Source organism: Oryctolagus cuniculus, chromosome X (genome assembly GCF_051225735.1).
Source record: "Oryctolagus cuniculus isolate XC-2025 breed Fujian yellow rabbit chromosome X, ASM5122573v1, whole genome shotgun sequence".
Lineage (NCBI taxonomy): Eukaryota > Metazoa > Chordata > Mammalia > Lagomorpha > Leporidae > Oryctolagus > Oryctolagus cuniculus.
The window spans coordinates 120,683,526-120,755,614 of record NC_142888.1 but is presented as its reverse complement, the minus strand read 5'-3'; positions in this window follow the sequence as shown (position 1 = coordinate 120,755,614).

The window sequence follows — 72,089 nt, the reverse complement described above, 5'->3', positions numbered from 1 at the left end:
ATTTTATTTATTTGAAAGGTAGAGTTACAGAGAGAGAGAGAGAGACAGAGAGAAAGGTCTTCCTTCCATTAGTTCATTCCCCAAATGGCCGCAATGGCAGGAGCTGTGCTGATCCGAAGCCAGGAGCGAGGAGCTTCTTCCAGGTCTCCCACGTGGGTGCAGGGGCCCAAGGACTTGGGCCACCTTCTACTGCTTTCCCTGGCCACAGCAGTGAGCTGGATTGGAAAAAGAGCAACTGAGACTAGAACCAGTGCCCATATGTGATACCTGAGCTGCAGTTGGAGGATTAACTTACTGCGCCACTCATGTGCCAGAGCTGTCATAGTGGTCTCTGTAGTCAGCTTGGTCCCAATAAATACAGGACAAATCCTATCTTACCAGACTTGGGTGTCAACCCTACTAGCAATGCATGTTGGCTATCATAGACAAAAGGAGAAGCCTTACCTCCATTGACATAAAATACAGATCTGCCCCCACTGGTCCAATCACCAGACCCACCCTAGTGGACCAAAACACCAGGAGAGCTCTGTGATCCCAAATTCAGATGCATCATAGTGAACATAGAATCCAGAGTCACGCCATAGACCCAAGCTCCAGACCCACACTCACACACCCTGACAATAGGTCCCCTCACAGAGATCTAAACCTTCTTGGATCCAGAATCCAGGTCAGTCCCTATGTCCTCAGATCTGCCAGCAAACTAACTCAGGTATTAGATCAGTCCATCTGTAGACAATAGCAATTAGCCTTCCCAAAGAACTCAACACATGTCCTACTAAGAATCTCAGAACTGGCTGATTGATTATAAAAGGGCTTTCATACATAATCAAGTCTGTACAGATTGGAATTGATGCCTACATCTTCAAAGACACAGGAACCAATGCAAGGCCACAAGGATGATAATAATCAGGGAAATATTACATCATCAAAGAAAGTAAAATACCAATAATCAACATTAAAGAAATGAGTAACTATGAACTTCTTGACAAGAATTCAAAATAATTATCTTTAAGGGATCAATTAACTGTAAGGAAACACAGATAGATAAAAATACAGGAAGGAAAATAATGATCATAATTAAAAGTTTAACAAATATATAAAAATCATAAAAAAATTCTAGAGCTGAACACAAACATTGAACCGAAGTTTGAAATTTTTTTCTTTTTTTTAAGTTTTATTTATTTGAAAGTCAAACTTAGAGAGAGAGGGAGAGAAAGTTATCTTCCATACACTGGTTCACTCCCTAGATAGTCACAATGGCCAGGGCTGGGCTAGGCTGAAGCCAGGAGACAGGAACTTCATCCATATCTCCCATGTGCGTGGCAGGGACTCACACATTCGGGCCATCATATGCTGCCTTCCCATGTGCATTATCAGGGTGTTGGATCAGAAGTGGAGAGGTGGGGACAGGAACTGACATGTACATGGGATGCCAACATTGCAGGTGGTGGCTTTACCCTCTATGCCACAACACCAGCTCTGAATTGAAAATTACATAGGAGAGATAAAAAGACTTGTTCAAGAAGGATGAATCAGTGAGGGCAGAGAAAGGTAATTTCTTTTTTTCTTAAAGATGTATTTATTTATTTGAAAGTCAGAGTTACACAGAGAGGAGAGGCAGAGAGGGAAAGGGGGGAGAGAGAGAGAGAGAGAGAGAGAGTGAGAGGTCTTCATCCTCTGGTTCACTCCCCAGTTGGCTGCAATGGCCGGAGCTGTGCTGATCAGAAGCCAGGAGCCAGAAGCCTCTTCCAGGTCTCCCATGCAGGTGCAGGGGTTCAAGGACTTGGGCCATCTTCTACTGCTTTCCCAGGCCAGACTAGAGAGCTGGATCGAAAGTGGAGCAACTGAGTCTCAAACCGGCGCCCATATGGAATGCTGGCACTTCAGGTCAGGGCATTAACCTGCTGGGCCACAGCGCTGGCCCCAAAAGGTGATTTCAAATTACCTAATCAGAGGAAAAAAAGAGAAAAGAGTAAAAAAAAAGAGTAAACAAAATCTGTAGAGCCTTTGGGATAACATCTAGAGAATCAATATATGAATTATGGGAATCCCCAAAAAGGATTAGAGGAAGAGAAAAAGTGAACGTTTATTTTAAAAAATAAGAATTTTTTTTTTTTACTAATTTTGGGGAAGGAAATGAATACCAGATCCATGAAGCTCAAAGAACCCTAGATAGATATAAAACTTAAAAAGATCTTCATCAAGTTCTATTATAATCAAATTTTTAAAGTCTATACGTCTTTTAAAATAGGAAAAATGATAATTCAAGGGATAAGAGAAGGTCTTACTGTAATAATAACTTTATGAATGCCAAAGTTGATCAGATTTGGAACACAGGTAAAGTAATTGACTCAAAAATATCACAAATATTTTAATCAATATTAATATAAATGAACACCGAATATATGTCCAGAGAGGCAGCTTAGTGGATAGATGTGGTTTGGCAATATGGAAGTATTTTTTTAAGCGACTCAGTTTTCTCAGAGGAGAAACAAGCAAGGTTGAGAATAAAAATTAAAAAATTAAGTATAAAGGAATTGTCTGAGAGTGGAGAAATGAACGGATTAGTAAATGTGATGTGTGAAGTGTTTAAGTGTCCTTCGGAGGTAATATTTACAATGAAACAGGTCCACATAATTTTGTTTGTCCCCAGCCGCATTCTGTTGTACATATTTACATACATGAGTAGATAGTGATATTAGGTTACGGAGCTTGTAGTTTTGCCTTTAGAGTACAATGAGGCAAGAGAAAGTTAATAGATTTGCAAATCTGTATAAGGAAGTGATTATATTGATGAACTGCTGCAGTTTGTGCTGGGTAATGAGGAAAGTGAAGTCATCGAGGGGATGAAAGTAGTGCAAATGTATTAGTATCAGTGGATTGGAGATACTAGTGGGTCAAGGAATCAGTGAATTGAAGGGACTGGACTAAAGAGAGTAGTCTTGAAAGTTGGAGTACAGGGCACTTGACGCTGAATTATGCAAGTTTTTGTCGATTTATCCTGGAAATATATACAGTATAACTTTGGAAGTAAGTGACTCCAGCCAGTATTGATTAGATGAGGAAGGGAATTAAAAAAATTGAATACAGTTTATTGGGATGTGGATATTGAAATCACCAATAATTATGACAGTAACAGGATTTGAGAAAATGCCCATGAACTAAGAACCAAACTCTTCTAACCATAAACGATAGAGTCCTGGAATATTAATAGGTGTCAGTTACCAGGAAGAGAAGAGGTGAAATATTCTGAGAAGTTGATATTCAAAGTTCAGGGGTTTTAGGTAAGAAAAAAAATAATGGTCTAGAAAGGGCAAAAAGAACTCATTTCCTGACTAAGAATTATAAAGAATGCAAGAGATAAAAAAAAAAAATGAAAGAAAGCTGTAGAGACAATGATGCCTTCCGTGAATAGCCTGCTTTCACTTAGAGTCAAGAAAGCTAAGGAAACTTCCAGAGAATATGTTGGGTATAGGGGAGAATTTTGCTGATGATTCACCCGGAGGTCCAGTAGGCACAGTAGTATGTCTTCAGGAGCTCAAAGAAGTAAGAATGGGATCAGAAAAGGGAATGTGCTGAGGAACATGAGGATTGGAATCCAGGGGATGAGGAATGCTCTAGGATAGCTGACTACTAATTCTAACTGACATCGATACATCGAGGGCGTAATGAGATTAGTCCTGGCAGTCTCATAGCAGAATGGTGGAAATTAAGCAGTGGTAAGTGCCTAATTAGGAGCATGCCTGAGGAAGGCGCTTCTTTTTCGCTTCATTAATGGAAATGGGGGCTAGTGGGAGCGACAGTCTTCTCTGGATCACACAGAATTTCAGCGTTTCCTCTTAAATAAATGATATGAGGAATGCAGAGGAGAGATGGTTTGATCCTGAGATAAGTAGCTCTTGGGCTCCTTCTAGTTTCTTAGAAATAGTAGTGAGAATACACAGTGGGTATAATATTTGCCCTTGATTTTTAGATCAGAAAGATCCTTGGAAAAGTAGTTATAACTCAATGACCTGAAACTATAAAAGGGAATAAAGCTAAAGTAATGGAAGAAAGCTGGAGAAGTGCAGTTTGGGCTATTCAATAACAAATTATTCCGCTGAAGAAGCAAATGAGAAGGCATTGAACAAAACAAATGAAGCTTCACATAAAGGTCTCTAATTCTAAAAAGGGCTTAAGTATAAAATACAAGGAGAGGCACATGGGCAAGGACAAATATAGCATAAAACTGTAGAAAAGCTAACACGGAGAAATTCTCAATCCAGAATAGTACAAAGCATGAGTGTAAAGGTCTTTATACTGAGAGTGAAAATAAAAAGAATATGGTGTGTAGCGGGGTGTGAAATAATAAACTAATGGCTTAGGCACATGGTAATATTAATTTTTGTTTTATTTGAAGTTATTGAGTAATCTTAAGAGGGGTTATGGAGAAGAATAAAACCCAGAATGTATTTTCACTAACAATTCATACATCGAGTAACCAATGAGTCCCTAATATGTGTCAGATACTGTCAAATACTGTAAATTAACAAATGAAACATGCTTAGGGACTGCCAACATAAAGCTGACAGTCTAGCACAAATAATGAATATTTTTCAAACCGAAATAAATATTAACATGTAAACAACAAACTCTGATTCAAGCCATGAAGTGGATAATTTTTAGTGCATCTTGAATTGTGAACCCACCAACATCACATAATAGTTGAGAGGCCCACTAAGTTTACTTTGGAAATAGTGCACTGTAGAATTAATCAGCGATTGGACAGCATATGAGAATCTTCAAAGCAGACAGTTATAAACACCTACCCCTTTTAAGAACCTGTATAATTCTTTCGGTTGTGCACCCCTACTAATAATCTCCAAAGATGAGAATGGAGAGAAGGGAATCAGGGTCAAGAGGTGTGTACTTAGTAACCATAATAAAACATAGGCAGGCATGTGGATTTCAGGAAATGCTGTTGGGCCTAATTTAAATGAAATCTACTGTTTCAAGCAACTGAAATGTCCAGAGACATTGAAAAAAAATACTGATGCAAACAGAATATTACCTAGGTCTGCATCTAGATGTTCAGGTCATATCTTCAGAAATCTCTGTTTTCATCACTTGGCTCCATTTTCTTTTGTATTATCTTTACTCAAAGGCTACTCTATCCACATTGTGAGAAAGAAAAAATGACCATGAGAAGATTTGGTGTTACTGCTTAACTGCCTGACAAGTCCAGCAAAAAACATTATCATCTAAGTCCCAGTATTATCTTTGTCTTGGACCAGTTGGATTCCTGTGCCTATATCTGAAGTAATCACTTTCACCAGGGGATTAGATGCCAATTATCTAGGTCACATGCCTATGCTTTAGGTTCAACCGTAGCCTCTGTATCATAGGAAACTCTAAAGACTAATGGCAAGTGCAATTCTCCAAAGTGAAACCATTGTTCTGTTATCAGAAGAATGGGGAATAAATGATAAGTAGACAAAAACAAATTGATGTATTTAGAGAAGGTTTCCCTGAGATAATGCCATTTGATCTTGGCTTTGAAATATATTTAAGATATTAATAGACAGATGGAGGGAAAGAAGCATTACAGGCTCAGAAAAGAGCATTGAATAATGACAAGTGACCTTAAAGAGCATGAAGACGTCCAGTTCAATTTGTTTCTCTAAGCAATCGCATTGCTTTCTATTCCTTGAAGAGACGCTAACAATATAAAAGAAAGCAAAAAGGAAATATAGTGGACTGATTTCATTGATGTCCTTAATTCTTGACCCCTCCGTACCTCTTTCAGTGCAACTTTGTAGTTTCTACCTGTTTAGACTCTGTAATTAGCCATGCAATTTGTTTTGGCAAATGGTACCTTAGGAAACACAAAAAGGCTTCAAAAGTAATGACATAATTGTGTTTGCTGCCTCTGCTATAAGAATGTGTCTGGGCTAGCCTGCTGGAGGAAGTGAGAGACATACGGAGCACAGCAGAATTTCCCTGCTGACAAACAGCCTACTCCTAGACATATGAGGGAGTCTAGCCAAGATTAGTACTTAATGCACCTGAACCTGACTATAACTGTAAGAGTGAGCCAAGCTAAAACCAACCGAGCCCAGCTCAGATCAGCTGAATGCCAGAGAAAAATGAACTAAACAAATATGTATGTTCGCATACCACTGCTTTTTTTTGCTTGTTTGCTTTGTTTTGTTTTGTTATTATGCAATGTCATTTGAGTACATGGATAATTGATACAGGAATAAATCCTTATGATGGAGGATAAAGTGGGAGGGAGCTCATAAGTAGTTAAGGTATTTCAACAAATTTCTGGAAGGTTAAAAATAAAAACATATTCGCAAATTAAGTCAAATAGGGGAGGAAACCACCCAGGGGAAGATTGCAGCAACCGCCAAATGGTTTTCTGGTTCTGGTCTTAGAATTTGCATGTACTGGTAGCAGGTTTAGAAGTGCCGTTGAAAACAAGGGGATTATTTCAAATTGTTTATAGATAACTTTAAGAATTTTCCTTAGTGTCAACTCCCTTACCAATTCAGAGTGATAAATGACAGAATAATAGGCAATCTTGAATGCACTTTTAAACAAATGATAGGAATATTCTTCAGAGAGACTGGTTGTTGATACTGCAGCAGTGGGGAATGTTAGCTGACAGAAATGAAGCCATAAAAAGGAGAAAAGGTGGAAAGAAGACTAGAGGACAATAAAACTTCAGTTAAAGGCAAAGGAACAGGAAATGTAGGTTTATGCATTCAATATAAGGTTAAACAGGTAACAAATAAAACTACCAACATTTGGTAGGTGGATGGGATCAAGAGTTTTCAGGTGTATAAGTGAAAATAGTCTACTTTTCTCAAGGTGAGAAATAAGGAAATATTGGTATACAGACATTATTTCATATTATGGAGGTGAGAAGGAGAACTAAACACAATGCACACAAAAGATTGTCTCCTGAGTGGATATAAGAATAGAGAAGTTTGGAGTGAGAGAACTTAGTTACCATTATAAGCTGTTTGATTTGATTTTAGTTATTTTACACACACATACTCAATAGGTTACTTCAAATATTCACACACACAGAAATGGTATTAAGAGATAGGGGTGAGAGTTTAGCCTAGCAGTTAAGAAATTCACATCCCACATCAAAATAGCTTGGTTCAATTCCTTGCTCCAGATCCTGACTCCAGCTTCCTGATAATGCAGACCCAGGGAGGAAGCAGTGCTGGTTCAAGTAGTCGGATCTCTGATACCCACCTGGAGGCTGAAGGATGTGTATTGCGTTCCTGCCTGCCTGCTATGTCTCCAGTCTAGACCAGCCATTGCGGGAAGTGGAGAGTGAGCCAGAGGATTGGGAGAGCTCCGAGCTCATTTTCTCTCTGTCTGTCTGTCTCTCTATATGTGTGTGTGCACGTGTGTTTCTGCTTCTCAAATAAATAAATGCATGCTTTTTAAAAGAGATAAGTATATTTTGGTATAAAATATTTGAAATCCAGGTATAAGCAAGTTCTTGGAAAAGTTCATATGAAAAATAAGTATTATCAAAAAGCTCTGCATGTTTTAAAAAACTCTGCACCACAAATAAACTTATCTTTTTCAATGAACTTTTAAAAATTCCCTAGGGTTCATTCGTGTGTGTGTGTGTGTGTGTGTGTATTTATGTGTGTGTGTATTCATTTGTGAGTAAGCCACTAGTCAGCACAAGGCCAAGAAACAATTTCAGACATTTAAAATACGAATACAATTAAGGCACAGAACGGCATGCTTACAAGATTGTATTAAGAATTAAAAGAACAGACATTGAAGATTTATCACTGGAGTATTAATTTTAGGGATATACTACAATAGCTACACCAGAGGTCAAGGAGATATTGCTCTAGATCCTGTTCCCACTGCTGCTGCCATTGTACGATCACTTGTAACCACAAAAATTCTGCTTGAATAGAGTCCCATGGAAGCTTATGGTGAAGAGGAGTTAGTCTTTCGTGCTCAAAAACAAATGTTTCTGGTATTTACATGGAGAATGGATTAGAGAGTGTCAGAACACACTTAGGAATTGTTTTAACTAGCTCATGAAACCTGCGGCAGAGGGGATTGTTGATCCAGTCACCACATCTCCATTTTTGTTTACTAGTACTGACATTATGCAGGAAGCATATTTTATGTTATGCTTGGTTGGTTGATATTACCTCTGCCTCTTATCCTATGCGGCAATCAAAACAAAATAAGACGGATTGGAAGTTGGACTCAGGACGCACTAGAGGCCCTCACTGTTCATTCGCTGCTGTTTGCTGTCTGTGTGATTCCCCAGAGAGAGGAAGGTCCCTGGAAGAGCAGAATTCAGAGGAGCCTGGATCTCTGACTGTAAAACTATTTGGATACCATAGAAACGCATGCTTTCATTTGTCATGATTTTAAAATCATAATGTATCTCCACAGTACACAGATAGACAGAAATGGAGTTATTCCCCATAAACAATAAAGGCATATGGATACATAAACAAAAGGGGAGCAGGTCTGGTCATCTTCTGAGCTGTTTCTACATTAAAGGGAATAATCTTAAAGCAGGAAAGTGAATCAGTATGGTTAGGAGGGAACTGAATTGAAGGAATTTCTAGAGCAGAAATCAGACTCTGAAATTATTGATCAGAGTAAATAATCCATTTTACCTTTGAGAAAGTGTGGGAAATTAGAAAATAAGGAAAGAAGTGATGAACAATCACTGTCCCCTTTACAAAAAAGAGAAAAATGGAATAAAGAAAGCAGACATCAGACTTTATGAGAGCAATCTCTGGCAAGTTTCCAGACGAATTATGCAATATACAGTTAATTGTTAGTACTACAATATAACATTAAGTACGTGTATCCTATAGAGAAAGATTTTAATCCCTGCTCTGCAATGCACTAATTGTCTGATTTTGACTGTGTGACTTATCCTTTCCATTCCAAAGTTTCCTCATCTCTGAAATGATAATCATAATTCACTCAAACAGGGTATACTTCATTTTTTACAAGATTTTGAATTTCTAAACCTGGGAAATGTTATGTTAATGGAACATTTTGCCAAATACCTCATTCTATACTGAGGCCTGGATCAATGGTAAGGAAAATGGATATGGAGTTTACTGGGAGTTAGGTGTCATGGAATTAATATGGATGTTCAAAACAATATCGATGGGAGGGAAGTTATGGGGGGAAAAGTCGCTATAATCCAAAAGTTGTACTTTCCAAATTTATATGTATTAAATAAAATCTTTAAAAAATAGATTTTTATTTAAAGTCTTAATATTCAACTTTTCTTTTTTTAAAGATATTTTTATTTATTTATTTGAGAGGTAGAGTTACAGACAGTGAGAGGGAGAGACAGGAGAAAGGTCTTCCTTCCCTGGGTTCACTCCCCAAATGGTCGCAACGGCTGGAGCAGTGCCAATCCAATGCCAGGAGCCAGGTATTTCTTCCTGGTCTCTCACATTGGTGCAGGGGCCCAAAAACTTGGGCCGTCTTCTGCTTTCCCAGGCCACAGCAGAGAGCTGGATTGGAAGAGGAGCAGCAGGGCCTAGAACTGGCGCCCATATGGAATGCTGGCGCCACAGGTAGAGGATTAACTTATTGTACCACAGCGCTGGCCCCAGTATTCAACTTTTCAACTGTGGAATTTCAGTAAATTATTAAACTCCTTGGTACTCAGCTCTATAATATGTAGAATGGAAATGATAATATCATGGATGTTTTTGAGTGGGCGCTTGCTTATATGGAGTAATTGAAAAAGCACATTTCATCCCTTTATTTTTTGATTATAGGCTTTCATTACAAGCATCTATATTGACTGACATTACTTTGAGGTGTATGCCTCAAGATATATAGTTATTTCTGTAACTAAATTATTTAGAAACCTTTGTGATTTCATTGTCTCTTATCCTCATCTGGAATTTGCTGTATTGAATGAATATGAAAAAGACATGGACTATTCAACTTGTAATATCTCCCTATCTCTGAAACTACCAGGTCTGTCTCATTGTGATAGTAAGAAAAGATCATTTTACACAGAGAAAATCACTCCAAGCAAATAATATACAATAGTTGGAGGGTAGTTAAGTCAGAAGCAAATTGAAAATCAATTTTTATAATTAGTCTCTGATATGTTGAGGCTCAAAGACTTTTATGCAATGGAGAACTTTATATCTAGTAAGACTTATTAAGTTGTTATCCACTTAATCATCATACATTAGACTCTTTCAGATTAACATAAGTTTAAATAGTTCAAAGATGCTTTTCTGATTCATCTAACTAGCTTAACTGATGAATTTTTAAGTGCTGGTGCCTAGATTATAGGTTGGATTGGTATTAGGAATGAGTGAGACATTTTATCTGATATTCCTAAATTCCATGACCTCTGACATATGCCACTTAGTGCTGGTCATATACCATACACTTAAAAAGCCTGTAATATAACATAACCTTTTTTATTGTAGTTTCAGACTAGCTGCTTTTAATGGGAATGTATTAAGTATAACTTTGACCTGGTCAGTCGAAAACATGCAGCAAGGAGGAACTAATACAAAGTTCAGATTTCTTCAAACTAAACTGATATACTACTAAACTGGAAACACGTATTTTTTATCTCATTTTTGTCCTAAAATATCCAATGAACAGTCCCATTTTTTCTCTCTTAATTGTGCCAATAGATACCTTGATATAATGAGAGTAATGGCCAGAGATGAGATTTGTGGTCTAACTTCTGGATTCAGACATGTATAGATCAAGCCAACTTTTTGTATCCCTTTCCTTTTCAATTAATACCTACATTCAAGTATTATTAGCATCTGCTGTACATCTGCAAGAGTTCCCCTTCACACCAAAGTATCAGTTTCGTAAATAACCTATTTCTTGTATTGCTCTGCCAATTTAATTATGCCATCCACTCCACCTGCAAGTCCCCCTCCCTCTTCTTCTTGCCTCACTGATTGCTCCTCCTACAGGTAACTTCATGATTTGTTGCAAGCATCTTCTCATTCAGGGCAATTTCCTCGTGCTGCTTTGTCCAGCCTGAATTGCACTAGTGTGCTTTTCTCCTTCATAAAAATACGAGAGTCTGTCTATCATAACGATAATAATATCACACACTAATCTTTTAATTTACAAGTAGGTAATTCTAGGACTTGCAAAAATTCTTAAGGATCATGCAATTCTGCAACAAAGTATACATATATATTTGGCTATGAGGAAAATTCACCCATTGAGTCCCTTTATATAAGCCTTATAATACATTAAGTCAAACTGGCATCAACAAATTTACACACAGGATAGATAGAAGAAAGATGGGTAGTAAAACTTTTTGATTGATAGTTTATGTATTTTTGAGGCGCATTTAATTAATCCTCCAATCTGAATCAGGGCAAAAGGAGTAAACAGTGTAACAAAAGGTTTGGAGATGAAAAAAAAAATCTAAAGCAATCTTAAGAAAAGTAATTGAGTCTACAACTAGATGTTTAAGCAAGAAACACACATCCACATGTCTATTTTGCAAATGATTGTGCAAATAAAATGAAGGAAACCCATTTTGATATATCGTAAATCTGTTCTCACTTCACTCCCATCAGACAAAACACTACTGTGTGTATCTGGAAAGGCTGGAGTCCTCTCCAGAAACAATACTGAAGTGCTCGGATCGGATCGCCACAGGCTCAAATCCATTCAGGGACCACAGATATCTTTATTCTGCCTGCGGAACTTTGATGCTACTCATAATAAGGAGATTAAGGGAAGTGTTGGTTTTCTGAATTGCATCAATTGCTGGTCATGCCATAATCACATATGGTTCATCTCATAGCTGTGAAAAATCCAATCCTTTGGGAATTCCCTCTAATGTGAGAGATAGGCTTGTAAAGCAATAATATATACAAATTTGATTTAATTATAAACTAGATTTTTGCAGCTAGGTTTCTTAAAGTTCTTCAATCCTCTGGGGTTACCTTTCCCTTGAATATTTCATTTAAAAATTGTGCAACTTCACTTATAGATAGAAAACAAGACTGCATCCCAATCCAATACCTCAGACAACTGACCCTTTACTACATATATTGTCTTGTTTACATTGAATTCTGATTTACCTATATCTTTCTGTGTGTGTATGAGTGAATATGTCCTTTTCTCCATCTTATATTCATCTAGATATGTAACTGGAGTTGCAAGATTTGACAGATGAAAACAAAGCCATCTAGTTAGCTTTAAATTCTAGTTTGAAATTCAAATATAATTTAGTATCTTGCATTATTTCTGTTAACTCTAATGCTAACATCCTTCCCTGAATTTACCCTTACAGGCCTTTCTTTCAAGGCAGATATGTATAGCCAGGAAGTTACAAGAGAGTAAAGAAGTATCAAGTATGTTTATTTTGTAAGTTACATGGCCATTCTTATTTCTTTTTTTTTAAATTTATTTATTTATTTATTTTCTTTTTTTTTAACTTTTATTTAGTAAATATAAATTTCCAAAGTACACTTTATGGATTACAATGGCTTCCCCCCCATAATTCCCCTCCCACTCACACCCCTCCCATCTCCCGGTCCCTCTCCCATTCCATTCACATCAAGATTCATTTTCAATTCTCTTTATATACAGAAGATCGATTTAGTATATATTAAGTAAAAATTTCATCAGTTTCCACCCACACAGAAACACAAAGTGTAAAATACTGTTTCAGTACTAGTTACAGCATTACTTCACATTGGACAACACATTAATGACAGATCCCACATGAGGAGTAAGTACACAGTGACTCCTGCTGTTGACTTAACAATTTGACACTCTTGTTTATGGTGTCAGTAATCTCCCTAGTCTCTAGTCATGAGTTGCCAAGAATATGGGAGCCTTTTGAGTTCTCCGACTTCTATCTTATTCAGACAGGGTCATAGTCAAAGTGGAAGTTCTCTCCTCCCTTCAGAGAAAGGTACCTCCTTCTTTGATGGCCCATTCTTTCCACCGGGATCTCACTCCCAGAGATCTTTAATTTAGTTGTTTTTTTTTTTTTTTTTTTTTTTGTCAGAATGTTTTGGCTTTCCATGCCTAAAATACTCCCAAGGGCTCTTCAGCCAGATCCGAATGCCTTAAGGACTGATTCTGAGGCCAGAGTGCTATTTAGGACATCTGCCATTCTGTATAGTCTGCTGTGTATCCCGCTTCCCATGTTAGATCGTTCTCTCCCTTTTTGATTCTATCAGTTAGTATTAGCAGACACTAATCTTGCTTGTGTGATCCCTTTGACTCTTAGACCTATCAGTGTGATCAATTGTGAACTGAAATTGATCACTTGGACTGGTGAGATGGCATTGGTACATGTCACCTTGATGGGATTGTATTGGGATCCCCTGGCACATTTCTAACTCCACCATTTGGGGCAAGTCCGATTGAGCATGTCCCAAATTGTACATCTCCTCCCTCTCTTATTCGCTCTGTTATATTTAACAGGAATCACTTTTCAGTTAAATTTCAACACTTAAGAATAATTGTGTGTTAATTACAGAATTCAACCAATAGTATTAAATAGAACAAAAAATACTAAAAGGAATAAAGTATTACATTGTACATCAACAGTCAGGACAAGAGCTGATCAAGTCACTGTTTCTCATAGTGTCCATTTCACTTCAACAGATTTCCCCTTTGGTACTCAGTTAGTTGTCGCTGATCAGGGAGAACATATGATATTTGTCCCTTTGGGACTAGCTTACTTCACTCAGCATAATGTTTTCCAGATTCCTCTATCTTGTTGCAAATGACCAGATTTCGTTGTTTTTGACTGCTGTATAGTATTCTATAGAGTACATGACCCACAATTTCTTTATCCAGTCTACTGTTGATGGGCATTTGTGTTGTTTTTAAAGTCAAAGTTACAGAGAGAGATGGAGAGAGGAGAGAGAGAGAGATCTACCCATGGGTTCATTTTCCAGAAAGCCACCATGGCCAGTACTGTGCCAGGGCAAGCCAGGAGCTTCTTCAGGGTCTCCCACATGGATGCAGGGACTCAACTACTTGGACCATCTTCCACTGGTTTCCCTGGATGGGAACTGGAGCAGCAGGGACACAAACTGGCACCCCTTGGGATGCCGGTATCCCAAGTGACAGCTTTACTCACTATGCCCCGGAGGTACTTATTTCAATGAATTTTTCCCTGTTTCAGTTTGATTCTTGGAATCTCTCTACCTGTCATGTGGCAAAAGTTCTCTTTGTCCCTAAAGTACCTCTTAGTTATCAGCAGTTTCACCCTGAAATTTTTGTATTTTTCCTAATATCAAAAAGGCTTCTTATTTCATTAGATTATATATTTCAGCTCTTTTAATTTATTTTTCCCTGGCCCATTCACAAAATTCCCTGAAGTAGCTGGGAATGGAAAGCAGTATAGAGGTCAGGTGTGGCTTTCTCTTTCACATATTAAGTCATCATCACATTATATTCCAATACAAAAAAAGTGTGCTCCCAAGAAGAGGGTGACTAGTAACCTTTATCATTTTAAAGGTGAATGTTTGGCCTAGCAATTAAGCCAATGATTTGGAGGTCTGCATCTCACATTGAGATGCCTAGGTTCAAGACCTTGCTTTGCTCTCGACATCAGCTTCCTAGTTATGCTCACTCTGCGAAGTAACAGTTAATGGTTCAAGTTATTGAGTAACTGCTATCCATGTTGGAGACCTCAATTAAGTTCTGCAGGGCAACAAATATTTGGGGAGTAAACCAGTAGATGGAGGAGATCTCTATCTGTCTTGGCTTCTCTTTCTCTGTCTCTCTTAAATAAATAAGTAAGCAATTTTAAACTATGTATTTATATATAAATAATATGCTGCCTTATTGTTATATAATTAAGCAAAAAATTGAAAAAAGATGCAACATGTTATGTATAGAGAAAACATAGGATGCACAATGAAACTGAATGGGCCAACAGGAAAAAAAAAAGACAATCTTCACTAAGCGTTGAAAGACACATAGACCTTTCCCGCATACACAGTAAGAAGTGGTTTTCCAAATAGTTTTATTTTTGTGTAATAAGTTCTTACAATGGGAATGTTTCCAAGTTTCCATGTTGCATGTGGAATATGTATTTAAAATGTTCTGACTCAGAGAAAGGAAGGAATTCATGGAAATTAATAATCAACGCCCAAATCAAAAGTGTGGAGATTTTGTCTTTGCAACTGAAACCAGAGCCTGAGACAGTTATTCCAGCACAAGACAACTTAGTTCCAATTACTTGGGGCATGAAATATTTTCCCTTTGGATATGGATGTCCTCTTGATTGCACAAGCAGATGTAACAACACTGAACAGCCAAAGTTATTGGAGTTATTATTGCGAACATGGAGTCAATATTGTAGAAGCAAGTCAACCCAAAAGTTCTGCAAATCACATGAAAAATATCTCCTGCAGGATACTCCATGAAAAATTTGGATGCGCTGTGTACTTTACATGAGTCTTGAGAATTCTAGGCTTGGTAACCCAAAAACTTCCCTATCAGCCACCAAGCAATTTATGAGAACAGAATTCCCTAAATAATTTGCTGATTCTTGCACACAAGAATTGGTAATTAGTTTATTCTGTCTTGCCGTCTTTCATGCTTAAAATAAAATCAGCTCTAACAGAAAATCATAATCCCATAAGAACACAAGGATAGATAATTATGAAAATCACCAATAAACGAGTCTTATGTGAAAATCTTATTTACTAGATATATCTGATATAAACTCGGCTGTGAAGGTAAGTTGGAATTTCATTTACTATTTTTATTCCATTAGTGATATTATACAAACACACTTGCTACTGTTGTATATTAGACTTTAAAACTTGTACTTAGTGTAATGAAGTTACTTGAAGATGTAAATTTCACCAGTAAGTAATTAATATATATTAAACTAAATAATGCAACCCTAATTAAAGAAAATCAATAATATGCTAATTTTAAACTCTTTTTTTTTTGTGTGCCTTGAGAACACCAGGAATTAGATTTCACCCACAGAGGAGATGGGGAAAATGGCCAGCAACTAATCCCTCTGTGTTTCTAGTTCTGATTTCTCATGCCAGAAGATGGATTCCTTTGAGTCATGGAGTTTTATTTCAGCAGGCATTCTGAGCACCAACTCAGTGCTGGGTCTCTCCCTTTGCTTTGGAGTCACAAGGGTGAATATGCAGTCCCTTCCCTTGGCAACACACAATATATTGAAGGAAGTAGATATGTCAACAATTAAATGTAATATGATGGTAATGTAAAGACAGAAGTATACCTGAGATTGATAAACAAATTACATCGGATCAAATATATAGTATATGGAAAAATTTGGGGTTCATTTCCAAATTAGATTCTGAATGTGTACTGGTAAGGAACTTTTAGTTCTCTTCACTAACTGGCCTGGTCCACTAAAATGGACCAGCTCCCTGGCACAAAATTGGAAAATTGAACAGTACTTTTTTCCTGTTTGTTAATATGTACTGTCACATAGGACAGAAGGGAACTTGGGCTATACATAGGAGCTGCTCCTTACTCAATGCAGAAGTTAGGAAAACTTCACAAGGAAAATGAGAGTTGAGCTTAGATTTTATGGAAGGGAGACAAAAGAAATAGGGGCGGTGTTCTGGGAAGAAGACATGGTATATTGGCTAATGCAGAGAGGAAGTCTCTCGGGTGTTATGTTCAGAAATCAAAACGGGCTAGATATTGCTGGATCATGACATGGGAATATGAAGTTTGAAAGACAGGCAGAGGCCAGACTTTGGATTCCTTTTAATGGTACCCCCAAAGGACCTCATAAGGTATTAATCAAAGATTCACTATCTTGCATCGGGCCAGGCAATAAATACCACAATGTTGGATACCACTTTCCTGGACACCGCTTTTCTGTTACAGCTACTAATTTCTGCCTCACTTCTTCCTTTGTGGGAAAAAGCAGCAATGAGTAATATGTAAATTGATGGTCATGACTATGTTCCAATACAAGCTTATTGATAAAAAAGCTATGTGCTAGATTTGATTCAAAGGTCATACTTTGTCCACATTTGACATAAGTAATAAGGGAACATTGAGAGGCTTTAAACAGTAGAATGCCATGTTCACAATTACATATAAAATGGAAATTTGTATTTTTTAATTATTCATTTACTCTTTTGAAACTCAGAGTTACAGGAAGAGAGAGAGGGACAGAGAGACATCTTCCATCTGCTGATTCACTCCCCAAATGGCTGCAATGGCCAGAGCTGGGCCAGACCAAAGCCAGGGGCCTGGAACTCCATTCAGATCTCCAATGTAGGTAGAAAGTGTTAGGAAAAAGAGGTGCAGAATAGAGAGGAGATAATGTACGAGTTTACAGCCAGACCGAATTTATTCAGAGAAAATAAATTCACAGAGGTGGGTGACCAACTAGCAGCACGCACATTGATGAAACACGTGGCAGAAGGCCCTGACCCCCAGGGTCTGATGGGGATGGGGGTGGGGGTAGGGGCAGTAGGCAGAAGTAATTCCTGGAACTGGTCTTTCAAGTGTTCTAGCAACTGGTCTTTCAGGTGGGCATGAGGGTGGGGTATGAAGGCAATGGGGTGTGAGACCAAATTGAGATTCAAGGGCAAGGAATGCATTCCAGTTTTATCTATCTTTTGGGCAAGAAGCGAGAATGGCTGAGGCTTATGTCTTTGTTCCATCAGAAAGGGTCCAAGCACTTTGGCCATCTTCTGCTGCTTTCTCAGGCTCATTAGCAGGGAACTGGATTGGAAGTGGAGCAACTGAGACTTAAATTGGTGTACATATGGGATGTTGAAATTGCAGGCATTGGTTAAACTTACTGAGTAACAACCATGGACCAAGGAATTTATATTTTTAATCAACAACAGGAGTCACTGTGCACTTACTCCTCATGTAGGATCTTTGTCCTTAGTGTGCTGTACATTGAGATTTAATGCTAGAACCAGTACTCAAACAGTATTTTTCACTTTATGTTTCTGTGTGGGAGCAAACTGTTGAAATCTTTACTTAATGTATGCTAAACTGATCTTCTGTGTGTAAAGAGAATCAAAAATGAATCTTGATGTGAATGGAAGGGGAGAGGGAGTGGGAAATGGAAGGGTTGCGGATGAGAGGGACGTTATGGGGGGGAAGCCATTGTGATCCACAAGCTGTACTTTGGAAATTTATATTCATTAAATAAAAGTTAAAAAATTTATATTCATTAAATAAAAGTTAAAAAAAAACAAATTCCTCAAATGAAGCTGATAGGTATTCAGCTTTGGTAATCAACTTTCTTGTTTTTAAATATTTTATTTGTTTAATTAATTATTTGAAAAGCAGAGTGACAAATAAAGTAAGAGACAGAGAGACAAAGAGATCCCCCATCCTCTGGTTCACTTTCCAAATAGGTGCAACAGCTGGGTCTGGGTTTGGCCAAAGCCAGAATTAGGAGCTCCATCCTGGTCTCCACATTGAATGACATGGGCATAACTCCTTGGGCCATCTTCAGTTGCCTTCCCATGTGCATTAGCAGGGAGCTGGATCAGAAGTAGAGCAGCTGGAACTTGAACTAGCCCTTCAATATGGGATGTTGTTGTTATAAGCAGTGGCCTAACCCTCTGCTACACAGTGCCAACCTGAGTAACCAAGATTCTTGAGTCCAGGTTCTGTATTAGAGTTGGCCCACAGAACTTTCTGTGATGATGGAAATGTTGAATATCTGCATTATCCAATGGAGGAGCTCCTGGTCATGTGTAGCTATTAAGCATTTGAAATGGAGATTGTATTACTGAAGAAATGAATTTTAAATTTAATTAATTAAAATTTAAAATCATCGTTTATCTTCCTTTATTCATTCTGTTTCCATCTTGCCTGATGAAATCCTTTTCTTCTGGATTATTAAGCTTTATTTTATTTATTTACATAGTAAGTAAGTTATAAGCTTGATAGAGTTAAGAAAATGGTCATTTTATAATGTAAGTTGATTTTGATTATTTGTTTTATTAATTATTTGTATTTGACTGTTGTGTTTATTAAAATGGAATTTTTTCAAAATGTTGCCTTTTAATGATTTTTAAAAATGTTTTCTATGTATTGTGCCATGATTAAAGGCATCCTATCTAGTAAATACGCACACACACACACACACACACACACATATACACAAAATTCCATAGTTTCTTCTGGCAATTTTATGTTTGAATATTTACTTTTAAATATTTGTTCCATGAGAGTTTATTCAAAATATAAGACAAATTTCTTTCTTTTTTTTAGACATTTCTTTTTTTTAATTTATTTTTATTTTTATTATTTTTTTTTGACAGGCAGAGTGGACAGTGAGAGAGACAGAGAGAAAGGTCTTCCTTTGCCGTTGGTTCACCCTCCAATGGCTGCCGCAACCGGCTCACTGTGGCCGGCGCACCACGCTGATCCAAAGGCAGGAGCCAGGTGCTTCTCCTGGTCTCCCATGGGGTGCAGGGCCTAAGCACCTGGGCCATCCTCCACTGCCTTCCCAGGCCACAGCAGAGAGCTGGCCTGGAAGAGGGGCAACCGGGAAAGAATCCGGCGCCCCGACCAGGACTAGAACCCGGCGTGCTGGCGCTGCTAGGCAAAGGATTAGTCTAGTGAGCCACGGCGCCGGCCGACAGATTTCTAACAATTTTTACAGACGCCTATCCAAGAGATACAATTTGAAAAGTTGATTTGTACCAACAAACATGTTATTGCATCATAAAAATTCTGTGTATATTTGCATGTATAGCTCCAATTGTAATCTATACTAATGATCTATTTATGAGCTAGGACTCTGTTCTTTATTATTTTTAAAATTTATTTTTATTTACTTGAAAGGCAGAGAGACAGACAAATTGACAACTTCCATCTGTTGGTTCACTCTCCCAAATGCCTAAAACAGCCATGCTTAAGTCAAAGCCAGTAGCCCAAAACTCAATCTGAATCTCCCAAATAGGAGGCAAGAACCCAATTAATTGAACCATCACCTGTTGCCTCACAGAGTATACACTGGCAGGAAGCTGGAATTGGAAATACAGCTGGAAATTGAATCCAGTCTCTCCAATACTGAATGACAATGTCCCAAACAGCTTCTCAGTAGTTTGCTGCACCCAACTCTTGTCATTCACCAATTTTTGAAACTGTGATGTCAAAGTCTCTAACCATGATTGTGGAAGTTTTTATTCTTTTCATTTTTCTTCATGTATTTGAAGATCTTTTACTAGACACATTCACTTTTGTGACATATATCCTCTTGACAAATTGGCATTCCCATCCTTATGAAGTCTTACCTTCCGTAATTTGTAATAATCATTCTCTTGGAGTTTCTGTATCTGATATAAACATAGCCAATTAAGCCATACTGCACACATTTTGGCAAGTCATATGTTTTATATAATCAATTGCTTTCTATCTGTCTCTTAATATTTAAGGTTCAGCTCTTTTACTTTGCTTGTAGATAAGTATTTTTTTTAATCTGGTCAGCTAAACTGCCTGAATTGCCTTTTAGTGACATAATTAATGTTTAAAATTTTCTCTGATTTTTCATTGTAGACTTGTCTGTTATTATTTGAATTTTGAATTTTTATGTTTTTAAATATAGCACACTCTTTTAATCATCTCTTTCTTTATTTAGTATTTGACCAAGGATTTTACACATACATTCCAAATTTTTACATATTTATCAGTGTTCATATTTTTAGTATTTTTTATTTAAGTTATATAAGTTCAATACATTTCATATATATAGATTTAGTGCTGGACGCTCGCCTGTGAGAGTCCAGCATAGTAAAGACACGATCGCTGCTTACTCGGTTCTCATGGAACTTTATTCATCCAGATGCAAGGCGAAAGAAAAGAAGCCAAGCCCTCATCCTCCTACACAATACTATCCCCATTATATACCCAAGGTTCCCCTAGCAGGATGCTCCCAGCCAATGGCAAGTCTGTTCACATGCAGTCCATGCAGGCACAGTCCAATCAAGTTGAAGGGCACATAGTGCCTCAGGTTGAAAGTTCATCTTGCTCCCGTCGGGGTTGTTTGTGTCTTCAGGACATCCTGTGGTTAGCACTTCCTTGAATTGTTTTGCTCAGCAGCCAGCACTTCCTTAAATTTTTTTTGCACAAGTCGTTAAAACTGGCCATGCAAACAGCAAAGTGAGGAAGTTCCCACAGGTGGCCAGCCTGTGGTTCCCCACAATTTAGGAACATACTGGCACTTCCTCCCCCACTCTCCCTCCCTCCCATGCTCCAACCATCCCCCACCTTTGCATTCCCACTCTTAATTTTCACAAAGATCTATTTTCATTATACTTAATGACTGTGTAGTTAAATGTTCGTATCGTAACACATTACCTACAACGTGGACAGATAACGACCCTGCAGGACCATATTTACTCCCCTTATCCTTTATGCTATCATTGTCATATGTCTTACACATGCACACATTAGAAACCCTCTGAGAAAATATAATTTTGCCTTCTTTAAATTTATTTTTAAATGAATTTATAATACATTAGATGCTCAGGATCACAGTAAATGCATGATAATTAATAAACACAGTTCTCGTCTACTTTAATGTTAATGTGGTATTAATATAAATAGAACAGATTCCATGTGATTCATAGATACATTTCTAAGTATCCTTTTTTCTTTAAATAATATTATTTATTTTGAAGAAGAGAGGAAAAATAAGTAATTATTTTTCACACACTCAGATATTTACCTTTTCCAATGCTCATTCAAATTTCATATGTCTTTTTCTATTCTATATCTTATATGCTTACATTTCATATGCCTTTGATCAATGTACAAATGGTATAGTATGGAATAGTCTTTTTATTTTTTTAAGATTTTATTTTCGTTATTTGAAAGTCAGATTTAGAGACAGAGAGGGAGAGAGAGATATCTTTCATCTGCTGGTTCACTCCCCAACTGACCTCATTGACTGGGGCTGAGCCAGACAGAATCCAGGACCTTGGAATTCTATCCGAGTCTTCCCTTTGAGTGGCCAGGGCCCAAGTCCTTGGGCCATCTTCTTTCACTTTCTGAGACACATTTACAGGGAGCTGGATAGGAAGTGAAGCAAACAGGACTTGAACTGGTGCCCTCACGGCTTGCTGGCATTGCAGGCAGCAGCTTTACCCACTGCCCCACAATGCTAACCTTCTAAGATAACCTTCTTTTTGTGTGGGGAGCAACCTGGACTGGACTGAGTTACTGGAATTAAGACTTATTCTATGCATCTGCTCTCCCACAATATGGCGCTGGGAGAGGAGAAAACAGCTTCTACGCAGCTGCCTCCAGTTCAGCCAATAAACTGTAGGACTTGCTCCTGATTGGAGGAGAGCAGCGTACTCGGCGTGTGGGCAGCCGAGTTGGGATTGGCAGAGGAGGACTATAAAGGAGGAGAGAGACGGCATGCACCAGGAACATCTAGGGGGAACATCTGAGGGAACACCTGTGCAGCCCCCGAGAGAGCCGGCCGGCGGTGTGCTGCTCCCCTGCGGAAGTGGGGAAAGCGGCCAGGGGGAACCGCCCTTCCACGGAGGTGGAAGGGATAGTAGCCAACCCGGGAAGAACCAGCAGCAAACCCGGGGAGGGCCGAGCAGACAAAAGAACAGCGCAGGGTCCTGTGTCGTTCCTCCACGAAGAGGGGGAGCGACATTTTTGTCCTCAATTTAATTGAAAAACTTCCCATGCTTCCCCAAATTCCAGCTTTGGGCTTGTGTTATTTATCTATCATTGTGTGAATTATTAACTTAGTCACTTAAAATAACAAATATTAACTCACTTCCTCTGTAGATTGGAAATCTAAGTATGACATAACTAGGTCCCCTGTTTAGAGTCTCAGGAGGTTGAAATGAAGTTATTGGCTAAGTTGTATATTGATTTTGATACATAACTGGAAATCTATTTCCACGTTCACTCAGGCTGTCTAATAATTCATCTGTTGGGATTGTAGGTTTGAGAACTCTTACTTCATGTTGGCTGCTGGCTAGAGGTTACCTTTAACTCATAGATGCTTCCTACAGTTCTGTGAAACCAACCACACTTTCTTATCATATGGGCTTCAGAAATGTGGTGACCTACTTCAGCAAGCCAGGAGTCTCTAAACTTAGACTACTAACAAAGTAAAGTCCTATGCAATTCAACCAAATCACAAGAGTGACATCCCTACTTTGATCATATATGTTGTTTAAAAGCAGTGCTGGTAGGTAAATATCACCTTAGAATCTCAGTGTATATATGTATTTTGTTTTATTGACATATTTTAAATATAAGAATAGAAACTGAAATTTTAAAAATGTTTTTAAGAATTTTAAAAATGTACAAAATATATTCCTCTTGATCTGCTAATATAGTGAAATGATTTTGCAATTTTAGTAATAAAAAATACATATATGCTATTGGATTCAATTGCTGACATTTTAGCTATAATTTTTGCACTTATATTGATCGGGATTATTGACCTATGCTCTTCTTCTTGTTCAGGAGTTGTTGGGGTTTGTTTTATGTGAGTAAAAAGTTCATAATACTTATTTGGAAGACTTATTCTATTTTTTCTTTTAAATATCTGATTGACATAATGTACATACAAAGAAACGCTATAAGTCTACACATAAATTAATTTTTTGTCATCTGATCACACTCATAAAACCTAAACTGAGAAAAAAGCCAAATCCTCACAATTCCCTATTTCTTTTTTTCTAACTTGTGAAATAAAATAGTCATTTACACGGTATAATTGAGTGAAGCACTACTTCACTAAATGATACAACATGCACACAATTTTTTACTACCACAAATAAGAGAAAACATGATATTTGTCTTTTGGGTTTGATTTATTTCACTTAGCATATGATTCTCCAGTTGTATCCTTTTTGTTGAAATGTTAGGGTTTCATTCTTATTTATGGTTCATAGTCCATCATGTGCATACCACCACACATTCTTTATACAGTCATTGATGGATATCTATATTGATAGCATATCTTAACTATTGTGAATTTGTTTTGTATAACTGTGTAGCCTAACATTGGGTGCATATACATTTACTATAATCACATCCTGTTGAATTGATCCCTTAGTTATTTTTTATAAACTTTTATTTAGTAAATATAAATTTTCAAAGTACACTTTTTGGATTACAATGGCTTTCCCCCCCATAACTTCCCTCCCACTCGCACCCCTCCCATCTCCCGCTCCCTCTCCCATTCCATTCACATCAAGATTCATTTTCAATTATCTTTATATACAGAAGATCGATTTAGTATATATTAAGTAAAGATTTCATCAGTTTGCACCCACACAGAACATAAAGTGTAAAATACTGTTTCAGTACTAGTTATAGCATTAATTCACATTGGACAACATATTAAGGAAAGAGATCCTACATGAGGAGTAAGTGCACAGTGACTCCTGTTGTTGACTTAACAATTTGACACTCTTGTTTATGGTGTCAGTAATCACTCTAGGCTCTAGTCATGAGTTGCCAAGGCTATGGAAGCCTTTTGAGTTCGCCTACTTCAATCTTATTTAGACAAGTTCATAGCCAAAGTGGAAGTTCTCTCCTCCCTGAATTCAGAGAAAGGTACCTCCTTCTTTGAGGGCCCATTCGTTCAACTGAGATCTCACTCGCAGAGATCTTTCATTTAGCTTTTGCTTTTGTTTGTTTGTTTTGTTTTGTTTTGCCAGACTGACTTGGCTTTCCGTGCCTGAAATACACTCATGGGCATTTCAGCCGGATCCACATGCCTTAAGGGCTGATTATGAGGCCAGAGTGCTATTTAGGACATCTGCCATTCTATGAGTCTGCTGTGTATCCCGCTTCCCATGTTGGATCGTTCTCTCCCTTTTTGATTCTATCAGCTAGTATTAGCAGACATTAGTCTTGTTTGTGTGATCCCTTTGACTCTTAGACCTATCAGTATGATCAATTGTGAACAGAAATTGATCACTTGGGCTAGTGAGATGGCATTGGTACATACCACCTTGATGGGATTGTATTGATATCCCCTGGCACATTTCTAACTCCACCATTTGGGGCAAGTCCGATTGAGCATGTCCCAAATTGTACATCTCCTCCCTCTCTTATTCCCACTCTTATATTTAACAGGGATCACCTTTCAGTTAAATTTCAACACTTAAGAATAATTGTGTGTTAATTACAGAGTTCAACCAATAGTATTAACTAGAACAAAAAAAAATACTAAAAGGGATAAAGTATTAAATTGTACATCCCTTAGTTATTACATAATGACCTTGGTTGTCTATTTTAACTGTTTTTTGATAAAGTACATTTTGTCTGAAATGAGTATAGCTATTACATGGAATATCTTTCACCGTTATTTCACTTTTCAGTCTGTGTGTATCGTTATCACTGAAGTGTTTTTCTTGTAGGTAACAAGATGAGGCTTATTTAATCCATTTAGTCAGTCTGTATCTCTGTATCTTTTAATTGGAGAATTTAGCCCATTTACATTCAAGATTATTATTAATAAGTAATGATTTTGTCCTGCTATTTTTCCACAAATATTCCTATCATTTGTTTTCGTTTTCTTTGTTCTTTTACTAGGTTGTCTGGCTTCACATTCTTTCATGATGCCGATTAACTTTTTCTGTCTCTGTGTATAAGGCATCTTTAAGTTTCATTTGTAAGGCTGGACAGATTGAGATAAATTCTGATTTTTGATTCTCTCAGAGTGTGTTTATTTCACATTGATTTATGAATGAGAATTTCATGAGGTAGAGTATTATGGATTGACAGTTTTTTTTTTTTTTTCTTTTAGAATTTGGACTATATCTCTCCATTCTATCCTAGTATGTAGGGTTTCTGTTGAGAAATCTGTCATCCTGATAAGAGTTCCTTTAAAGGTGATCTGGCATTTCTCTTTCACAAATTTTAGGATATTCTTTTTATGTTTTACTTTTGAAAGTTTGGCTGCAATGTATCATAGAGAGGATTTTACCAATCATGACTATTTCAGGTTCTATGAGATTCCTGTATTGCAATGTCCATATCTTTCTCCAGCTATATTTCATCTCTCCAATTCATTCTATTTCTAGTCTCGTAAACAACGTACCTAGTACTTGTTCTTTAAGTTTTAGTTATATTTGCCCGTGAAACAATATGTACCTTATCTGGTTTTGGGAGATTTGTAATTTGACAATTTTATTTTGCTATGGCATTTGATATGTTTAGATTTTTTAACTCTTAGGGTATCTATTTTAAATCTGTGTTCACACTTATCTGTGGGGGAATGAAGAAAAATAGTTATGTTTCTTTCAGTTTTCAAAATGTTATAGTTTTCCCATTATTAATTCTGATTTTATTTTTGCTTTTACTGTTTATAAAATTTTATTCATTTGTCATTTTACTGATTTTTTTAGAACAGCAAATCTTGTATTAAATTATTTCTTCTATTTTTCTATTTTCTGTCATTCATATAATCCATTGTCTTTTGTTGTATTCTCACTACTTGCTTTAATTTTACCTCTTTTGTAAGTAGTCTACTTTGCGTGGGTATTCTCTTCCATCTCTCTCATTCTGTTATTTTTTGTTTGTTTTGTTTACACTCCAGTTTTAGAAGCTTCTATTGATATTTTTTCAAATTTACTAATTCCCTTGACCTTGTCCAGTATACTATTGAGCCCTTCAAGGACATTTCTTATTTTTCTCACAGTGTTTTTGATTTCTAGTGTTTCATTTTTATTCTTTCTCAGATTTTCTATATCTCTGCTTATATGACCCATCTGATATTAAGTATTTTACACATTTTCTATTGGGCTTAGCATATTCTTCACAATTGATTTTAACTCTTGTTCTGATAATTCTCATAAATCTGTCTTATCTGAGTCTGCTTCTGATGCTTGCTCTGTCTCTTCAAACTGTTTTTTTATGTTAGCAGATCTTATAATTTTTGTTGAAAGGCAAATATGATGTACTGTATAAAAAAAAGTGAGGTAAATGACTCTTTATAGTAAGGATGTATTTATCTGACAGGAGATTAGGCTCTGTCCACATGAATAAGAATAATGCCTTATACAACAGACTTTAGAGAGCTGCTTGGACCTTCTGTGTCTCCTGCCTTATGAGGACATGTTGATGGGAATCTCCCAATAGACACAAATCTGCTGAACCTTGTTCTTGGACTTTGTGGCCTCTAGAGTGGAAGAAATGCATCTCTGTTGCTTATAAATTATCCAGTTGGAAGTGTGCTATTATAGAAACATGGATGTGAACTAAGACAACTTCTAATATTAATTTGAAGATTTTTCTTCAGTTCCTTTTCTGAGTTTTGCAGCCTCATATTTCATGTTTTCATTTTTGTTATTATTATTTTTGTTGCCTCTGTGTATTTTTTTCCACTTATTTTACTCATATTTCTTCTTCCAGGACTTTTTATAGAGATAATTGCATTAGTAATTTTTTAAAAAATTCTTTGCTGTGTACTTGGTCATAGTTTTTATTGGTTCCATGGCAACATTTTTTCATTGAGCGTTCTTTGCCTATTATTTGCTTTTTAAAAATCTTCTGTTCATTTTTTGTGTTATATCTTTGTAGACACATTATTGCATTTTGGATAAATCATATGCAGGAAATTTGTATGGGGGAGCAAAGGGCTTTTTTTCTCATATTTAGAAGGTTCCTCCTTCTTAGCATTTCTTTTGTGTGAATTCCTTTAGCTTTTACTTCTCCTCACAATGTGTACTGCAGGGCAGCTGACAATGCCATCTCCATTATCATTCTAACTGGATGCTTTCCATTAGTATCACTTTGGCTGTCTGATTTCTCATTTATTCTCTTTTCTACTTCCCAGAACCAAATACTTTCTAGAAAAACTACCTTTTCCAACCTTTGATTTCATTTCAGTTTTGCAAGCAAGAATGTGTGCAGATTTGACGCTTCTTGGTGTAGCACATTCAAAGGAGAAATCTGCCCTGCATTTTGTTTTTCTTTGAGATCTGCATTCATGAGCTTACTCTGTCTGCATCTTCCTGCCTAGTGTTTGACCTTAGCTTCTTTTCGCAATTTTTCCTTTCATTTTTTGTTTTGAGTTTTCAAGTCTTTCTTCATGTTTTTGAACTGTGTTGCTATTTCTCTTTTATATCTTGGCTGCAGGGTGATTTTTGAAACAAATGGGAAACACCCAAATTAAATCAGCTGTGTTAAATGTGGAAATTTCTCAATTGGGGATTTCATTTGAGTCTCTCATGCACATAAATTGTTTTTCTTTTGTTGACTACAATTTTGATGTTCTAAGAATTGCTATAAAACACAATTAAATAAACAAGCTGCTAAGTTGGCATAGGACACCTACAAATTTTTGTAAGGCCTGATGCAAAATAAAAATGTACTGCTCCATGTTCAAAAGGTACTAAAATACTTACTTTCATGTTGTCATCTCTCTTCTCTCTCAATATATAATGGTGTTTCAAACTTGTTTCTCAAATGTATGGGGCACTAGCATTTGGTGTTGCAGTTCAGATGCTGATTGGGATACCTGTATCTCATATCAGAGTGGCTGAGTTTGTGTCCTGGCTCCACTTCTATGCAATAGTGCACCCTGGGAGACAGTAGGTGATGGCTCAGTTGAGTAGGTCTCTCCTGCTCACATGGGAGACCCTGATAAAATTCGTGGCTTCTGATTTCAAATGCCCATGTCCCAGCTGATGCAAGTACTTGGAGAGTGAACCAGCAGATAGAAATTCTCTTTTATGTTTTTGTCTTTCATTGTCTTTATCTTTCAATTAAATGAAATAAATAAGTTAAAATTTGTAAATAGAATGATACTGTGGGTATGATGATTCTCTTAGGGAAAGTAACAACTTTCAAAGATGTCCAAAGCTGTTCTCTTGATGTGTGTGCACTCAGATCTAAGAGCAAAGAGTGGCAACAGCAAGGCACAGGGACAAGGAAGAAGGGAAAGCAATTGAGTTTTAATCTATGTGGTGGGGCAGGAGAACTCAGGTAAGCAAGGTTTGGAGGCATAGGAACACACTATATCACCCTGACAGATTTTATTCTCAAAATGCAAATTCAAAAACAAAATTATTAAGAGTTCAAGAATGCTGGCAGCAAGCAATTAAACCCCAAACATAAAGGCCCTTCTGAGTATAGGCCTTGTATGACTCCACTGGTTGCATGCCCATAAAGTCAGCCCCGTGTTGACAAAAGAAAATTTTAGTACAGGCATAGTATGCATTTTTTTCTAGGCCTTACGGACATTGGCTGCAAATAATTAACCATTGGTAACACCAATGTTCCTCCTGGCATGGTTATTTTTCAAAGAAACTTTTTTCTTTTTGGCTCTACTCACTTTGCTCATTCTTCTACAACTGTTTATAAAAACTTTGCTTTGTTCAAAATTCATGTATGTATGAAGCATTTTCACACTTTCACAGGCACAGAAATTAAACTCTACCCACAATTTACATAGAAATAAACTTAAAATGGATTATTTATTTTAAAGCTATGACATTTTTAGAAGATGACATAGGACAATATCTTTGTGACCTAGGATTAAGAGAATGGTTCTTAGATATGACACCAAGGGCATGGTCCATCACAGGAAAAAAAATCAATATGCTAAGCTTCATTTAAAAACAATTGTCCTGTGAAAGACTCGGATGCAAAAATAAAAAAGATAAAGACTAGGAGGAAATAGCTGTGAACCATGTACCTGACAAAGGACTTGTACTTACAACATATAATTTATTTTATGAAGATTTATTTATTTATTTAAAAGGCAGAATTAGAGAGATAAGGGGAAGAGACAGCAAAAGAAAGAGATCTTCCATTCAACAGTTCACTCTCAATATGTCTGTGAAAGTCAAAACTGGGCCAAACCCAACCTATGGGCCAGGAACTCCATCCTGGTTTCCCATGTGGGTTGAAAGGGGCCCAAGTAGTAGGTCCATCATCTACTGCCTTCCCAGGTGCATTAGCAGGAAGCTGGATTGGAAGTGGTCTAGTAGCACAGGAAACCACATTCTGAGATGGGACTGACGTGTTAAAGGGCAGCTTAACCTGTTGTGCCACAACACCGGCACCCAATATTTAGTTGTTAATCTTTAGCCAATTTTTTTATTTCTGTACCTCTTTGACCGCATCTTTAAAATGGATGTACAAATAATATAAATTTCACAGGCTTACTGTGGGTATGTTTTTGATTGTTTTTGTAGCTATTGTGAATAGGATTGATCTTAGAAGTTCTTTCTTAGCCATGGCATTGCCTGTGTATACAAAGGCTGTTGATTTTTGTGCATTGATTTTATATCCTGCTACTTTGCCAAACTCTTCTATGAGTTTCAATAGTCTCTTAGTAGAGTTCTTTGGATCCCCTAAATAAAGAATCATATCATCTGCAAAGAGGGATAGTTTGAGTTCTTCCTTCCCAATTTGTATCCCTTTAATTTCTTTTTCTTGCCTAATGGCTCTGGTTAAAACTTCTAGAACTACATTCAATAGCAGTGGTGAGAGTGGGTATCCCTGACTGGTACCAAATCTCAGTGGAAATGCTTCCAACTTTTCCCCATTCAATTGGATGTTGGCCGTTGGTTTTTCATAAATTGCTTTGATTGTATCGAGGAATATTCCTTCCATACCCAGTTTGCTTAGAGTTTTCATCATGAAAGGGTGTTGTATTTTATCAAATGCTTTCTCGGCGTCTATTGAGATAATCATATGGTTTTTCTTCTGCAGTCTGTTAATGTCGTGTATCACATTGATTGATTTGTGAACATTGAACCATGCCTGCATACCAGGGATAAATCCCACTTGGTCTGGGTGGATGATCTTTCTGATGTGTTGTTGCATTCTATTGGCGAGAATTTTATTGAGGATTTTTGCATCTATGTTCATAAGGGATATTGGTCTGTAATTCTCTTTCAATGCTGCATCTTTTTCCGGCTTAGGAATTAAGGTGATGCTGGCTTCATAGAAAGAATTTGGGAGGATTCCCTCTTCTTCGATTGTTCTGAATAGAATAGTTTGAGAAGAATTGGAGTTAGTTCTTCGTTAAATGTCTGGTAGAATTCAGCAGTGAATCCATCTGGTCCTGGGCTTTTCTTTGTTGGGAGGGCCTTTATTACTGTTTCAATTTCTGTCTCAGTTATGGGTCTGTTTAGGTTTTCTATGTCTTCCTGGTTCAATTTAGGTAGGTTGCATGTGTCCAGGAATCTATCCATTTCTGATAGATTTCCCTGTTTGCTGGCATACAAGTCCTTGTAGTCATTTCTGATGATTCTTTTTATTTCTGTGGTGTCTGTTGTTACATTTCCTTTTTCATCTCTGATTTTATTGATTTGGGTCTTTTCTCTTCTTTTTTTAGTTAGTTGGGCCAATGGGGTGTCAATTTTGTTTATTTTTCAAAAAAACAGCTCCTCGTTTGGCTGATTTTTTGTAATTTTTTTTTCAATTCAATCTTGTTGATATCTTCTCTGAGTTTAATTATTTCTCCTCTCCTACTAGATTTGGGTCTGGTTTTCTGAAGTTTTTCTAGATCCTTGATATGCGCTGAAAGCTCATTTATTTGGTGCCTTTCCAATTTCTTGATGTAGGCACCTATTGATATAAACTTTCCTCTTAACACTGCTTTTGCTGTATCCCATAAGTTTTGGTATGTTGTGCTGCTATCCTCATTTACTTCTGGAAAGTTTTTGATTTCTCTTTTGATTTCTTTTATGACCCATGGTTCATTCAGGGGCATGTTGTTCAATCTCCATGTGTTTTCATATGCTCTAGGGATTCCTGAGTTGCTGATTTCCAACTTCATTCCTTTATAGTCTGAGAAGCTGCATGGTGCAATTCTAATTCTTTTGAATTTGCTGAGACTTGCTTTATGGCCTAGTATGTGGTCAATCCTAGAGTAGATTCCATGTACTGCTGAGAAGAATGTAAATTCTTTATGTGTAGGATGAAAAGTTCTGTAGATAACTGTTAGATCCATGTGGGCTATAGTGTCGTTTAAATCTACTGTCTCCTTGTTGATCTTCTGTCCTGTTGATCTGTCTATTTCTGAGAGTGGAGTATTAAAGTCCCCCAGTACTATTGTATTGGGGTCTAAGTCTCCCTTTAAGTCCCTTAACAAATCTTTTAAATAAACCAGTGCCCTGTAATTAGGTGCATATACATTAATAATCATTATATCTTCCTTTTTAAATGATCCCTTAATCATTATATACTGCCCCTCTTTGTCTCTCTTAACAGTTTTTGTATTAAAGTTTATTTTGTCTGATATTAAGATTTCCGTAGCTCAAGCATTTGTTTTTGAAAACTTCTAATTGTTCTTATCATAAATTTTTTGAAATCCGTATCTTGCATTTCTTCCATCTCATCATCTTCATAATCTTGGCATGGGGTGTCTTGTTCATTTGGGAGTGTCATAATGTCTTCCTTGTTCTTGTTTCCTCAGTTTCTGCATTTGTTGCTTGGCATTGTGGAGATATTCTTTGGATTCTTCTTCCCTCGCTGTGGTGTTTTTTCTTGTTATACTATAACTGTATTAAGTGGACTGTCTGCTTTTGATGGAGCCTTAGAGGCTTGAGATGGGTGTGGCCTGAGAGCTCTGTTTGGTTCCTCAGGGTTAAGGGTGTGCCAACACATTATCCCTCTTAGTAGTTTTTTTGTCTGTTCTATTTAATATGACTGGTTTAATTCTGTAATTAATACACAGTTATTCTTAAGTGTTGAAATTTAACTGAAATGTGATCCCTGTTAAACATAAGAGTAGGAATAAGAGAGGGAAGAGATGTATAATTTGGGACATGCTCAAGCTGACTTGCCCCAAATGGTAGAGTTAGAAACATACCAGGGGACTCCAATTTAATCCCATCAAGGTGGCATGTACCAATGCCATCTCACTAGTCCAAGTGATCAATTTCAGTTCACAATTGATCATAATGAAAGGACTAAGAGTCAAAGGGAGCACATAAGCAAGTCTAGTACCTGCTAACACTAACCGATAGAATAAATAAAGGGGAGAGTGATCCAACATGGGAAGTGAGATACTCAGCAGACTCATAGAATGGCAGATGTCCTAAATAGCACTCTGGCCTCAGAATCAGCCCTAAAGGCATTCGGATCTGGCTGAAAAGCCCATGAGAGTATTTCAGGCATGGAAAGCCAAGACACTCTGGCAAAAGATCTCTGCGAGTGAGATCCCAGTGGAAAGAACAGGTCTTCAAAGAAGGAGGTACCTTTCTCTGAAGGGTGGAGAGAACCTCCACTTTGACTATGACCTTGTCTAAACAAGATAAGAATCGGAGACCTCAGAGGGCTTCCATATCCTTGGAAACTCATGACTGGAGCATAGGGAGATTACTGATGCCATAGACAGGAGTGTCAATTGGTAAAGTCAACAACAGGAGTCACTGTGCACTTACTCCTCATGTAGGATCTCTGTCCTTAATGTGCTGTGCATTGAGATTTAATGCTATAACGAGTACTCAAACAATATATTTCACTTTGTGTTTCTATGGGGGTGCAAACTGTTGAAATCTTTACTTAATGCATACTAAACTGATCCTCTGTAAAAAAAAAAAAGAAAGAAAGAAAGAAAAGAAACTATCAACTCCCAACTTGACTCTCACTGGGATTAAACATGACAATAGGTCTGATCTGATTTCATCATCATTTAAAAAAATCATCTATTATTTTTCACTTTATGTTTCTGTGTGGGAGCAAACTGTTGAAATCCTTACTTAAGGTATACTAAGCTGATCTTCTGTATATTAAGATAATCGAAAATGAATCTTGATGTGAATGGAAGGGGAGAGGGAGTGGGAAAGGGGATGGTTGTGGGTGGGAGGGACGGTATTGGGGGGAAGCCATTGTAATCCATTATTCGTACTTTGGAAACTTACATTCATTAAAAAAAAAAAAAACTTTTTTGAAAAAAAAATAAATTTGAATTACTTAAAATTCAATAAAAAAAAAAAAGGGTGTGCCAAAGGTGACACTCCCAGGTTAGGGGGTTATGGGTACAAATTCTCTCTCTCTTTCTTTTCTTTCTTTTTTTTTATTCAAAAGGGAAGTAATTCTGCACAGCTGAGTGGAATTGAGGGCAGTTAGCAGGCGAATGATATACCCACAGGAGCCAGAGATCAGAAGCTCTTTCCCAAGGACCACACAGGGAATCTGTGCTGCCCTCCATGTGGGCTCAAATTCTCCTGTAGTCTCCCACTGGGTTGCCAAGGTTGCCGAATTGTAGCGTCTCTGGAGAGTACTCACGTGAATTCTGTTAGTTCTCTCACCCACCATCTCTTTTTTCACAGTCTCAGTTCATTATCACCACACATTCACTAGGTCCTAATCTCCTGTTATCCCCCCCTACCCCAGAGTCAGGTTTTTCTGCTTGGCTGAGGGCGGGTGCAGCCGTGATGTCACGCAGCTTATGACATATATCCAAAATGGCACTTGCTCTTTGTTTTGCTTGCCTTTGAGAGGTGAGTGGAGAGAGAGAAACTCATGTCTGTACCGGTGACTTTTTTTTCCTCTCTCTTCTAGTTAGCCTGGTGAACTTTTCCCCACGGGGTTTCAAGCCTCGTTCCTTCTAGTCTCCTCTTTCCACTTTCCCACTAGTGTCTCAGGCTATTGAGGTCTGGTTCACCTCGCGTTCCAGCACTGGTGTCCCAAGCCATGGGCTCCCACGCCCTCCGCACAGGTCCACCGTGAATCACTAGTTCCAGAAGAGTTTCCTCTGCTGTTTCTTCCCCTATTGTTCCTTAAACCTGCAGTATCACCACTTTTATTAAACTGTCTCTTTTTAGACTATCAGTGTGCTCCCTTCCTATTCTGCCATCTTGCAGCTCAGGAATGTAAAATGAAACCAATTGTAAAGAATACAGGACAAAGGAAATAATAATGGTAATTATTATTTTTATATATTGAATACTCTATCATATTTCCAAACCTTCCTGCTTGACCAGTGTTTACAAAAATCTTTTTTTTAGAGATTTATTTATTTACTTGAAATTCAGAGTTACACACACAGTGAAAAGGAGAGGCAGATAGAGAGAGGTCTTTCATCCAGTGGTTCACTCTCCAATTGGCTGCAAAAATCGGAGCTGTGCCGATCCATAGCCAGGAACCAGAAACTTCTTCTGGGTCTCTCACATGGGTGAAGGGGCCCAAGGACTCGGGCCATCTTCTACTGAGTTCCCAGGCCATAGCAGAGAGCTGGATAGGAAGTGGAACAACCAGATCTCGAATCGGCACCCATATGGGATGCCAGCACTTCAATCAGTGACTTTACCCGCTGCACCACATCGCCGGCCCCTACACAAATCTTAGTAGACCTTCTGGCAAAGTATGTTTTATTATTGATTAAATTTTGTGCAAATTATCCTATGGAGATTCAGGAACTAATGCCAATGGGATTCTATGCTATAGGATCAATATATAATTACGTGTGTTGTTGTCTTGGAATGAGACACAGAAAAGTTTCAGTTCTGGAATTGCCATGTCGTTTTACTTCTCTGAATGCTGATTGTTCCATTTTTTTATGAAGTTCTAAGAAAACAATTTTTGAGAAAGTACTTCAGAGATTAACATCATCTCCAAAATGTATAATTTCTAAATATTGCCAAATCATTAACATAACTTACCAAACTTTATGGGAAGGATACAGGTAGGGGAATGTGAGAGTTGAATTTCTAAGAGATTTTGTTGTGTATAAGTGCCATTTATTACTAGCTTCCAGAATAGCAACTCCATTCACAGTGATGACAGGTCATTGTGAGGGTACTGTTCACTGTAGTCTTTCCTTTTACTTGTACAAGCCATAGAAATGTTGTCATAGAGACAATAACTTTGGCTCCAGTTGGTTTATGAAGAACCCACAAATCCTGTGAAAAGAATCTTGTGTTCTTCAACTGACCAATGCAAAGAGAATTTCAAGCTCAATTTAATCATCTCATTTGCTTTCCTAGCATACGTTATGCATAGCTGAACACAGAAGAGGTAGCCTCAGAAAGAGCACCAGTTAACAGTTATGCTTATTAAAGCAACCCCTAGGGGGAAAATTTGGCCTACTACCTGAACCATACCCCTGTTTAACTACTAGTACTATCCTGAATTTCCTAGTCTAAGCAGGCTGCCAAATGTATTATTTCCAAGATAGTGTTTTACCAAAGCATTCTGAAACTTGATATGATCAAGGGAGTTCTATCTGCATAAATAATTCTCTCCAAATGTGGAAAGTAAAAACAAGGAAAGTGGAAATGCTCTTTCCACAGAAGTTGTATGATGAAAGATTTTAGAGAACTTGTCAGACTTATTTTGTGTAAGGGGAAGAGAGTGGATTGAGCCAATGTTTGGGGCAAAACATCATTATGGTTCTTTCTAAAACTGTGCTGTCCAATGTGGAAGCCAAGCCTATCCTCAATAATATAATATTCAATTGCTTACAGGGCGCTAAATTGAATTTTCTTTCACATATTATTTGATTCTCAAACTTGAAACCAACTTTCAGGGCTTAGTCCTCAACCACCTCCTTTTAAAAGTGTTTCTTGATTCTGCTTGTCAGAACTGAGAATATGTATCTACAATGCTATTTTTGAGTTTTTTTTCTTTTCTTTTCTGAAGCATAACTGGTTGCACAGATGTTTGTTCTGGCTCTGCTACTGTAGATAGTGTATTTTTTGAGTAGGAACATTATTCATTTTAATTTTAATTACTGAACATTTATTTTCATTTTATTTGAAAAGTAAACAAACAGAAAAGAGAGAGACAGACAGACAGATCTTCCATTCACTGCTCATCTTATTCTTTAAGAGCATTCTTCTGGCACACACACACAAAGACACGTGTATAATATTTAAATCTGTGGTTCCTCACTTTTAGCACCCATAAGAATCAAAAGGTCAGTTAAAGCACAGATTTCTGCTCTCGATCCTAGGGCTTTTGATAACAGTATATCTTGAATAAGCCTTAAAATGTGCATTTCTAACAAGTCTCCTTGTGATGTTGATGCTGCTGATACAGGGATGCCCCTTTGGGAACCATCAGCTGTGATCATCTTCCTAATCTCCATGCATTGCAGCTCGCTCACAAGTATCCCCTAATATGTCCAGCCTGAGCCATAGCTTTAGAATCTGTAAATCTTTCATTCAATCCAAACAGAATTTCCTAAACTTAATGGAGTCCTTTATTCCAAAGAAACCAATGTTAGAGGTGTTGTTTTAAGCCACCAGTCTAAACATAAAACAAATATTTATTTTTATCATCAGTTTCTCAAATGAGAGTTGTGTCAGTGAGTTGGGTCATTAACCAGATGCTGGGGTCTCTGTGTAAAAAGGTGGAGCACATGCTTCCCCTCCTCTTTTCTGCACCATTCTTCCTTATGTCCAAAATAGTAAAGTAGGCTAATAGCTTTCTCCCTTATTGGTCCACCTTGGCCATCTTGTTTGGTCTTCTCTCTTGAGTGTGCTGAAGTATATAAAATTGCTGGATTTGAGTTTGGGCCTAGATCATGCACCCAGATTCCCTTTACTGGGGTTTGGATAAATGCCAGGCTCACGCTGCAGTGGTAATTTTCTTTCCTTTGGTACTGAATTTAGAACATGTGTTTTATTGCATGAAAGGCAAATGACTGTGGACGAGGGTGGAATTCTAACAGTCATAGAGTCTTCATCTAATAGTGTCAAAACCCACACAATTTTCCATGACTTCATTTTGCACTTTAACCACTTTCTGTGGATCTTAAAAACTCCTTCAAAATACCATATCTATGATTTTTAATGTGTAGGCGAATGAAAACATTCAACTTCTTAATTTGGTACCATACTTTCATTCTCCTTCTCTTTCTCTCTCACACAAAATCTTTTTTTTTTTTTTTATCTGACAGAGTTAGACAGTGAGATAGACACAGAGAGAAAGGTCTTCCTTTTCCGTTGGTTCACCTCCTAAATGGCTGCTGCGGCCGGTGCACTGTGCCGATCCAAAGCCAAGAACCAGGTGCTTCCTCCTGGTTTCACATGCTGGTGCAGGGGCCCAAGCACTTGGGCCATCCTCCACTGCCTTCATGGGCCACAGCAGAGAGCTGGACTGGAAGAGGAGCAACTGGGACTAGAATCCGGCACCCATATGGGATGCCGGCACTGCAGGCGGAGGATTAGCCAAGTGAGCCACGGTGCCAGCCTCTCACACAAAATCTTTACACACCCTCCACTCCCACACACAACCACATAAATACACTCACACAAAGGGACTTCTAAAAGTTCATGAAAAATGTGCATCACCTTTCAATTTCATTTTTCCGTGAACTTTTTATAGTCCCTTGTGTGTGGTGGGAGGCATTGTATAAAGTACTATAGGGGAATAGACAGTTGATCTACCAGAATTTGTAGTCTAAAAGATGATATATATGTGAGGGTACTTCAAAATGTTCAAAGAATAACAGAATTAACAATATGTTTACTTTAGTGCAAAATTTTTGAAATTCATTCATAGCTTTTATCATCAAATGCATTTTTCAGGAACTTCTTGAAGATTTCTTGTATGGGTAAATTTCAAGAATTTTGTGCCAAAGTAAATTTATTTCTAAACTCCACTTTACATGAACTTATTGGCGTACTCTCATATATGCACTAATAGAGGGAGCAAAACTGGTCAAGCATGTCTGAGTCCATCATTCCTCCACTATGCTATGTTGGTCATATTACTTGACCTTTCAGAGCCCTAGTTTCCTCTAAAGGAAGGGTAGCATTTAACACTTTACAGGGTTCTCATGAGGATTAAACGCAACAATTTCTTTTTTTTAAGTTTTATTTAATAAATATAAATTTCCAAAGTACAACTTTTGGATTATAATGGCTTCCCCTCCCCCATAACCACCCTCCAACCCACAACCACCCCATCTCCCGCTCCCTCTCCTATCCCATTCACAATCAAGATACATTTTCAATTATATATAGAAGATCAGTTTAGTATATACTAAGTAAAGATTTCAACAGTTTGCACCCACACAGAAACACAAAGTATAAAGTACTGTTTGAGTACTAGTTATAGCATTAATTCACACAGTAACATTAAGGACAGAGGTCCTACAGGGAGAGTAGGTGCACAGTGACTCCTGTTGTTGATTTAACAATTGACACTCTTGTTTATGGCATCAGTAATCACCCGAGGCATGAGCTGCCAAGGCTATGGAAGCCTTTTGAGTTCACCAACTCTGATCTTATTTAGACAAGGCCCTAGTCAAAGTGGAAGTTCTTTCCTCCCTTCAAAGAAAGGTACCTCCTTCTTTGATGGCCCATTCTTTCAACTGGGATCTCATTCACAGAGATCATTCATTTAGGTTTTTTTTTTTTTTTTTTTTTTTTTTTTCCCCAGAGTGTCCAGGCCTAAAAACTCTCAGGGTCTCTTCAGCCAGATCCGAATGCCATAAGGGCTGATTCTGAGGCCAGAGTGCTGTTTAGGACATCTGCCATTCTATGAGTCTGCTGTGTATCTGGCTTCCCATGTTTGATCATTCTCTCCTTTTTAATTATATCAGTTAGTATTAGCAGACACTAGTCTTATTTATGTGATCCCTTTGACACTTAATTCTTTCATTATAATCAATTATGAACTGAAACTGATCACTTGGACTAGTGAGATGGCATTGGTACATGCCACCTTGATGGGATTATATTGGAATGCAACAATTGTATATGTACTTTCTAGATAGAAGAACGTATACTATACTCTATGGGCATAAAGGAATATGTCAAAGGATAAAATAATTAAGTACAAATGTCGATGTGGACCCTCAAATTCATTTGAAAATTGTGGAAAATAATTTCTACAATATAATAAATATCTATATATTAAAAAGTAGAAAGAAAAATTGACATGAATATTTAAGGTAAAATATGAAGCTTCAATCACATTTTGTTCTTGTAATGGGTTAATTCAGGCAATACTTTCAGGAGCCCTACAGGGATGTGCTTTTACTCATCTCTAATCTGGGCATTTGCAAGGGAAAACTTTTTTACATGCAACAAAATTGTGAAGGTTCTCCTTCTATGTGAGGATTTCACAATATTATTATTATTTGTGTTCAAGACTGGGGGCCATTAGAGCAAAAGGAGTCTCAAATGACAGGTAGGAGAAAATAAAGGAAAGCAGCAATACAACTGTAGACTGGCCATAACATAGTTTGTGGGAAATTCCACTTGAGCCACTGTTAGGAGGTAGGTGTATTCCTGTCATTTCTTTAGAGCCATGATTCTCAAACTTGAGTGTGCATCAGAACCACCTGGAAGGCTGGGGTAAACACAATGCTGGTTTACTCAGAATTACTGATTTACTAGGTCTGGAGTGCTACAGTACTTACATCTATAACTAGTTTTTAGGCGACGTCAAAAATTCTGGTCCAAAAGAACCACTGTTTTTGAACAAAGTTTTATAACTGAGGCCGGCGCTGTGACTCAGTAGGCTAATACTCCGCCTGTGGCGCCGGCACACCGGTTCTAGTCCCGGTCGGGGCACTGGATTCTGTCCTGGTTGCTCCTCTTCCAGGCCAGCTCTCTGCTGTGGCCAGGGAGTGCAGTGGAGGATGGCCCAAGGCCTTGGGCCCTGCACCCGCATGGGAGACCAGGAGAAGCACCTGGCTCCTGGCTTCGGATCAGAGTGGTTCACCAGCCGCAGCGGCCATTGTGGGGTAAACCAATGGAAAAGGAGGACCTTTCTCTCTGCCTCTCTCTCTCACTGTCCACTCTGCCTGTCAAAAAAAAAAAATTTATAACTGAAGCAAACTTTTAAAAATATTGAAATTTGGATCCTACCTCCAGATTTAAATGGCTAGGTCATGGATATTAAGAATAATCTAGAGTGTACTGTGCAGGTAAAATTTGGGTGACCAAATATTCCAGTTTGCCCAGGACTGTGTAGTTTTCTGGCAAATTAGATTTTGATTTCTAAAACTGGAACAGTTTACTCAAAATGAAGCACTTAGTAAGACTAGCTGTGGACTCAAAGTCTACAAGATGAGTCATTTGCTTTCTCTATCTTGTGGAGGGTATGAGAAAGTTTTGACTGGATGTTAAATTACCAGTGCCTAGAACAAGGAGTGAGACCTCAAGAACTAGTTGATCCAGTCTAGTTAACATTACAGAAGGGAAAGGCTTATTTTTTTCTAGGTGTGAAAATGAGACTTCAAAGATTACAGTGTGAGGAGTTTGTCACGAATTTGGAGCTGGACAGGACTGGGCATGGTCTGTACTGGCTCCCCCATGAAGAGGCTGTGCAAGTTTGTGTGAGATTCAAGCTATTTGAGATATAGCTTGTGCATATGTAAAATGGGAAAATAATAATTCATGGCTCTCTGTGGGAATTAATGAAAGAATTTGTACCCTGTGTGTGTGTGTGTGTGTGTGTTTATATATTTAGCAAAGGTGACAACATAAATGAGCAGAGATATTTAGGGATCAATATTGTTTCTGTAGTTGGGGAAGAGTACTCTAATATGAAGGCTGAGCATGAGCAATGGCTAATAGCTCTAAAATGGAGCGATCTACTAGAATAAATACAGTAAAAGTATGTCATGGGCATACAATTAAAGGTAATATGTACCTTACATGATACCTCAGGACAATGTGCTAATCAGGTATGAATTACTGACTTCTGCTTTTGAAAATTGCACTGTAAACTACAACAATTGTTTTAGTTATATTGGGATAACTTTCATTTAATTATTAAAAAGTATTTTGAATTAATGAAGACTACTAATAGGCTGTACAACCAACAGTTCAGACTACCAAAAGAAAAACATCAGTAAAAATAAATCCAAAATTTCCTTCCTAATTATATCAAAAGTTCAAATTTTAAACTTTTTTCACTTCTCTCATTTTACTCATAACTTTCCTTTGTTTCTAATAGTGACAAGTAATTTAACATAAAAATAGGTAATATTTCTAAAGAATTATTGAGATTGTCAAGTGCAGGGACTGGCATTGTGGTGTAGTGGATAAAGCCATCACTCGCGATGCCAGCATCTCACATGGGCACCAGTTCGTGTCCCAGCTGCTCTGCTTCTAATTCAGCTGCCTGTTAACAGCTTGAGAAAAACAGTGGAACGTGGCCCACGTGTTTAGGCCCCTGTCACCAATGTGGGAGACCTAGTTGAAGCTCCTGACTCATGGCTTCAACCTAGCCCAGTCATTTGGAAAGCAAATCAGAGGATGGAAGATTCTCTCTCCCTCTCTCTCTCTCTCTCTCTCGCTCCCTTTTTCTCCATACATCTCACATTCAAATAAATTAATAAATCTTAAAAAAATAAATATGGTCAAGTGTTTTCAGTACTACAAATGAATAAACAGTTCAACTATGTAGCCATCATTATTATAAGAATATTGAAATAGTTTAGTATTATGCTGTTCTGTAACTGATTGTTAGTATTGTGAAATTTTGAACTTTTCCTATTTCACAAAATATCTCAGATATTACTTAGAAATTGCTGTTAGCATTTTCAACATAAAATAGAAGAAAATTTCATCAGAAGAATAATACAATAGGGCTGATGAATGTGATGAACACAGGTACACCTGTAGGGCAGAGGAGGCGGAGAGGGTTGTGAGCAGAATTTGACTCATTTGGTGTGTTCTCTGTCTTAATGTGTGAAAGGAGAGGTTCAAAAATAACTTAAGAACATAATCATACACAGAAAGGGAGCAAAAAGAGAGAAATAGGGTCAAAGGAATCTTGGATTCAGGCCAAGAAAAAAAAGGGAGAAAATTGAACAATGGGAGGGATGTTTAAGCAATTGTCAGGAGAGGTGACTAATGCAGTTTGAGATAGTAGCCCTTACGAACAATGATAGATCTGATTCACTACAAGAAAAAAATAAACAAAAGCAAAGACGCTTGGTTAAAGATGTTTCATGAGCAAGCAAAGTAACAGTATTTGAATTCTGTTTAGTTAAGAAACCTATGTTGATATTAGGAGGTTCTAATTAATAAGATGGAAATATAATTAAAACCATGATACTATGAAAGATATAGACCCATTCTGAACTGTGGCGTTTTCACTAAAATCTCATGGGTAGGGACACTTTTTTCTGTCAATGTCTATTTAGATATTTATAACAGCATTCGTAGGCCATACAAAATTATCAACCTAAAAATTAGCTTATACTTTTATTGGACTATACATTTATGTAACTGTACAGTTATTGAATTTCAAGTTCTACCTGTGGTGGCTTTGGCAGGGCCAGACTTTCTCACTTCCCCAACCCTGCAAATAGGTAATAAATGGGTAAGAAAGGCCTAGTTAAGATGAAGTTATACTCCCGGAAGATTACAATCCCAGGAAACTCCACTACATGACTTATTCATCCTTTAAATTTTGGGATGCCTGAATCTGTAAGATTCTCCATTCTATAGTCACTAATAGCAAACAGACTTGTCCTCACTAGCCAGTGAATTTGGGCAGGGAGTTCTGATATCCTATTGGCAGCCCTGAAGAAGTAAAGTAAGACATTTTCCCATAGAAGAAGTGCTGTGCATGGTAGGAGGGAGTCACATAATGTGGTAACCAGAGATGTAAAATGCAACTTAATTATGATGCAAAGTAATTTTGCAATCTGTATGAGTCTCTTACAATTGCTATTTATATGTAGCACTGCACTAATCTAGTGGCTAAAAACAACAGAAAATCATTCTGTCATCGTTTCTGAGATTAGAAATCAAACATCAATGTGTTTGTAGAGCCATGGTGCCTCCAATACCTTTGGATTGAATTCTTTCATGTTTTTTTTTTTTTTTCCAGATTCTGGTAGCTCCAGGTATCCCTTGGTTTGTGGAAACATATCTCCAATCTCTGCCTCTTGCATTGTATTGCATTCTTGCTATAATCCTATTGGATTAGTGCCCGCTCTAATGCTCTAATGACCTCATCTTAATTTTGCGATATCTTCAAGGAGCACTTTTTCAGATAAGGACACACTCACAAGAATAAGAGGTCAAAATATTTTTTCATAGGAACCCAATTAAACCCTTAACATTATCCTATCTTGGAGGCTATCTGTGACTACATAGTTTTGTGGTGAAACATCTACATTGGGTTCTAAACAGTACCCCAAATTATGATAGTCGTAATGTAAAGGGGAAGAATTTGTAATGATATTTACAGGTACAACTAATAAGATAACCTTCAATTTTGTCAATCTAGTTCAGATTTTAGCATAGATGAGTTGAATTTTCTTACAGTGAATTTTGTCTCTGCTAGAGACATTCTAAAGACTACTAATAGTTTCAGATACCACAGGTCCTTAAAAAAACAAAATGAAGCAAAAAATCAGTGCCAACTTATCAATATTCTGAATAACAAAATCTTATAAGAAATGCTCCTATGCCAAAAACAATATTAAAAACTGATCATCATTAATGAATGTGATCACAAAGTAAATCGAAAGGATGTTATTACAAAAATTAAAGGAAAAATAAAAGAAAGGAAAGAAGGAAGGTAGATGCAGGGAGGGAACTATGAATATCTTCTTAGAACTGTATCTATGAAATAAATGAAATCAGTTCTCTTTATATTAACAAAAATTAAAAATTAAAAAGAAACAGACTAAGTACTTGATACATTGAGATTTAATGCTATAACTAGTACTCAAACAGTATTTTTCACTTTATGTTTCTGTGTGGGAGCAAACTGTTGAAATCTTTACTTAATGTATGCTAAACTGATCTTCTGTATATAAAGAGAATCGAAAATGAATCTTGATGTGAATGGAAGGGGAGAGGGAGTGGGAAAAGGGAGGGTTGCGGGTGGGAGAGATGTTATGGGGGGAAGCCATTGTAATCCACAAGCTGTAATTTGGAAATTTATATTAATTAAATAAAAGTTTAAAAAAAGAGAAATATCTTGATTTGTTTCTATGAATTATTTTTCTCTTGACATCATTCTGTCTTGCTCCTTTAGGTAAACTATAATTTTGTTACTGTTTGTTATTTTCCATGAAAAATCAGTAGACAAAAAGCAAAGTATTTTCTTTTTTTTAAATTTTTACTTATTTATTTATTTTGACAGGCAGAGTGGACAGTGAGAGAGAGAGACAGAGAGAAAGGTCTTCCTTTAGCCGTTGGTTCACCCTCCAATGGCCGCCGCGGCCAGCGTGCTGCGGCCAGTGCACCGCGCTGATCCGATGGCAGGAGCCAGGAGCCAGGTGCTTTTCCTGGTCTCCCATGGGGTGCAGGGCCCAAGCACCTGGGCCATCCTCCACTGCACTCCCGGGCCACAGCAGAGAGCTGGCATGGAAGAGTGGCCACTGGGACAGAATCCGGCGCCCCGACCGGGACTAGAACCTGGTGTGCCGGCGCCGCAAGGCAGAGGATTAGCCTAATGATCCACGGCGCCGGCCAAGCCAAGTATTTTCAAGGAAAAAAGGTGTGCATCTTTTTCAACCAGGCTATTGATGTTAAATTCTGAATGTATTTGACCTCTACTCTATCTGGATCTGGTTTTGCTTTAATTTTATTTATACCCAGTTTGCCACAAGCTTCAAAGTATTTGATACAAGTATTAGCAGGATTTATGTCTGAGTATCTGATGGATTTGTCTCAGGTATTTGTCCTGTTCTCAGATTTCAGCAGGCTCCACTTTTATATCCTCTAAGGAAGAGACTTCTCATCTCCCTTGCCCTTCCATCTTTTGCAAACAACCAATAGGTTTTCTCTCAGGGGAGGTCTATCCATTGCCCAGGTGGCCTGACCCCAATCTTTCATATTAACACTTAGAATGGTCCATAGGGAATGATAGTCTTGGTAGTTACAAATGTCCTTTGTGTTAGAGGATCCTCAAGATTGTAAATACATGTTGTGTAACATCAGTCATTCACTGCATTTGGATACATGCATATACATACACAAAAATTACACTTAAAATATGATTCATTGGTCATGCTAGACACATTTCAAGATATACAAAGTCAAGCATGGCTAATGGTTACTACATTGGATAGTGCAGACATTGCATCATTGCAAAATGTTACACTGGATAAATGGAAAACACTCAGCTTTTAACAACTGTGAACAGTTAAGCTGTTCTCTTCTTACCAGCATTTATGATGACATCTTCCTTCCACTCAACTAGCAAGGACAAAAATATCCATACGCCTTGTGCTTTCTCTCTCTCTCTCGTTCCCTTTCTCTTTCCTCTCTTTCTATTTTTATTTGGACTGAAACTTCATATATTGGATTTTAGTTTTTTAGGTTTCTTTGTTACTTAAACTTTCTGATGGTATTTCAAACAAGATTTTATAAAATTATTCACTCTCATTGTTGGGATAAGAGCAATAAACTCTTGTAAATTTTTGCCCTTTTAGCAGAAGTAGAAACTCTTAGATGAATTTTGAGTCATAAAGTTCATATTTAAAACAAGCACATACATAAAAAAGGCTTTGTAGGAGTGCTTAGTTGTTGAAAAAGAGTGATGAGGTGATATCAGGACAAGTATGAAGTTTAAGTCTTCAGCTCTAGTAATCTCATTATCATGTTTTCTAATGTTTATAATGATGAATATTGCATATCATAAGATTTAAAAAGTCAAGATTTAAGGAGTTCTCAAAATCCACCTAGTTAGAGAAAACATTGAAGTGATAATTTTAACTAATGATCTTTTGATTTCTTTTTTTTAAGATTTATTTCCTTATTTTAAAGGCAGAATTACAGAGAGGCAGAGATAAAGAGAAGGCAGAGAGAGAGAGTGAGAGGTCTTTTATCCACTGGTTCACTCCCCAAATGGCTGCAATGGCAAGAGCTGGGCCAATCCAAAGCCAGGAGCCAGGATCTTCCTCTGGGTCTCCCACGCAGGTGTAGGGGCCTAAGCACTTGTACCACATTCTACTGCTTTCCCAGGCCATAGCAGAGAGTTGGGTTGGAAGTGGAGCAGCCAGGAGTTGAACAGGCACCCATATAGGATGCTGGAGCTGCAGGAGGAGGCTTAGCCTACTGTGCCACAGTAGTGGCCCCACAAACAGATTTTAAACATACAAAAATAATGTAGTTTACCTCATAGCAAAAAAATGTGCATTAAACTGCTTTAAAAGTCTATTTTTCTCTGCCTAGATTAGCAAATATCCAACTTTGAAAAATACACTGTGTTGTGGACATTCCAGAGAATGTAAATTTGCACATCTGTGAAATGCACTTTTACAATTTCTATTTGTATAATTAATATGATTACCCTTTTACCTGTCAATTCTCATTTCAAAATATATACTACAAGGATACTTCCATATATTCACATGGAGTGTATGTGAAACTATTTAAGGCAGCACTGTTTCTGATAGCAGAATATTTGAGAAAAACTGAACAACAATCATAGAGGATTTTGAAAGATATATTGTGGCAACTCAACAATGGAATACAATGATACAATATTAAAAGTGAGGTAGTTTTTTAACTGAATATTTTATTTATTGTTTTTTGAGATAGCATTTTAAATTCACATTTTAGTTAAAGGCTTAAATGTTCTACTAAATAAAGAGCTCAACAAGTAAAACATAAAAAGACCATAGTCCAGCAGGAAAAAGGGAAAAGACTATAAATAATAATCAAATTAAGAGCTGTTCAACTTCACTCATATAAAGTACATTTCAAAATAGTCACAAAACAACTAAAGCTATAGTAGTATAAGATAGTTCTTTGCATTTCAAAATAATTTCAGCTCTAAAATAAACTAAGTAAAAAAAGAAAAGTGAACAATATCATATGGAGTATATTACCATTTGTGCAAAAATAGGAAATATATTCATATGTACATGAATATGCATAAAATAACTAGATGATATATATGGAATGAATACTGTTTGTGCAAGGGACAGTGACAATACTGGAAACAGAGAAATATTTTGCTGTAAAGTCTTTTATACTTTTTGAATTCTGAATCATGGGAATTTCTATGGACTTAAGCATGTACTTCCAAATTTCACATGTTGAAGCCTTGTCACCTAAGATGATCTTATGTGGAGGTGGATCGTTGGGAGGTAACTGGAGTTAGATGAGTCCCAGTGGGTGGGGTTCTCATGGCGCGATTAGTGGCTTTATTGGAAGACAAAGAGAACACAATCTCTCTCCTCCCACACACCCACGTGGAAATACAGGTGGTCATCTGCAAGCCAAGAAGTGGGCTCTAACCAAGAATGCAATTAGATGACACCTTGAGCTTGGACTTTTCAGTCTCCAAAACTGTGAGAAATACACGTACCCTGTTTCAGACACCCAGTCTATGACATTTTGTTAGAGCAACACTAACAGATTATTATGTGGGGACTTCACAAATTTTGTAGAGTAATGCATTTTTGGTGAACTTTCTGAAGTATTCTCATACAGGAAAGTCTTGACAATCCAAAACATTAAATAAATCAAGACAAACGACCTCATTAGCAAGAAAGTGTTCTTCATGTGGATATGTAATGATACACTCACAAAATACATCCAGATATTTTTAATCTTACTAAAACACTGCTGGCACAAAAATCTAACCATGGCACACCTTATCTGATTCTAGTGCTCAGCAATAGCTGCCGACATCCTTCTCAGATTTCTGACATTTGTCTGTGGCTGCTTTGATGTAACTTTAGCAGAAGTCATTGATGTGTTGAAAAACTATATATTTATTTTTTGTTCATAGAGCCACATACAACTCTATGGTTGTATATTTGTGGGCAATGAATAGCAAAGTTAATTGGAGGTCAGGCAATGCCAGGTAATAATAACAAAACTAGGGAGAGCCTCACCTATGCGCATTCAGTTACAGGATAGTTGGTTTATGTGGGTATTATGTCTACATCATCTATTTCATTTAGATATGTTACATTTTTGGATTTGCTAGTTAAAACTGAAAAAAAATTTGGGATGACATCATGGTGTGGCAGGTAAAGTTGCTGCCTGTGACTCTGGCATCCGATATGGGTGCCTGTTCAAGTCCTGGCTGCTCCACCTCTAATCCATCTCCCTGCTACTGACTCAGGCAAAGCAACAGAAAATGACTCAAATGCTTTGGCCCCTGCCACCCACATGGGAAACCTAACTGAAGCTCCTGGCTCCTGGCTCCTGGCTTTAGCTTGTCTCAGTCCTGTCCGTTGTGGCCACTCGGGAAGTGAACCAGCAGATGGAAGACCTCTCTCTCTGTCTCTCCTTCTCTCTCTGTAACTCTGACATTCAAGTAAATAAATAAATCTCTTTTAAAAAAAGAAAGAAAAAATATGTATTAGTGATCAATAAATGAGAAGAGGGTAAACTAGATGTATGTTTAGAGTAAATTGTTTAATACTACAGGCAAAATAAAAAATGAGGATCTCCATTATTCCGTTACAGAAGTGGGAGATGAGCAATGAGTAAGGGTGCTGAGCAGACTGTCAGAGAGCGCTGATATACACTAGTAGGATCTTTTAAGGAAGAAACTAAAACAATATTACCTTGCAAATTTACAAAACCATTGGACAGAAATGTTTGCATCATATCAGGCAAAGTTAGGTAATATTCCTCCAAATTTCATAACACAAACATCTACGAAACGTGGTATCTTGGATTGAGAATGGAAATAATTATAGATTAAATCAATTGTGTGATTAGAGATAGAATTTTGATAAGGACAACCTTTTCTTAAATGATAGCCCTTCCACAATAATTTGAGGGGCCTCAAATAATGACAGATATATTTTCATGCTACTGAAACAATCAGGAAAGATTTCAGAGTATGTTATCTTTAAACTGAGTTGCAAAAAATAAAAGAGCATATTTTCAACTACATTGGGTACAGGAAGAAATAATGTAGAAAAAAGAAACATTCTGAGACATTTTATATGATATTTCATTGCACAAGGAGATTTAAGACAGATAATTATTTTAAGTGCAGATATCTTTTACAACTGACACATGAGAATTCGAGGTAAAATCTATTTGAGATTTAAGATAAAAGAGGTGGCTTAAGATGCAAGCATAGGTTAGATCATAAAAGCCCACACCTTCTAGTCTGAGAAAGATTTAGTGCAGCATGTAAGAAGTTAGGAATTAATATGATTAAACCAACATTTTAGAAACTAAAATGTTTAGAAACATTTCAGATATGTGGATAATGGTTTGCAGTTGGGATGTGGAATGAGCAAAACAACAATGGGACAAATGAGTAGGTTAAGAGGGAAAATAATGCTAGAGGAGGGGGAAAAGGAGAATGACAGTCTGAAATAAGTTAGCAGAAAGAAAGAGCAGTTGGGACCAAGAGATACAAGAAAACACTTTTAGAGACAAGGGGAAGGGAATGCCAAAATGCACTACAAGAATACTATATTTGAATTACATTTATGTCATTGAGTTTCCAAAAAGTCAACAAGACTGAGAACCAAGCAGTAGCTATGAAATAAAAATAAAAACTGTTTCAAAGGTATGTAGTAGTTCACTTTCATGGTACCTACAAATGACGACCACAAACTAGTTCTGCAGGAATAGTCCACCAATCACATTTAGGATGCTTAAGAAAAGGCCAAGAATCCACATGCGGTTGAAAGAGCCAAGGATTCAGATTTATCTGGAGATAGATATGGCTATGCTTCATTGCCTATATGTGAAGAGAGGAGCAGACTTTCTAGCTACCTTAATTCGAATGAGGATGTGGTTCAAGAGGAGTTTGGCATCTGCTCTTTGGAGTTTTAAAGGCTATAAGGAGGGGCCAACGCTGTAGCGTAGCAGGTAAAGCCGCCGCCTGTAGTGCTGGCATCCCATATGGGAGCTGGTTTGAAACCTGGCTGCTCCACTTTTGATCCAGCTCTCTGCTGTGGCCTGGGAAAGCAGTGGAAGATGGCCCAAGTGCTTGTGCCCCTGCATCCACATGGGAGACCCAGAGGAGGCTCCTGGCTCCTGGTACCGGATCGGCGCAGCTCTGGCTGTTGCTGCCAACTAGGGAATGAACCAGTGGGTGGAAGACCTCTCTCTCTCTCTGCCTCTCCTTCTTTCTCTGTGTAACTCTGACTTGCAAATGAGTAAATAAATCTTTAAAAAAAGACTATAAGGATTGTTAAATGACTCACATCTGGAAAAGTTGGAAATAACCAAAAATAAAAATAAACTGCTGTTTAAATACATTTACATTTTAATAGAATAAAGACAGAGCTGAGGTGGGCGTTTGGGGACAGCATGGGGAGTGCCTGCATCCCAGATGAGAGCACATTGGTTTGAGTCCAGTTATACTAAGACACACCCTGGGAGGCAACAGGTTATGGCTCCAGGTTCCCGTACTTGGGTCCTGCTGCCCATGTTGGGGACCCAAATTGAGTCCAGACTTCATGATCTCAGCCTGTCCCAGCCCTGGCTGTTGAGGGCATTCAGAGAGAGAATGAGTGGATGGGAGTGCACTCTCTCTCTCCCTCTGTCTCTCCTTCCTTTCCTTTCAAATAAATATAAGAAACAATCTAAAAAACAAAAAATACAGTAGTGCACAGTACTTCTAGAGTTTGTTGGTGAAAAAGATGGAATTTCACTTCTTGTATCAGATGGAAAGGTACTGGGTGTGTGTGGGAGAATTATGTGACCTCAGAAGAAGAATGGACTAACAGACAACAAAAATATGGCCCATAACCTTCTCAAACTAAAGATATCTAAAACTGAACTTATCAGCCACACACACAAGTCTCCTCAACCCCACATTTTCTTGCTCTAGTATTCCATCTGGGGAATAACAGTCACCCTTGGGGCCTGCGCTGTGGCACAACAGGTTAACACCCTGGCCTGAAGGGCCAGTTTGGTGCCATTCCTCTCCAGCTCTCTGCTATGGCCTAGGAAAGCAGTAGAAGACGGCCCAAGTCCTTGGGACCCTGCACCCATGTTGGAGACCGGGAAGAAGCTCCTGACTCCTGGCTTCGGATCAGCACAGCTCCGGCAGTTGCGGCTATCTGGGGAGTGAACCATCGGATGGAAGACTTCTCTCTCTCTCTCTCTCTCTCTCTCTCTCTCTCTCTGCCTCTCCTCTCTCTGTGTAACTCTGGCTTTCAAATAAACAAATAAATCTTAAAAAAAGCAGTCAACCTTAATTTCTTCTTCACTTGTATTTGCATCATGTATCCATGTCAGAAACCCGGACATTTACTCAATGAACTGTACTAGTAGGGTGCAAGCAGACAGAAATTTCAGTCTTTCTTGTCACTTTCCCTTTCATTATTGCAGTTTAACACCTATGGATGCAATAGTGGGGAATTTCAATTGCTTTTTCAGTCTTTTTCAAACTCTTGCAAAGATGAGATTGTTTTTTTGTTTTGCTCATTTTCTTCACCACTATTTCCTGCAATATACAAAAGTATTTGTTACTCAGTATGTAGTGAAGAAATACGGGATGAATGAATGACTGAATGCTATTACGCCACACATTTTCCCTTGTGAGCCATGGGTTATGGTGGGGGAGTATGAAAGAAAGTAAGAAAACAAGATAGTTGTATGCTAGACATAATTGTATAGTAGTTACACATTCCTAGTTTCACTCTCTGTGGTCTCAGTTACCTGTATAGTCAACTTAAGTCTGCAAATATAAAATGGAAACAAATAATGCATACATTTCAAATCGCATGCCATTTGGAGGACATGACTAATCCTCTTTATCAGAGCAGTTATGGGTTGTTATGGACACAGTGGGATATATCTCTCCAAAATTCATTAAGATGCTTAAACTTAATGTCTTAATGTTCATGTTGATGGAGTAAGGGTGGAAATTTGATCTAATTGTGGAGATGGGATCAATGGGAGGTCTTTGGGTCATTGGTAGCATGCCCTCAGAGAACGGTTCTGATGAGAGGTTGGATTATCTGAGTTAAAGTTCATCTTAAGATAATCTCTCTCCTTCATGCTACCATCACCAGCCTCCACCAGATACTGTACTTATAGGGCTGCCTGACCCTGTAACCTCCACTGTAAGCCAAAATAAACCTTCTCTCTCCCAAAGAACTTCCTTTGAGGTATTCAGTTAAAGTTACAAAAGCAGACTAATACAACGGTAGAGGCAGGCTGGATAATGTCATGACATTTACAATGGGTGATCCTCAGTCGTGAGTAACATGGACAATCTTTTAAAAGATTTACTTCATTTGAAAGGCAGACCTATATAGAGAGAGATGCAGATCTTCCATCTGCTGGTCCACTCCCCAAATGGCCACAACAGCAAAGACTGGACCAGACCGAGGCCAGGAGCCAGGTGCCTCCTCTGGGTCTTCCATATAGGCACATGGGCCCAAGGACCTGGGGTCTTCCGCTGCTTTCCCAAGCACAGTAGCAAGGAGCTGGATCAGAAGCAGAGTAGCAGAGCCTAGAACCAGAGTCCTTATTGGATGCCCATGCCACAGGTGGCGGCCTAACCCGCTACACGACACCGGCCCCCATATGGACAATTTTTAGAGGAAAAGCTATCTTGTATCACATTTATCACATTTACATCACTAAAAACATGCATAAACTATTTCTAAAAATTTCAAAATAGACACATAAATATAAAATTCGATTAAATTAATGTGAGTTGAAGTTGTTGCTTACAACAATAAAGTGAAGCTTAGAACTGGATAGGATTCTTTAAAATATCTTAACAAATCTTTTGTGCTTGGTAATGATTCAATTTCCTACTACTTTTCCCTTCTATGCTTTTGTTTTCACAGCACACCATGATATCATTTGGCAGTCACAGAGCCTGCACTCATTAACTGTTTCATAAAACTGTCCCTTTCATTCATATTAGACAATACAGTAGATATTAATTGGCACCAATTTGATTAAAAACAAGCACCAACCTAGCACTGACCTTTTTTAAAACAAAACAGAAATCTAGATTTTTAAATTCCAGGTTATAATATTACAACATATGTGGCTGGCGCCGTGGCTCAATAGGCTAATCCTCCACCTGCGGCACCAGCACCCCGGGTTCTAGTCTCGGTTGGGGCGCCGGATTCTGTCCTGATTGCTCCTCTTCCAGGCCAGCTCTCTGCTGTGGCCCGGGAGTGCAGTGGAGGATGGCCCAAGTGCTTGAGCCCTGCACCCACATGGGAGACCAGGAGGAAGCACCTGGCTCCTGGCTTTGGATCAGCATAGTGCCATTTGGGGGGGGGGGTGAACCAACGGAAGGGAGAACTTTCTCTCTGTCTCTCTCTCTCACAGTCTAACTTTGCCTGTCAAAAAAAAAATTACAACATATTTAATAATGAGAACATCATCCAGATGATCTGGAACAAGCTGGTATTGTTTATGAAGTTCCTGTAAAGCAACGGATTATGCACACACTCACACAATCTCATAGATGAATAGTACCCTGGGAGTATGTCCCTCAACCCCAGTTAGAGAAATCAGACATTATTATGAGGACACATAAAGAATTTTGTTGAAAGTGAAATCAAAGGTATGTTTATTTTAGTGCCAAAATTGAAATTCATGCACATTTTTTCATATTAAATATTTCTATGAATTGTTTAAGAGAGCTTGCAGGCTTATATACCATGAAGATATATTATCTTTCTTAGCTACAATTTATGATAAGCATAGATGTCATTTTGTTCATCTTCGTGTCCTGCCCTCACTTATTTCCGCAATTCTTATAGTGGAAAGATGCTTAAATTTTTTCTAAATGCATGAATAAATGAATGTCATGTTTTCTGTTTTGCTGTATGAAGCATAGGGATCAGAACAAACACATTTGGGGAAGCCAGTTCATATTAGTAAAATCTCTTTCCAAACATGTTGGTCCTGAATCAATGTATTAAGTCTCATCTAATAGAAAATAAGGGCATAAATTGGCAGATTTGGCTATAACAGGTACCCGTGAAGCCCAGTCCTAGGATTGTGCTTTTGTCAATGGGCATGGTGACTCGAGTAGCCTCCTGATGTGAAATGCCACAGATGTTTGCTGACACACACACACACACATCTTCAGCAGTAGCATTCCAGAGGACTTCGGAATAGCACTGTCCTTATCAACAACCTAAAAACTAGTCGTCCACTGAGTAAGCTTTTCCCAGCTGGAAGCTGCTGTCACATTTCTTGCACTGCAACCTGATAACACATTCACATATTTCTAGGAGCATGCAGCTAATTAAAAACATAGTCAGAGGTGGAAGTTGAAGAAACAAGTCACCGTATGATGATAACACCTCCCAGCTAAGGCTTCCAGAGGCTCACTGCTGCTGGTAAGTCACCATTCTCGAAACTGAAACACTGAAGTGCCTGCACTATGGCAGTGGGTTCCAGAAGGTCAGATTTATTTGGCACAATTTCCTGCTTCACTGATATTCTCTGCAATCCACCTTCCCTTCCTTTTCAGTCTTCTCCCTCACACACAAAGGTACTTCAAAATGGCGATACGTTTATGTGGGTACAAACATTTTTGAAATTCATGCAGAGTGGCTGTCTTCAAAAAGTTCATGAAAAATACGCATTATGAAAAACCTATGCAAGGCTTTCATTTATTTTTATTTTTATTTTTTTGACAGGCAGAGTGGACAGTGAGAGAGAGAGACAGAGAGAAAGGTCTTCCTTTGCCGTTGGGTCACCCTCCAATGGCCGCCATGGCCAGCGCGCTGTGGCCGGCGCACCGGGCTGATCCGATGGCAGGAGCCAGGAGCTTCTCCTGGTCTCCCATGGGGTGCAGGGCCCAAGGACTTGGGCCATCCTCCACTGCACTCCCTGGCCACAGCAGAGAGCTGGCCTGGAAGAGGGCAACCGGGACAGAATCCGGAGCCCCAACCGGGACTAGAACCCGGTGTTCCGGCGCCGCAAGGTGGAGGATTAGCCTAGTGAGCCGCGGCACCGGCACAGGCTTTCAAAATTTTGCATCAACAGTACATTTATCTTTTATTCCATTTTCCATCAAAAAATTTGAAGTGCACTCATGTGTCCTATTCCAGTGGTTTCTTCCACTTCAAACTTCTTGCTGTCTTTTCCACTGGTGGTCCATCTCTTCCCAAGAACATTATTAGATACCATCTGTGATGCTCTAATTTTCATTTTTATAAAAAAGTTTTTATATTTATTTTACTTGAAAGAGTTACACAGAAAAAGAGAAGGAGAGGCAGAAGGAGAGGTCTTCCATCCACTGGTTCACTCCCCAATTGGCTGCAATGGCCGGAGCTTCACCAATCTGAAGCCAGGTGCCAGGAGCTTCTTCCACGTCTCCCATATGGTTTCAGGGGCCCAAGGGCTTGGGCCATTTTCTACTGCCTTCCCAGGCCACAGCAGAGAGCTGGATCGGAAGTGGAGCAGCCGGGACTCGAACTGGTGTCCATATAAGATGCCGGCACTGCAGGCGGTGACTTTACCCGCTATGCCACAGCACTGGCTCCCCTAAATTTCTTTCCATGATCTGTCAATGTAGAGGCTTCCTGAATGATAACTTGGGTCAAAGCATAATGTTGTCTTTGATATGGAAGTGACCAATTTCCAAATTCTAGCTGCAGTAATTGCATTTTGTGACACAAAGAAGATGGTTCAAATTCAAAGTCTAACTCCTTGCCTGAAATTTTGAGGTAACAATGTCTACTACATATGATTTTTGTGAGGATTAAATGAAATGGTAAGTGTGAACTAGCCAGTCCACTATGTATACATAGTAGGTGTTCAATAAAAGTTATCTGTAGCCTTTGTCATTTTTTTGTTACTGCATTCATCAAACCTTTAAAAGTAGATACTTAATTTAATTGCTAAACTGATTTGACCTATAAGGTTAGGAACTAACAATCTTTAACTTGCTAAAGATATGTCTGAAAACAAGAGCTGTCTTATTTTGCATCACTAGTATCCAGGAGAGCATGTAGCACATAATAGATAGTGAACATTTACTGAATGAGTGGATGCACGCATGCAAGAATTGTGAAAGCAGATTCCATTATGTATTTCAGTATTTAAACAACCAGTTTTCATTGTACGTTGGATAAACCTTCACAATATCTATTTCCTATGTCGTATCCATTGCTGATATAATTAATTTCATAGAATATTACCTTATTGGCAAATCTCCCTATCTTAAGCCCAGATGCATTGGGTGTATCTGAAATATAAGAATCATGTTTTCATTTTAGAGTTATATCAACATACTTAAGTAGGATAAAGCAATGTTAGTCCAGTGGTAAACCTACCAACACCAAATTTACTATCACAATTGCACTGCTCCAATTTGATGAGTATTAAATCTGATTCAGTCTGGTTGAATACCCAGTATGAGCTCCACTCGGGCTGCCATCAGGCATCCACAAAGTCTCCTGACTTATACTCTATCATTTACATTTACTCTCTGGATTTCAAAGATGGCTTCTAGCCATCCCAGCTACATATACTGGAGATTGAACAATTTACTATTTCTACATACAGAGGTGGTCTAATTTTCCTTTCACTGGAAGTCACCATCTTTTACTTACACACACACTGATTTTGGATTTGTCTTGCTCTATTTCTTTTCTATAAAGGAGAGTGATCACTGCTGGGCTTGTTTTTTTAAAAATCCACAAACAGGTTCTTAGTTATATAAATATTTCTACAATTTAGTTCTCCAGTTTCCTGAACAGTAGCACATTATACTACCTACTTACCCATGGTAGAAAATTTGAGACTCATTCAAGAGTTTTTCCTATCCATACTTGCCACTTTCCTCCATTCAATCAATTAAATACTATTGGCCTTATCTTTACAATTTCTTACATGAAAGTCCCAGCTATTTCTCTCCTTTTACTTTTAACTTTTATTTATCTATTTTCAGTTTATTTTAAAGGCAGAAGGACAGGCAGAGGAAGAAAGAAATAAACAGAGACAGAGATCTTTCATTAACTGCTTGACTCTCCAGATGAGTGCAACAGCCAGGTCTGGACCAGGCCAAAACTAGGAGCCTGGAGTCCCATCCAGGTCTCCCACATGAGTGGCAGGGACAAAAGTACTTGATTCCTCACTTCTGCCTCCAAGAGTGCACATGAGCAGGAAGTCGGACTGGAACTAGAGGAACCAAGACTTGAAACAGGCACTCTGATATGGGATGCGGGCATCTCAAGGAGAGTTTTCATTGCTGCATCAAACACCTGCATCTATTCCTCTCCTTTCTGTTCACATCACCATCACCTTGGTTCAGGCTCGAATCTCTTCTGGACTAACTAGCATCACTGTCTCCAGTCTTCTTTCTCTTTAGTCCAATATTCACACTGTTTCTAACATTTTGTTTATAAAGTTGACATCTCAAACTGTTTCTCAAAATCTGTTCATCATTCCCCCTTTCCTTTAAAGTAAACAAACTTCTTCATAGAATGTTCATAATTAGAACCCAAACCACTTTTGCTCATTTCAATTTCTAATTCACCCTTCCTTGAATGTTGGAACTCAGCTTTCACAGAGTACTCACTCTCCATGCACTCGGAGCACTTTTCTGCCTTAGCTTTTCTGTTCAAATTCCCCTCTCTGCATGAATGGCCATGAATCTCCCTTTGGTTTCTGCCTACTGGACTCTTGTTTCCCCAGGCTCAGATTCAAAGCTGTGGTCTCCCTTGTCAAAGTAAGTCATGTTTTGTTCTGCATCTAGTATGCAATCATTAGATCTAGATTGAATGCTTATGGCATTGCATCTTATGTACTACAAATAACTTACCTACATGTCTTCCTCTAGATTTCAAGACTTATAGAATAAGGATTGATTGTCTCTGCATCTTCCTGACACATAAAACAACTAGTACATAGAAGGATCACAATACAAATTTGTTATATTTGGTCAGAAAGCATATGAAATTTTAAACTCTATTTGAAAAAATAAGCCATACTCTTATGCATGCACTAATTCCAAAATCTGTTCAATTGTGTAAATTTTTGGTCAGTGTAGATTGAGAATGGAGTTTCTTGCAAAGGTTTGCTACAAGATCAATTTTTTTTAATCAAAAAGACTCTTTCTTGCTCTCTTTGGATTCAAAACACTTGAAATCATGTATAAGAATTTGTGTATTTCCTAAACCAATGATATCCTGACAGTCAATGGCGGTACTGTAGCTGGATCTCCTTTAGACTGATGGACTGTGAATGATTTAGTTAAGTTACTACTGTGCCAGAAAATAACAAATTTCAAAGCCATTACTGAGTAGCATTCACTGATTTCATATTTTAAAAGACAGAAACAGAGGAATTTTGAAAAACAGAACTGATTTGGAGTGAAAGAAATTGCAACATCTCAGGCATCTCACCATATGATTGAGAGATAATATATTTAACATCACATATTAAAAAGACTGAAATAGATTTTTAAATTGGAGTCATACATTTTAACCACAGGTGGTAATGTGTATTAGTTCTTATAGAGTAAAAACAACAACAACAAAAGGAAAGCATACAGAAAATATTGGAGTTTCCTCCTTATATATTTATGCTGATATTAATAGAAGATTACATCAGAATTTCCGTATGTTTTATTTCTTCTTTAAAATAGAGTCCAGATTTTTGCTTTTAATAGGGAAACACAGTTGTTAGGAGTATTTGAAGAAACTTGACTCATATTTTTATAAAAAAATCAGAATCGCTAAATCATTTGCATATATTAACTCAGTTGTGTATTTTTGGAGCTTTGTTTTAACAACACCTAACAATTCTATCGCTTACAAGTTGCCAAATCTCTTTTACATTTCCCATCCCATTCATCCCTTTAAGAAAGTAATATTACCTCTATTTTTCAATGAGGTCATTGAGGCCCCAAGAACTGAAAGTGATTCTTCTATGCTCAGAACTAAGATTGGAAGTGATGCATTAAACCTTGCAGTCCCATATTATGCATTCTCCACTCTGCTTCCTTCTGCTTCATGCTTTCTAGCTGTTTCTGTGTTAAGCACTGGGAAGCATGCAAAGATTGAATGAAAGGACACTTTCCCTTGTATCTAGTTCACTTGATAAGAAAAATTCAGATATTAGTTTTTGTGAATGTGTAAATTAGTGATTGTAAGTAAAAAGGGATGGATTGGTAGGGGTATGAAAAAATTTCCCAGAAAATTGCAATTCAACTGCCATAAATCTTATTGACCTGCAAGTATACAGACTGGGTAATATTTTGATACTTCAAATATAAAGCAAGATGAATCAGAAGGTCCTGGCCAAAAATAAAGGTAATTTTTAAATTATGCATTCATTTAATTAATTTAGAAAAGCAGACTTCCACATGCAATGCTTCATTTAGATGTGTCTGGAGTCTTGGAATCTTGACTACACTGTGCGCTCCTACAAATGAGGCCTGCAAGCCTCACCGAGGGTTCCAGAGGAGCACAGCTGCTCCTATACACTAAACAAAACATTGTTCCTCCGCTCTTTGGGAAGGGTCTCCCTCTCAGGTCAATGTGCATCTTCCAGTGGGATATGTCAGCGTGCTGATAAAGGATGGAATTATCTAGTCAGTCAGATTAGCCACATTCACCCTGGAGCTGAATGAGGTGAGGGATATCACAGCCATACTGTCATCATATTCAGAACCATTTTTAGAGGTATGCACACACTTACTCTAATGCTGTTTCTTACCCATCCATCACTTACATCCTGTCCCTAGGCATCCCTAAGTCTCACACTACTCCTAAATTCTTCCTGATCTTTACTTCAACTCGAAGCATCAACCTACCCCATATCACATCTATCACTAACTTGAATAGTGTAGTCCATGTATTATTTGCCTATTTTTGAATGTTAAACAAAATAAACTTGCTGCATAAAATACCTATGGCAAGAGGCTGGCCCTGTATCATTAAGTCTCCACCTGTGGTGCCAGCATACCATATCAGCACCAACTCAAGTCCTGGATGCTCCACTTCTGATCCACTGTTCTGCTGATGGCCTGGGAAAGCAGTGGAAGATGGCTCAAGTGCTTGGGCCCTTGCACCTATGTGGGGGACCCGGAAGAAGCTCCTGGCTGCTGGCTTCAGATTGTCCTAGCTTTGGCCATAGCAGCCATTTGGGGAGTGAACCAGGGGATGGGAGACCTTTCACTCTGTCTCTCCCTCTTTATCTCTGTAACTCTGCCTGTCAAATAAATAAATTTTTATATATATATATATATATATATATATATCTGTGGCAGGTCTGGCGCTGTGGCATAGTAGGCTAAGCATCTGCCTGCAGGATTGGCATCCCATATGGGCACTTTGTTGTAGTCCCGGCTGCTCCTTTTCCAATCCAGCTCTCTGCTATGACCTGAGAAAGCAATGGAGGATGGCCCAAGTGCTTGGGTTCCTACACCCGCGTAAGAGACCTGGAAAAAACTCCTGAATTCTGGCTTTGGATAACTCAGCTCTGGCTGTTGAGGCCATCTGGGGAGAAAACCAGGGAATGGTAGACTTTCTGTCTCTCCCTCTCTCTGCCTGTAACTCTACCTCTCAATTATTAAATAAAATCTTTAAAACAAACAAAGAAAAAAAGAAAAAAATTACCTATGGCAAAGTGATTGAAAGAAATATTTTTGATGTCATTGATGGTGTCAAAAATTTTTAGCTAAAGGATCTATAGTTATTTCTTGCTATGTAAACAATGACCCCAACTTTACAAAGATTTGTTATCTCGTGTTTTCTGTGAGCGAAGAATTTGGAAATGGTTTAGTGAAGTGATTCTGGCACAATAGCTTTCATGAGCTTTCAGTTAAGTGTTCTTTGGACTCATCTGAAGGTGTGAATGAACCTGGAGGAGTCGTTCCCAAGGTGAATTACTCACGCAGCTTTTAGAAAAACACTGTGGTTACTCTCTGGCTACTGGCAGAAGACGGTTTCTGTTCCTCACTATGTGCACCTTTTCATAGGGTGATTTGAGTGTCTCAAACTATGAGAGAGAGTTGGTTTCTCCCAGAGCAAGTGATCCAAGAAAGACAATGAAAATAAGACAGGCATCACAAAGTCTTTTGTGAACTGACCTCAGATGTCACATACTTCTACCACACTCTATTGGTCACTCATAGCAATGCTGGTGCAATGTGTTTATTTGGGAGGAACAATAGGAATATCAAGATGGGAAGGATTCTTGAGGCTATTTTTGGAACTGGCCATCACAAGCAGTCAGCACTCTGAGATGCATAGAAACAGGTCCGCCTCAGAGATTCTGACATTTTATATCAGGAAAACTTGCCTGAGCAGAGTGGAATAGCTTCTTTGTAAACACTAAAATCTTATTTTTTATTTTATGCTGAATTCTTCAATGAGTTTTGAAACAGTTGCCCTAGATAAAGGATCATAAGATTTTAAACTATGAGTCAAATATGGCTTGAATTCTACTTCTGGGTGATCAGTGAGCTAAGGAGTGTTTTTTTTTTTTTTTATAGTTTTAAATTCCTATAGAACAAATGGATATGTAGAAAGATAATTGATAAATGATAGATATGTGACAGATAGACAGATATATACATAGATACATGCAACAGAGACCATCTGTAGCCTATACAGTCTAAATGCTTACCAACTGGTCCTTGAAAACATTTGTCGATCTTGTGATAATCCATGAGCACATATCACACATTTAATAAGAATTAGAAGTTGAAACTCTGCTGCACTGATAAAATATATTGATATGGATCAAGAAGCATATTTCTTCCCAGCTAGAAGGCTAGAACATCAAGACACCCTAAACTCACAACTCCTCCACTCAAGTAATTATAAAAAAATCATATATTTTGAAACCTACTTATTCCAGCAATATCTTAGGCTGCCAACATTAATCTTAGCTGTGCAACAGAAAGATTTTATGGTGCATATGTTTCATATGCATTACACACTCTCTTCTGTTTTTGTAGATTCAGAACTTAAAATATTAATAACTCACTTTTGACTAATTGATCCAGACTCTCCAAAACCCAGTTTTTCACAGACCACATACATGTGCATATTAACATTAACTAACATACTATGGATGCAACTGGCAAATACTTTCTTCACTTCATAGTAATGTAATAGGTCCATTTCAAACCTTGATCATTCCAGTCTGGGTGTTGGAGTCCCACGCCATGATTATTCTGGATATCCAGGAGCCCTGCTTGGTATTTCAAGGATTTTGGAGACACTTCCTGAAGATATCATCACAAAGAATTTGGATATAGGCTGAGTCTCTTGCAACATGCTGGTCCTCACTCTCAGTAGGAAATTGGCTATTGATATTAAGTCCCATACTGAATAAACTTCCCATTCTTGTGCCTGATAGTTGATTGACACAGCTATGCAGATCAAACCTTTCATTCCACTTTGTTCCTGAACACTTGCATATTGTTGCTTTGCTGTAGTCTCATGCTTCCATTTTCACACCATGTTTCTGTAAATTGAGCTCAGGAAGCTATAGTTCAACAAAACCTTTGTTGATTCAGACACAGGTAGATTAATGACAAGTTTGTGAAAATACGCAGTGTTCAGCAATCTGCTTCATCAGCATACCACCTTTCACTGATTTACAGTGTTAAATTCTGTTTTTGATACTTTGCTTTAGTTTTTTTTAAAAAGATTTATTTATTTATTTGAAAGAGTTACACAGAGAGAGAAAGAGAGGCATAGAGAGAGAGAGAAAGAGAGAGGTCTTCCATCCGCTGGTTCACTCCCCAACTGGCCGCAATAGCCGGAGCTGACTCGATCTGAAGCCAGGAGCCAGGAGCTTCTTATGGGTCTCCCACGTGGGTGCAGGGGCCCAAGGACGTGGACCATCCTCCACTGCACTCCCGGGCCACAGCAGAGAACTGGCCTGGAAGAGGAGCAACAGGGACAGAATCCGGCGCCCCAACCGGGACTAGAACCTGGGGTGCCGGCACCGCTAGGTGGAGGATTAGCCTAGTGAGCCGCGGCGCCGGCCGAAGATTCACTTTCAATTATCTTTATATACAGAAGATCAATTTAGTATATACTAAGTAAAGATTTCAACAGTTTGCACCCACACAGAAACACAAAGTGTAAAGTACTGTTTGAGTACTAGTTATAACATTAATTCTCATAGTACAACACATTAAGGACAGAGATCCTACATGGGGAGTAAGTGCACAGTGACTCCTGCTGTTGATTTAACAATTGACCCTCTTGTTTATGGCCTATACAACTTAGCCAATTGTGAGCATATCTTCTTAACTGCATTTTCAATGACTTCACATGAGTATCTCAAAACTGATTGTGCTAAGGGGTTTCTAAAAATAAGAAAATGCCACAAACCAGGACATTTTTGAATATTTATCAGTGTACCCCTATTTGAGATGCATATCAAAACTAATTGTGACACAACAATGTGTTATGACGCTGAGGCTGAAAATGGCTGCTTCACTGATATTTTTGTTGTTGTTGTTTTATCCTTTTAAAAAGCATTTATTTATTTATTTATTTGAAAGAGCTACAGAAAGAAGGGGAGAAAGAGAGACAGAGATCTTCCATCCGCTGGCTTACTCCCCAAATGCCTGCAACAGCCAGGGCTTGGCACAGCCAAAGCCAGTAGCCAGGAGCTTCATCGAAGTCTCACACATAAGTGAAGGGGTCAAAGCACTTGAGCCACATTCTGCTGCTTCCCCAGACACATGAGCAGGGAGCTGGATGGGAATTGGAGCAGCAGGAACTCGAATTAATGCCCACATGTAACACCGGCATCATAAGCAGTGGTTTAACTTGGTGTACCACAATGCCAGCCCCTTGTCTTTGTGGTTGGAATGGAGTGATGTAAAAGTCCAATAATCACACAAACCTGGGGCCAAATTCTGCTGTTTGCACTTTCTAGCTTTGTGTTCCATGGGGATTGATTCTGATACTCGGTTTAACAGAATAAAATCTGCATACTAACATGAACTTGTATGATCAATATGTGTATATAGTGGATAATTTATGTAAATAAATCTACATAGTACCTGATACAAGGTATGCACTTAAATATTTGGTAGTTACTACTACACTACTACTACTAATACTACTATTCTCATCTTGACTCTGGGAGCAGTGATGGTAGTTCTCGCCTGATGTTTCCCTCACCTTCCCACATGAATTTGCACAGTTCACTCCGATTATAGAGCTTCTCATTGAAAGTATTTCTAGGACTGCTGGCTCAAGGTCACACATTCACATCAGATCACCTAAGAGGCAATCTACCCTTCCAATCTATGACAAGGTATAAAAGGTATAAATAAAAGTGATTTCAGGGTTATAAACCAGGGTGGATCAGTTACTACCTCAAAATGTTATCCTCCTATGACACACACAAATACACACACTACATTGTACCATGAAAATATAGAGAGAAATGGACCTTCAAAAACACATTTTCAAATACTTTGAAGGCTTCCTTGGGAAGGTTGGAATTTGTATCTACAAGTTAAACATTTCTATAAAAGATAGTCATATTCCTTGGTCATTATCTGACCTTGGGCATTCTGACAATTTAGGACAGTCTGTGGCTTGTATTTTTTTTAACCACAAGCTATACCCTTGACCCACCTCTATCAACTGACCTGAAGATATTTACTATTTGTCACAAGAAGAATTGGTTTTGTTCCATTCAATAGAGATTTACTAGGGCCTGTGTGCATTTTTAAACTCTAATTTTGGTTTCTAAACATACAAATCAATTATTTTAGGTTTCAGGGGGATTATTTGAGATGTAATTGTTATTTTCCACCGTGGCTCTGCTGCTATTTATTTTACGTAACTATACAAACACAGGTGTGTAGTTGCTGATATTTTGCTTTTTTTGGATTTGAAAACAGAAATCATTTCCAAAATAGTGGAGTTTTCCAAGCTCTTGGGACCAGAACTAGGTCTTAGTCTCCTTTCTATTCCCTGATAACCCGAAGCATGCATTGTATAGGAACGTGCTCTGGAAGCGATAGCTGCATTGAATCATTCTGTACACATCAGGTGTCCTGGGGAAGAGACTCCATTTACATTGTAACCTAATCCTCTACAGTCTTAAATGGGGTATCATCATTTGAAACACAATGAAATTTCACAATGAACTTACAGAGTATTTCTGGGTGTCATTAGAAAATGAAGTAAATATTACTCAACATTTACAGTGCTTGTTTGGATCTTCACATCTGCACGTCTCTACTACAGACAGGTAAAATAACTGTCTCCTTCCTTGACCTTAATTCCAGGCCTGAGCATGAAGCATATTAGAAATATTTGCTTTAGCAAACATTGGCACTGTTTCCATACACATTGTGGTTGATTTTTTACATTTTCTGAAATGTCTATACCTGTGTTTTAATCTTCACTGCTTCTTCTCTCTGAATCCTTGTTATAAGAACTTCTAGTACTATTAGACATGGATTCCAACAATCCTCCCCTTCATTTCTTCCTTCTTTTTTTTCTACAGTCTATTTCTATACACCTATATATGCTCAGGCCTTCTGTGAAATACTAGTAATTTAATGATAATATAATGCTGGCATCTTCAAACAACAATCATTCTAAAAGAAAAATGTATAACAAAAGTAATGAACAACATTTTATTATGCAGTAACATGCTTTCGCAGGAAGATAACTATGCTGGGCAAGTTTCGATGTTGCTACATTTTGTTAGGGTTGGCATCACAAATTACCACAGATTTGGTAGCTGAAACAGCAGAGATTTATTTTCTCACAGTTCTAGAGGTTGGAAGTCCAACAATTAGGTGTTACTAGGGTTCGTTTCTTCTGAGGGCCCTTCTTTATTTTAGATGGTTGCCTTCTTGCACATGACTTTACATGGTCTTTCCTCTGTGTTTGTGTCTTGAGCTCCTCTTCTAATAAGGATGACAGTCATCTTCACTTATGGCCCCCACCATATTGAATTCATTTTCACTTAACTGTCTCTTTAAAAGCCCTGTCTCCAAATAGAGTCACTTTCAAAGGTACTAAAAATTAAGACTTCAGCATATGAGTTTTAATAGGGCACAGTTCAGCCCGTAACCATACAGAAGAAATTTTGTCCTGAAAGAAATTGTGTAATCTGAGGAGGTATGCTAATTATTAAGGGGTAGAACTGGGCTATAATCTAATATCTATGTGATCCTAGATTTCATATTTTTCTACTCTACTGTATTTTCATTTAAATATCTTGTTATCAAGCCACTGAACTTGGGTCCCATTGCTTATTCCTTAGCACATAGGTGCCTTTAACCCTAGTGTTCCTTAGACCTGCAGTTTAATTTTCCAAATCCATGAGAATATGACTGTTTATCTGATTGCATCTTCAATTTTTACCAGATTTTCTCTGCTTGTATTAATCTTCCTTTGCTTCAGATGTGGTACTGGATCAGAGATATTTACTGCTTATATATTTACATACACTTCTCCATATTTTCAAGTTTCACTGTAGTTCTTTCTAAGCTATGAGGCATCAGGGGGGAGGATGTGTGCTTCTTTCTGTATCAATGAATAACCTTTATTGCAAGCCCATACTCTAGTGTCTCTTCCTCTCCTCTGGCCACTTTAAGCAGTATGTTGAAAAAATAGGATTATGAGACGAAATATTCCTGGATCGCTGAGTCACTCCATGGAAGAAAATTGCCTTATGTTACCTTATGTGCATTAGGGTTTGATAGATCAAGACACGTACTGATAAGGGTAGGCAGTAAGGGACAAGGAGCTAAGAACTGCCAATAGGCAAGTGGTGCACACCACAGAAGTCCCATCACCTTCTGTGCCAATTCAACATGGCTGAAATCAGCACACTCACTCCTCATGATGCAGCTAAGTCTCACTTTCCATCATGCATCAAATGCAGTGATGCCTTCCTGGAGACCACCACTGCATGCACTGTGGCCCAAAGCAAACCCTGCTTAATTTGGACATTCAGTCAGGCCCGCATTGAGCACCACCTCTTAAACTGTAGAACAGATCACTCCACTCTGGTTGGGGACAGTTCTCCCTCATGAAGTTACTTGCATTCTTGTCTGATTGTGTGCTATCACTCTGCCTTTCAATAAATCTTGCTTTTTTACTTTCCTCTATCTATATGCACCAGTTGTATTCTTACATGTGAGAATACAAAAACCTAGATTAAGTCTAGACAGAGGTCTTGCCAAGCCCATCTGTGGTTTCTAATTCCCAGAATGTGATTTGAGGTTCCTGATCCCCTCAACAGTATCTCTATTGTGTTAAGCCAATGATATTTTTGGATTAATTTGTTAACACAGTATAACTTTATCATTCCTGACACGGGTCAGTCATACTGGAATAGTGTTGCCTTTGCATTTTCCCCTGAATCACGGATCCTCAGAGTCTCAGAGGTTACCTTTCTTACCTAAAGAGAAAACACTCATGTCTTTCCTGAAGAAACTGACCTTCAGGCTATATATTTTTTTGCTCTTCCTTTTTGCTTTTCACAATGGCAACATCCATCAGACCATGCTAATCTAATTGGACTGCCAGTTTCAGCCCTGACTGGTTGGCTGACACTTAAATTTCAATTCTGAGAACAGAGTACATCTTTATACCTGCACGCTCTGTTTTGTGACTCCTGCACTTTAAGGCAGACCAATTTGCCTTTAAAATCAGGCAAAATACACCTGGAAAAAGATACCTTGCAAAAGAATATTCCTAGATGTTAATTTACTGAGAGTGAAGTTATGTTGGCTCCTTGAAATTAAATTGCTAATGGGTTATAAGATCTTAGGAACTACAGGCCCAGCATCTGTCTCTTTTTAGTGTCTCAATTATCACCACAATAATTTAATGACATCCTGTTGAAGAAGCATCTTTGACATGCTAATGAATGGCACCCTGCTCATTTCCATGAACTTCACATTCCCTAGGTGACAATATTAAGCCAAGCATTTTAGATTTCCATCATCACTTGGCTACGTGGACTGATTTAAAGTTGACAAGAATTATACATTAAAAATATAAAAACAACAAAAATATGCCTAACAGTAAACTGCCAAGGTCTTGAACTGTAGTCGCTTTTAATTTTGTAAATATGCTTCAAAATTGAGAGAAGCCATAACACTAATATCTACTTTAGTATCTAATTAAATCATGTCCCTTTTATATTTGTGTTTATGTGTTGGCTGTTTCATCTGCATTTAATGACTGATTTCATCTGTAACATTTTGATTTTGAAATTGATTTTTTTTTCTTTTTTTGGATTGTATATCATTTGATTTTTAATTAATTTTATTCACTGCATTTCACATACAATCACACTGCATTCCAACTTTCGTTATATTGAAAACTGAATAGCAATAACCTGAATTTAATTTCCAGCCACCTTACATTTTTTCAGAAAGAGGAAAGATCTAAGTAAATAACAATTTGTATATAAATGGTAATCACACATGAGCAGAAGGGGACAATAGCCTAGAGGCATGGGACCGTGGGATGGATATCTGGCATTGCAAAATGATTGGACATCACAGGACCACTGAGTAACTCCACTTTACAGTTAAACTCCGGGTAAATTCCTCAACTGATGTGAAAGTTCAAAAAGAGCAAATTGGACCACTATATGACTTTTGTAGGGTGGTGGAAGTGAGCAACAGTGCCATTCCGTAGGATTCATACTGATTACTGGGCCCGAGGAAGCCCAGAAGTAAGGAGTTATATAACTGAGGGTTCTGCAAAGCTCAGAAGTAATGAGTTACATAACACAGATGTGCCAGTGCACTAGGAAGGATGATCCCTACCTACACCCTAAGCCTGCCCCTAGGTTCATGAATATGTATAGAGACCACCTATATAAAATGGAACCCCAAAACACTACGGGTACGCTCTCTGGCGTATGCTTGCTCCATGCTTTCAGGATGTACTTTCGCTTCCAGTAAAAGCCCCTTCGCTTCTCTACTCTCTCAAGTAAATTCTTTTACTCTTGAAGAACCTAGGACAACTCATCGCTGGTACAGAACTACAGTTAAGCTTTGTTTCATCAATTCCAACAAGGTAGATACTGCTGCATTTTATGATGAGATTTGTAACTAGATTTAGAATACATGAAATAAATCATTTTGAGGCTTTTTGCTTGATATATTTATTTTTTTAAAAAAAGGAAATGATTTGCATAGAAGATACTAAGATTGCACTTTTAAGGCACACTTGCATGCATAAATCGTCATGATAATGAACTTAGTATAGATTTAAAGGTTGTTTTTAAACTAAATGTATGTGCGGTCCAAAGGGAAGAGAATAAAAAAACAAGCGAGAAACTGAGAAAGTTGGATACAAGGATGCAATTCTTGAGGGAGTTCACTCTGTTCTAGCTTAATCTGAAGGTCGTGGAATTTCCTGTCTTGCAGACCTCAATAAGAAGATAAATACTAATTTGTCTGGAAATATTTCCATGACATCCTGTCTGAATTCGATCAATTAGCTGATTAGATGTCTCTTTGTGATTGGATGCAATTGCTGAAATGGTAAACAAGAGACAACTGCCATCACTTGGGGTGTTTGGTCTGCAATCAGTGAGCCCAAACTGCTCTACGTGTGGAAGAAGTTTCAGCTTTACACAGCAATCTGAAGCCTGTGTGTCCTGGCTTCCTAGGCTCACGGTATGAGGAACATGACCCTGTTATCCAGACTGCTCCCAATCTGAAGAAGATCCATTCTTACTCTCAAAGACAACGGGAAATAAGAGGCAATTACCTGGAGAGCATTGGAGAACTCAGCAAGAACCTGAACGCGCCTTTCCTCTATGGTCAATAGAAGCCAGAGGTGGAGGAGAAGGGGCAGTGCGCCCTGTGTTTGCAGCTCTCCTTCCTGGCACCCAAAGATCCCCATGTTAAAAGAAGAATTCCGAGATATCTTCAATTTAATTACAAAGACCAAAGTATAGAGAGGGGGAGAGATGAGGGAAGTTAATCAGTTAACAGATGCTGGTAAAACCAATAAAAAAAGCTATTGCTCTTTCCTTACTGTAATGTTGAAACCTTAATTTAAATCCCATCTTGACTGGGCTGGAGGGTCACCACACTCGGTTTACCTGTAAGGTTTCTGGACTGCTAACCCCAACAATCCACTTATTTCTCTTTGTGGTCTGGGATCCTGTCCTAAAGTTTCCTCCCCTTCAGGTTATCCTGCCCCTCTTATCTATAGTAGGTAACAATTTTTTTCTTCCCCAAAGTTTGTACAATTGCTTTCAACTTTGGTCCACAGGATATTTTCCAATTGCTACCTAGCCTTGCTGCTGGTACTTCTCAGAACTTGCTCTAGGACATGGTCTTTTCTTGTTCAGGCTATAATCTGTAATGGTCCAATAAACACTTTTATGTCGGAGATCTCTTGGTCTCACGAGTTTTGATTTGTTGTTTATGTCAATGCTGAGTATCATAAATGCATTCCAAGCAACCGCACCTAACAGATACAGCAGTCTTCTTGTCTCACAGGTATCAGGCTGTAAGCAAGGATATCCTTGTGATTGAATCCTAGAGCAGATTTCTTACACATGGTTACCTCCTGGATGGAAACAAAATCAAATTGAGTTTTGGGTCTAGAAAAGAGACAGAAATCCATCTTACAGTTTTGGTGGGGTATGCAGAAAATTATGTATATATATATATATATAATATTTTCATCATATATATACCTCCTGACATTTGCAAACATTTTGGATCACTAATCATGGAGATTAAAAACAAATGGTAAAGATGTATTTATTTGTTTTAAAGAGTTACACAGAAAGAGGAAAGGCAGAGAGATAAAGGTCTTCCTTCCAATAGTTCACTCCCCAAATAGCCGCAAGTGCTGGAACTGCACTGCTTGGAAGCCATGAGCCAGGAGCATTCTTCTGAGTCTCCCATGCAGGTGCAGGGGCCCAAGGACTTGAACCATCTTCTACTGCTTTCCCAGGGCATAGCAGAGAGCTGGATGGGAAAAGGAGCAGCAGGGACTAGAACCGGCGCTCATATGGGAAGCCGGCGCTGTGGTTGGAGGCTTTACCTGGTATGCCTCAGCGCCGGCCCCTACTTATTCCATTTAAATAGACAACCATGATACACATATTATATGTAACATAATAAACTGTGCCTTGAGACTACATAGGCAAACTTTTTATTAAGAAATTGCTTATAAATTGGGGAGAAAGTAATATCTGTTGAAATTAAGTATGAGCCACATGTTGTGCTAGACATCTTTCACGCATTATATCATTTAGCCATTGAAATTAAATTAATCAGGTACCACATAAACACTCTCCCTCCAAATGTTTGCTCTGTAAAAAAAAAAATTATTTTGGGGGAGTGGGGATGAGAGAGAGAGAGAGAGG